The sequence below is a fragment of the Hibiscus syriacus genome, unplaced genomic scaffold, assembly GCF_006381635.1.
Source record: "Hibiscus syriacus cultivar Baekdansim isolate YM2019G1 unplaced genomic scaffold, ASM638163v2 tig00112647_pilon, whole genome shotgun sequence".
Lineage (NCBI taxonomy): Eukaryota > Viridiplantae > Streptophyta > Magnoliopsida > Malvales > Malvaceae > Hibiscus > Hibiscus syriacus.
In genome coordinates, this window is record NW_024063375.1 from 302,250 (window position 1) to 374,338 (window position 72,089).

The window sequence follows — 72,089 nt, forward strand, 5'->3', positions numbered from 1 at the left end:
TCCAGACCTTCTACTCTAAATGCTATTTGGATAATATATTCATTAAACCTATTTTTAATTTTGCTAACCAAACAAGATTTTCTCCACGTTAAATCTTTCTTAGGGATAGAAGTATTCTTGTATGCAGCCTCAGCAACTGTAGAAGATATGGCTCCCCCATCTTCGGCAACATTAACATGTACAACAACATCAGAACCTCTATAGAACCCCTCCTGAAGACCATCAAAATTTTCACAAGTCTTACCACCAGCAACCTGAACACCACCAAGCACTTCTTTGAAAGTCCTAGCATCCCTAAAAGCTGGCTTCCAAACCTTTTGAACCTTTCTATCAGCATCTACCCTCATCCTTTGGCTGCCAGACGTTTTATCATGGAACACTCTGATATTGAACCCGTCCATCACCCTACCATCCGCTCTAAAAACAACATTATTTTCTTCGGATATGCTTCTGAACCTAACAAACGCAAACGTTGATCCAACAGATTGTCTTTTTCGGTTTCTTTACGCAATGAACACATCCAAAACCTCACTATAGACCTGAAACGCTGCCTTAAGAGTGGAGACGTGAATCCTCTTGTTGACATTGTTAACAAGAACCGTGAAGCCGGAGAAAAGATAAGCATCTCTTTTCCCCTCACCAAACCTGCCTGAAGCTCTCATATCCATCACCAAAGGCCAAAAGAGAGCTTTCCTTTTTAATTATCTAAAACCGAGGGTGAATGTCATTAGCCATTCAATTTGCTGCTGTAACAATGATTCTAACAATGAGTGTTGTAGCCGAATTTGTATTTGCCTGAGATCGAGTGATTATGGGAGATTGTCTCTTCTCCTGCTCGAATTCGCATTTGCTGTAATCGTGTTTTTCAGGCTTTTACTTTGAAGGTGGTTCGCTTAGGGAGGTTCAAAGCTGGGAAATATTGGCGCAAGATTGGATTTGAGTACGTGAATATTATAATTGATTTAAATAATTTTAAAATAATTTTTATGATTATCAGATTCAAAAATTTATATTTCAAAAATCTAAACACGTTACATTATTTCTATGAAACCTTATTAAAAAATTCCATTATATTAAGTTTGGTATATATAAAAATAGTTAAAAAGGACATTAGATGACAAATTATCATTAAATTGAGCTATTGTATTATTTAAAATATAATTTATTTTCATTAATATGCAAATTATAAATTATTAAAAGTATTTATTTGATGTACCTATAAAATATAAGTTTATTAGTTTATACACTATTAAAGAACGATAGAATTACTAGTTAAAAGTCTTTATTTTTTGCGTGAAGTATACAAAAGATCCCCGTATAGGTTATTGTATTAATTCTTTCGAATATTAAAAGTTATAAAATGATTCTTCAATTATAGAGTATTATTTTGTTGAGTCTCTTGATTTTTAAAAGTTATAAAATGGTCACTGAACTATTCATATGTTCTAAACTCGCTATTTTCCGTTAAAAATGGCTATCGTCTGAGTTGATCAGTTGAACATTAAGATGTTGACTGTGATATGATAAAATTATATTTTAATGATGTCTACTTGCATCGTCGTTGCTTTTAAGTATTGGTTCGGCGTCATAATGTTTTAAGCACTGATTCGACGATATAATGTAACGAAGAGTCGATTTAATAAATACATCTCAAACATTTTAAAATTAGATTTTATCATATCATACTCAATAGATTAACGTCCAGTTCAGACGACCTCTAATCTTTTAACAAAAAGGATTAGTTTGGAAATAAGAATAGTTGGATGACCCTTGTTATCTTCACCTGTAAGTTTTCTTTACTGGGAAAGAAGTAAATTTGCAGGAATCAAGTTTAGTTGATGAGGAGGAGTGCAAAGGTTTGGATGGTGAAGAATGTCTGATTAGAGGTCCTTGGTCGCTCATACGGATTATATTTACACCCAAAGAAACATTGAACCATGATGTTTTCTTAATGTTCTTTTCATGTGTAATCTTAACTTACACTGAGAAGTAATTAATCAAACATGTTCTGGCTTCTACTTCACTTTGATATTGCTAAGAGCGATGTCTCAATCCTAAAATCCATTTAGTAACTAGTTAGCGACTGTTTTTTCAACATTTGAATAAGTATTGTTAGTCAATAAGTGTCCAACATAGCTATTTGAGCTAAAAATTTCATTCATAATAGAAAACATAATAATCGAAACTAAGTGTTTGTATTCAGTCATTCGGTTGGTTCAATTTGGTCGGTTTGCGCTTCTTGATGGACGGGACAAAGTTATTGATTTTACCCTTGCAATGGAACTACTTTACAAGTTATCATACTAGAAAGTTACACTTAAAGTTCGACATTATTTTTAAAAAATACAGAAAATTAATTTAAATATATATAATCTGAATTACTTAATTACTTATTAAATTAAATATCAACAATTAATGAATAATAAATTATATTCATAATTATTTAGGTTTAAGTAAGTTCTTATTTTCACCGTTTATATTTAAAATTAATGATATAATTACTAATATTATCAATTAATAGACCCTTTTTTTGTCACACATGAACGTCTTCAACGTTGACCGGTCGTTCCCTCTTTAAAAAAACCCACTCTGCACACTGTAGCAGCTAGAAAACAAATAAGGGAGGGAGAATTCAACTCTAAAAAGTTATTTACGAATATAACCTTTAAAAAATTGATTAAAAAGATTAAAATATGCTAAAAGATAAAAGAAAATGTACCACAAACATAACATTATTGAAAACGGAGAAAATAATAAAATCAACGTACGGCAATCCATATCAATAATAATAGTTGTTTATCAATAAAGTTAAATATTAGTACAGTTGTTTATCAATCATACTTAAAAAGAAAAGTAACAAGCTGCTAAGACTTTTTTTTATAGAAAAGGAGCATAGCAATTACAAGTAATACAGTAAAGATTTTTTATTACAAAATTATGAAATTAAACCACTTCATACGCAAGTTGTTCTCATCTTTCCCACATCCATGTTCTAATTCTGTGGTCGAAACCTTATCACGAACTTCACTATCTTGCCCAAAGTGTCTACCCCCTCCCCCCCCCCCTCCAAAAAAAAAAACAAGAAGCTACTACGAACAGCCATGAATTTGGCATTGCCACGTGAATAATCATCATCATTGCATTCAACATCCAACCCTTCCCATATGCTAACACAGGCTGAGAGGTTGTGGGTCGGTTGAACAAACTTGGGTCATAGACTCATGGTTCACAACCATTGCTCATTGATTTAATTGATTCAATCACTCCAATAACCCCACCATTCACGAACAGACTTTAAACAAATAGACTGTCGTTTCATGTTCCTATTATTTCATGTTTATCTTTTAGAATTAGTATAAGGTCCAAGTTGTGATTTTTTTTTCAAACATGTCCAAATTCTGATACATAATCAAACACGTAGGCATCAAAGATTCAATAGTTCTCAACCAATTTTGGATGCAAGATCTTTCTCAATCTTGTTGTGTAAGCAGAACTCGTATGTCCAAATGGCCGCATTAATATGATAAAAACAAAGGAACCGCAAAGTAAAGCAACCACCTTTGAGCTCTTAAGAGAAGACAAGGAGAGAGGCCCCCACCCCACGATTTAGATATGAAAGACGAGACTAAACAATATTGAAAGTAAGTTTTGGCCTTTTGGGCGGCAAAAATACTCAATGGGGGTGAGAGGGAAGGGTGCCTTTGGGTCATTTTGTTCTCATCTCACACCTCTTTTAAGCAAAACAATGATATATATATACACACACGCATTTAGATGAGTGAAATAGATGGTTGAAATTGATTATTTGTGTTTTTCAAGTGAATATCTTTTTATTTCTCACTAAAAGAGTTTTATATTATATAACAAGATCTTATCCCCCAACACACATATATAAGGATTCAATTATACTCAATGTAAATTAAGAGTTTCACACTTTTTTAGGATCGTTGAATGAGATAATCAAATGCTAAGATTAACGATAGGAAATGAGAAGATATTCACTGAAAAAGAAACAAAAATTAATCTCATTCTTTGATTTTCCTCATCCAACGATATCCTATAAATGTATATACGATTGGTGTAAATGGATCATAACCCATATATATATACGTGCATAACCGATACATCCATTTTTTTAATAATCTAAAATGATTATAAGATAATATCTATTCAAAACATTTCTTAATTATTAGCAATTCACACCTTATAATGTAATTACTCAAACTTAAATCATATAAGGAGTTATGAATACTTTCATGTACTCACTCTAAAAATCACCTTTTTTTAAGAAAAGTGAAAACGGATTCCATTTGTTATGGGATAAAAGGTAAGAAATCTAATGTCATTCACATAGTATCCTATTAAACTATACCAAAGCTACGTTTGGTTTATGTATGCCTCATTTGAAAAGTGTCATTGTAGATGAAAAAAAATCGTAAAATTGTTATAATATTATATAAAAATTAAAAATTATTAAATAAATAAATAAATAATTAAATATATGACCTATGGTAACCATTCAAGTGTTAAACTGTAAAGAGATAATTTTGTGTTAAAGAGAGTTATACAACTCTAAGTATTTACTTTATTTCTCTATTATCACATTGTTCTTATTCTTTGTTATTTTTGTCTTCTTCTTATCTTGATGGCTAGTGATCACATTAGCGTTTAAGCTTTCGCATCCATCGAAACCTTGAAGAGTTGTCGAGGCCTTTGATGAGCTTATATTCTCTTAAGACATTTTCAATATCATTGTTTGATTATATAAAATGGGCATCAATTAATAATATTAAAAGAAAAGATGAAAATATGTTTAAAATTTTAAAATTGACATCTAAAGTTTATTAATAAGAACATTATTATTGATTTATTTAAATATTATAAACATAGATTATTATTATTTAAGTTGTTATAAAAATATTACAGTAAAAATAAAATGTATACATTTTGATGAATTCATATAGATAAATAATCATACCCATATAGGCAAATCACTTAATTTAATAAAAAATAATTTTTATATTAATAACATATTAATTATGAATTATTAATTTTATACTAAATATATAATGTTATGTATTAAATTGGTTTTTATGATGTTGCAAACGTTAATTACATATCAATTTTAATTCAATTCATTTTTTATTATATTGTTTCAATCTAAATAATTAAATGTATACAACAAAGTATGTAACACCCCAAATCAGGCTTACAAATTAATAAGTGTGCGAGTGCCGCATTTAATAATGAAAGTGACCTAAAAATTTTTAAACAAATATAAAGTTAAAATAGTTGTACAAAAGTTTGGAGTTCCTTTGTTTTTAAAATAATGCATACAATTACATTACGATTTGGAATCAAAACAAATTCAACATTTACATCGTCTAAATAATTATTTACTATATTTGTAATATCCCAAAATCAGGGCTAGTGGCTAAAGTGAGAATTTTGAAAGTTTTGTGTTCAATTTAGAAATCAGTTAAAAGTTCAGGGACTTAAGTAAGGAAATTTTAAGGATGCATTAAATAGCATAATGGATGAATTAAAGGGGTATTTTGGTCTTTTATGCTTAAACAATATTTGTTTCCCTTTAAATAAGGGTTAAACACATGGGTTTGGGAGAATTATGGAAGCCTTCTTCTTACTCTCGTTCCGTAGCTCAAGTTTAAAAGGTAAGTTTGATTTTAGTGTTGAATTCTTGGATTTATAAGTGGGTTTTGATTATTTGAGTGTTATATAAGCTTAAGGAAAGCTTATATGAACTTAAATCATCAAGTAAAGAGAATAAGAAGAGAAATTCTATTATGGGTTTAAATGAACTTTTGATATAAAGAGGTTTTTAAAGTTGTAATGAAGAATTTGACTTGTCAGTTTAAAGAGATATGAAATGTTAAAATTTGATTTAGAACATGATGAAATTTGAGTATGATTCTTGAAGCCTATGTAGAGGATAGGATTTGGAGATTTAAGATGTGATAATGAGTACAAATGGGCTTAAGTATATGTGTTTGAGTTTAGGATATGAAAGGGGTTGAAGTATGGCATAATTGAGTTAGAATGAAGTGATTTTCGTGTTAAAATGTAATTTTTGGGTTGTGTGCGTCGATACACATTCAATGGGTACTGATGCATTCTCAACGAAATAAACATCGAATGCAATGAGTGCATCGATGCATAGGGAGTGCATCGATACACCCATTAAAATGGAAACATCGAATGTAAATTGTACCGATACATGGTAGTGCATCGATGCACCTGTTTAAGGGATGCATCGATACACTGTAGAAATGTACCGATGCACTTCAATAGGAAATGGAATAAATCTTTCTTTCAGTCTAAGAATTAATAGATATAGTATATCAATTGGATACTGATAAGTATTAATACATGATTGTCTAGACATTGATCGAAAGCAATGTTCGGATAGGTCGTCAGAGTAAGTTACGCAAGAAAGAGAAAGAGCTTGGTAGTGTTATTGGTACATGGTATGAAGTGTAGTTATGTTAAGGAATTATGACTTGCGAGAAGTCTAATTCTGATATTAGGTAATATGAGTACTAGATGTAAGCAGGTAGTGATATGATGTTTAGAGAAATTCGAGTCTATGGATATGTTGAGATGTAATTGCTTCTCTATGTTTGATCTAGGTGAATATGCCTTGTACATTACATTTTATGAGATGTGTGTTGTATGATAGTGATCTATGAGATATTGATAATAAGTCATAAGATTACATGCATATGAGAAGGTATATGAACTATATGAAATGTGATACTGTAAGTATTAATACATGATTGTGCAGACATAGATCGAAAGCAAAGTTCGGATAGTCGTCAGAGTAAGATACGCAAAGAGAAAGCTTGGTAGTTATGGTGATCAGGTGAGTACATGATATGAAGTGTAGTTATGTTAATATGAGTTGCGAGAAGTCTAATTCTGATATTAGGTAATATGAGTACCCAGATGTAAGCAGGTAGTGATATGAGAGAAATTCGAGTCTATGCATATGTGAGATGTAATTGCCTCTCTATGTTTGTGATCTAGGTGAATATGCCTTGTTGCATTACATGTTATGAGATGTGTTGTATGATAGTGATCTATGAGATATTGATAATAGTCATAAGATTACATGCATATGTAATATAAGTTAAAAGAGAAATAATATGTTATATGTATATGAGAAAAAGGTATCTGTGAACTATATGAAATGGGATAAAGAACTATGTGATGTGACCATGTGTGAAAATGATGAATAATGTGAATTTCATATGTACATGATATGTACATGCATTTGATAATTTACATATGTATTTATGTCTCTCTAGTATATGACTTAGCGTGAGAGTTTCACACGTAGGTTCAGGAAAGCATGAAGAGGAGCAAGACAGGTTAGTTTCTCCTTAAAAAGGTCAGATCAGAACCTAAATGAATAACATGTATTTTTTTATATAGAATCTAGTTGGCATGTAGTTAAAAGATTTGTATTAGATACGCGCTGATCAGTTTTGTAAACCATATGTTTTATATCATAGAAAGTAAATATTTTTATTAGAATTATCAAACTGAATCTTGGGTATTTGTAAAAGTAAATGTTTTGAGAAGTCAATGTGACACCTCAGACTCGTATCCGGGTCGGGTACGGGTTGGGGTGTTACATTTAATGGTATCAGAGCTAAGGTTTAGCCGATTCTAGGCTTAAACCGAAGTCAAATAAGGTTTAAAATATGTACATGCCAACTTAAAGTGAAAATTTCTGATATGATAGAGTAAGGAGTATTGTCTTGCTATTAGAATAAGATTTGTATGATATAGTAGAAATTGATTATAGAAATTGTCGAAGTGAATCGATAGCCGACAAATCTAATGGTGATAGCAATTCATCACCCTGGCCAGGCAGGATGAAGAGCGGAAACCACAGAAAGTGTCTTATAAGATTAAAGGTTGATTCAGAAAGTTGAAATCATATCCGAATAATGATCAAAAGTTTTCACTATTTTGAATCGGAAAGGTGATGGAGTCGTTTTGTTATTTAGTGGATAAGATAGAATATGGTGAACAAGTGTCACCATAAGAGCGTTAAAAGATCAAATGATGCAGTGAGAATTGGTAGAAGAGTTCAAGAATATGTGTCAGTGACAAGCGTATAAGATGTATAAAGCCAGAGATTATGAATTTAAAAAGGGGAATCATAACGTGTGAATAAGAGTGTATATGATTAGAAGAACTGTTGCTGACTGACAAGGGTAAGTGATGATTAATGTATTAGATTTAAAGGATTAAAGATGATGTCAAGTTAAGATAACAAGGTATGGTGTAGAATTTGTAAATGGTTATATATGATTTGAACAAGGATTTTACAAAGAATAAGATTTGTGCAAAGAGTGTTGACTATCAGAGTTATGAAAATGTTATAAAGATTGATGATCAAGGATAAGTATGAGGGAAATAAAAAGAATATGTGATATCGGATGGAAAATACATGTTAGTTATGTTATAAGGAGATCGTGATTATGAAAATATAGAGTTTAGAAATTAGATATGATAAAGATTATATTAGGCATGGATTACGAGTATGATTAGAAGTAAAGACGGTATGTCAGATGATGTGAAAGGTTAGTTGATTAAGTAAAGTATATGTTTTAATCAATTATGATATGGATTTGAATATGGTTGTGTATTTTGATCAGATAAATATTATGAAGACAAGGAGATAAATATTTGTATGTCGAAAAGAGGGATTTAAGGAAGGAAAATACAAGTATAAGAGATGGTTAAGCATGAGATTTTATATAAGTGAAGTTATTTATCAAAGTTATGAAGATATGATGAAGATTGGTAATTAGGGATGAGTATAAGTGATAGAAAAAGAGTAGGTGAACATTAAAGAAAAGATATGATAAGAAGATTTTGATTTTTGAAGGAATAAAAGAATAAGGGATAAGAAAGTGCGTAAGGTAATATGAAAAGATTATATGTATTGAGGTACAAACAAAGATTAAGAAATGAGGAAAGATTTGGTTTATGTGGTAAGTAATTAGAGAATAAGAATAGAAATCAATTGAGTTATGATATTGAGGTATAAGGATTAAAGTATGGGTTTATATATAAGCAGTATTACATGGATTTACAGAGGTGAGTCTATTAACAGAAAACAGGGAATATTAAGTTAAGAAAACAATATAAGAACATTAGAAGATATGTTCTTATTGTGGGTGCCGTGAAAATTCAGGGACGGTTTTTTTTAAATGAGAGGAGATTTGTAATATCCCAAAATTAGGGCTAGTGGCTAAAGTGAGAATTTTGAAAGTTTTGTGCTCAATTTAGAAATTAGTTAAAAGTTTAGGGACTTAAGTAAGGAAATTTTAAGGATGGATTAAATAGCATAAATGGATGAATTAAAGGGGCATTTTGGTCTTTTATGCTTAAAGGATATTTTCCCCCTTTAAATAAGGGTTAAACACGTGGGTTTGGGAGAATTCTGGAAGCCTTCTTCTTACTCTCTTCCTCTCCTTCCCGTAGCTCAAGTTTAAAAGGTAAGTTTGATTTTAGTGTTGAATTCTTGGATTTATAAGTGGGTTTTGATTATTTGAGTGTTATATAAGCTTAAGGAAAGCTTATATGAATTTAAATCATCAAGTAAAGAGAGTAAGAAGAGAAATTCTATTATGGGTTTAGAAATGAACTTTTGATAGAAAGAGGTTTTTAAAGTTGTAATGAAGAATTTGACTTATCAATAGTTTATTTAAGAGATATGAAATGTTAAAATTGGATTTAAAACATGATAAAATTTGAGTATGATTCTTGAAGCCTATGTAGAGGATAGGATTTGGAGATTTAAGATGTGATAATGAGTACAAATGGGCTTAAGTATGTGTGTTTGAGTTTAGGATATGAAAGGGGTTGAAGTATGGCATAATTGAGTTAGAATGAAGTGATTTTCGTGTTAAAATGTAATTTTTGGGTTGTGTGCATCGATACACATTCAATGGGTACTGATGCATTCTCAACGAAATAAACATCGAATGCAATGAGTGCATCGATGCATAGGGAGTGCATCGATACACCCATTAAAATGGAAACATCGAATGTAAATTGTGTACCGATACATGGGTAGTGCATCGATGCTCCTGTTAAGGGATGCATCGATACACTGTAGAATGTACCGATGCACTTCAATAGGAAATGGAATAAATATTTCTTTCAGTCTAAGAATTAATAGATTATAGTATATCAATTGGATACTGATAAGTATTAATACATGATTGTCTAGACATCGATCGAAAGCAATGTTCGGATAGGTCGTCAGAGTAAGTTACGCAAGAAAGAGAAAGAGCTTGGTAGTGTTATTGGTACATGATATGAAGTGTAGTTATGTTAAGGAATTATGACTTGCGAGAAGTCTAATTCTGATATTAGGTAATATGAGTACTAGATGTAAGCAGGTAGTGATATGATGTTTAGAGAAATTCGAGTCTATGGATATGTTGAGATGTAATTGCTTCTCTATGTTTGTGATCTAGGTGAATATGCCTTGTTGCATTACATTTTATGAGATGTGTGTTGTATGATAGTGATCTATGAGATATTGATAATAAGTCATAAGATTACATGCATATGAGAAAAAGGTATATGTGAACTATATGAAATGTGATAAAGAACTATGTGATGTGACCATGTGTGAAAAGGATGAATAATGTGAATTTCATGGAAAATGCTACGTGAAAGTAAACTACGTGATTATGTGATCATATGAAATGTGATAAAGAGCTATGTGAAAGAACTATGTGATATGAATATGTGAATGTGTAATGAGGTAAATGATAATGCCCATGTCATGTGTTATGAGAGATATAGGTATAGTTGGCATGCCAAGAATCGAGGGTCTACGCGGTCCTTCAGGACATAGTGGTCCTTCGAGATATATGTGTTATATGTGGTCCTTCGGGACATCTAAGTGGTCCTTCAGGACATTTAAGTGGTCATTCGAGACAAATTCTACGTGCTCCTAGTGGGAATTATACGAGCTGTGGTGACAGCATAGTGCATAACCTCTATGTACTCGCATACCTTAAGTTCTCAGTAGTGTGCATGGGCTAACCAAAAAGATAACAATAAAATGTGAGTTGTAATGAGAAATGTGTTACATGTTTTATATGATGATATATGTGAATATGTGTATATGTTATAGGAAAGAATGTGTGTTATGGGTTATGGCATTTGTTATGTGATGTACATGAATATATGTTAATGTATATATATGAATGAATATCAATGACTCATATGATGATGTAAGAACATGTTATAAGATATAGAATATGAAAATAAGAGATCATATGAACAAGAGATAAGAGATAGAAAGGATAATCATATAAGAGTATGAGAAAATATAAATGATGGAATGCATGTGTGTATGTAATTGTTACATGAAAAAGTATGTATACAAGTATGACGTTGTATTACATGATATGTACATGCATTTGATAATTTACATATGTATTCATATGTCTCACTAAGTATATAACTTAGCGTGTGAGTGTTTCACACCTAGGTTCAGGAAAGCAGGAAAAGAAGCTAAGAGGAGCAAGACATGTTAATTTCTCCTTACCAAAGGTCAGATCAGAACCTAAATGAATAACATGTATTTTGTTATATAGAATCTAGTTGGCATGTAGTTAAGAGATTTGTATTAGATACGCTCTGATCAGTTTTGTAAAACCATATGTTTTATATCATAGAAAGTAAAATGGTTTTATTAGAAATATCAAATTGAATCTTGGGTATTTTGTAAAAGTAAATGTTTTGAGAAGTCAATGTGACACCTCAAACTCGTATCAGGGTCGGGTACGGGTTGGGGGTGTTACAATATTCGGGTATTCTCATTTAGATTTATCTGATGATGTTGTTGTCCGATCACGAATCACGAAATTTATGACCTATGAATGAAAACATTCCAACACTAAATTTTACAATTTCAATAGCACACTTCTATTATATCATACTTCATGCAGCTTATAAATATAAGCATCAAATATAAGTATAAACAGATAGACATGTGTATAATATATATCTTCTCTAACTAAATATCAATATTCTATGTATTTATTCAAGTCTAAGTTTTATCATATTTCACCACATTACTATTTAATGGAGGTCATGCTTATCAACATTTTTCTATCTATGACTCTATAACCTATTCTCATTACCATTTAATTAGCCATACTGATATAATACATATGATAAAATACTTGTAAGTGATATATAATATAAAAGTAAGCAACTGATGATAGAATATAATTATATTTTATAGTTATAATCATATTTATACAATTTATTATAATTAAAGAAATTATATTTAAAAAATCATCAACTTTTGTAAAATCTAATTTAAATTATATAGTCATATTAGAATTTATAATAAAAATTAATTTACAATTATATGATTTTAAAATCAACAGTTAAAATGTGAAGCAGGTCCTTATACTTGAATAAAATTTATGATTTTATCCTTGTACTTAAAAGGTTAAAAATTATATCATCTACTTTTATTCGATCTAATAATCTTTATTTAATTATTGACACTGTTAACATTTTGTAAAAGAAATTAAGGGGGTATAATTTCAACTTTTTAAATACAGGGATTGAATCTCAAATTTTGTCAAATTATAAGGTTTAGCAACATATTTTAATCTAAACTTATACACTGAATTAATTAGTAAAATTTTCTTTAAAATATTATAATATTCATATTTAAAATAATTTTTGTGTAAATGCATATAGGAATAATAAACTAGAGAAAAATATAGACTTCATATTCATATTACGTGTTATTTTTTATATTTATTTACATTTTAAATTGAAATTTATATATTAATATAACATAATAACATCCAGTTTCACCCCACCATAATTATCCCTTATGCAATCCATCCATGTCACATATCTCAACATATAACTTTATAGAGATATATGATTTTCTTATATCTAACTTTAAGAAAACATAAAATAAAAATAACGACTAAATCATCGAGAAAGAAGACAAAATGTGCGTTATAAAGATAAAAACGTGTCACAAACATGCATATTTTATTAAAAAATTATAAATAAAATGAAAATATAAATAATCGATGTTCAACATTAAAACCGATACTGTTCGATAAAATCTATAATGATAATTTTAACAAAAACAAATAAGTGCAGACAATTTCACTCAAGCTGTTCCCTTTCTTATGGGGCTTTGTTGGTCAAAAATAAAGATAAAGAGTGGTTGCTGAGGGGCAAAGCAAGCGGTGAGAAAGGAGATGTAGTAATTATGATAAATGTTGATAGAATGATTCAAAAATATCATAAAACTTTTAACATTTATCATAATTATACAACAAAGCTACTCAAATTTATTAAAATAAAATTTCTTGAAATTACACAATTTTAAATAATTATACTTAATTTTGTTAATTTTTATTTCATTTATTATATAGCATATAAATTTTTTATTTACTAAAAATATCAATGAAGATATTTAAAATATTAAATAATTTATTATATTTATCATAATTAAAAACTATAAAAATTTAAGAGATTTTATCTTTAAAAAATTATTTTTTTTAATAATTTAATCAATACTTATACTTTTATATCATTATTAGATGACGAGATAATTGAAAAAATCAAGATAATTTATAACATTACTTATATTTACTAAAATTGTAAAAGATTTCACCTTTGATAAAAGTAATTAATTTTCTTAAAAATACGATAAATCGAATAAATTTAATTTTGTTAAAAGGTTTCATAACTGTTACATGTATTAATGTAAAAAATAAAGTTTTTTTCCATGAATTTTTAATAAATAAAATTTTGTTTTTAACTCACCGTAATTTCCTCTGTGTAGAAGATAACTATATTAATTACTGTATTTGTCTTTATTGTTTTTTTGATATTCAAGTCTTTGGTAGGGAGGTGCTCTTTATGACCTTTTCCTGGACTCTCTGTTTCCTTCTCTTATTATCGCTCTTCCTTTGTGGGTTATTCGGTAAATTTGGTATTGTACTCCTTTTTAGTCTATCTCTCTCTTTGTTTCTTGCATAAAGGTGTTTCATTTAATCTTTCAAAGCTCTTCTCTTGTTGGGTTTTCTTCTTTCTTCTTTCTCCTGTCTCTCTTTCTCTTCTTGAGAAAGCAGGGGATAATAGCTCTAGACAACCTTTTTTCATCCGGGTTTTGTGGTATAATCTTCATCTCCTTGTTAAGATTCTTTTAGATTGATCAATGATTTTCATGGTTATTCGTTTGGTGAGCGATCTGCGTGTGGTTTTCATGTTTATATTTGTTTGATCGGTTGATGGTCAGATGAATGTAGGATATTCTCTCTGTTTTTTTCCCTTCTTTTCTTGAAATATTTGGCTGTTGGTTTAACAGGTCATGTATGGATATTTTCTTTTTTGAGGTTTTGATTTTTATGGTTTTTTCTTTTCATGAATCTGCGTATTCTTTGAGGTCTTAGCAATTTGTGTTTAAAGTCTGTGATTCTTTGCTGTCTTTTCACATGTTGGTTGATTGTCGAGGCTCTCTTTAGATAATTTCTTTCTACTATTGTTTTATTTTGTTCTGTTTAATGGCGCTTCTCTGTGTGTATTCAGTTTGTTTTAGCGTTTTGTTTTTATATGGAGCAGCGTGGAACCTTGTGTCTGCTTTCGTTTTGGTCCACAGTTGGATATTTGCTGTTAGTTGATGCTCATTATTGTTTGATTTTGGTTCTCTGTATTTTAAAATTCCTGATTGCCCAGTGCTCTTGAGTGGTTCTATGTTTTGCTGATCCAATTTAAAATGATGTTTTGTACTTTTGGGGAAATGGAGGGCCTGGGAACACAGGCTAGCATCACATTTCGCCATCTTTGTTGATGATATGCTTTACTGAGTGAATTAGTATCTTTTGGTTCGTGCTAACCACTGCATTTGAATATAATTTCTGGTTGCTGTCTTGGTTCTGCACCCTTGTTGTTATCCTATTATTAGTGTTGGATATTAGATTTTAGAGGCAGCTGCTTCTCTTTGATGTTCTATGTTATGTTATTTTTTTCTCTTTTCTCTTAGAAAGTATGCATACCGTTAGAATTGTGGATTATTGATTTCAAGTGCTTATACAAGAATGATAAAACAAATTAACATATGCCACGGTATCACTCACCCTGGTGATATATTATTTGCAATGATTGATTTCTTGACGTCTGAGAGGCAAATATGTCTCTTCAAAGCAGACTTAAACTACTCCACTGCTATTAGAAATATAGAAATTGGTTACTTACAATTTGTATTGGAATATTCTTCAGGGTTTCAGGATATTTGCACGGAAATCCATACGAGTCATAATGCAGGGACAAAGGGGTACTATTGGTTCCTTGCCTGAAACCTTCTCTGATCACAGCACTACATCAAGTAATGCTGCTATTGAACAGCAGGTTTGCTGGAATAATGTTCAAAATCCTATAGAAAACAGATTGCCTAATTGTTTGCTGTCATCTAGTGACTTGAACATTGGATATGTGAATTCTATTGGTCGAGAGGAGCAGCCGGGTAGATGGAGTTTGGGAGAGCCTAGCTCTAGTGGCACCAAAACTGAAGTAAGCTATAATGAGCAGAAAACGGATCATGGATGGTCATTGTCTATGAGTGCTTCTGCAAATGCTGGTCTGAGGTTGGAAGGGCAGAGGTATGAACAGAGCTCTCTATTTGCGCAAAGTTCCAATTCTTATGTAGTTCCCCAGAATCAAAGTTTAAATGATGGATTAGTTGGTCATGATGATAATAACTGTCAAGTTACAGAACGGTCTAATCACTATAAGCCTAGTGGATCAGAAGGTGAGCAGAATTCACTGGGTGCTGGTTCTGAAGCATTTCTACTTTTGCCCGGAATTGCTGGGCATGTTGGGGATGATAATGATGACAAACCTGGATGCTCGTATGAGGGCCATCGTGCATCGTGCAAAAGAAAGGCTCTGGAAGGGAATGTTGGGCAATCCTCTTCTAGTGGAAGTAGTGCAGAAAGTAGTGCATGGCATGGAGTTTCTGCTAGCTATACTGCAGGAAGCAATGTGAATATATCTCCCCACTCAAGACAGGCTCACCCTAGACTTGGATTAGACATTCGAGGATCAGTATCTGACAGCATTCCTGAACCAATTGTTTTACCACCGACTGCAGAAAGCTCACGCAGGAACTTCCGGCTGAGAATAAATCCTTCTAGTATACAAGAACCTATCGCCCGTTCACTAATTTCTACAGGTGATACAGTTAGGCAGTCTGTTGTTTCGTATGCACCGCAGTCATCAAGACTTCTTCCAATCGATGATTCTCTGGATTTAAGTTCAGCACCAATTGTACCTAATGTAAGTTCTGAAAACCCGAATGTCGTAATTAATGTTCCAACTTTGCTTCGAAATGGAGATTCTGGCTCAAGAACTGGCAGTTCATCAAACTCGAATCTATCACCTGATAGAAATGTTGTACCACGTGCAAGACACCAATCAAGAAGCATGGCCAGACACCAATCAAGAAGCATGGCCAGAAACCAATTAGATCATCGTATGTTGGTTCCTGCACCAGAACTAAGAACTTTGTTTAGAAATCATGGTTTAAGCAGTGGAAGTATTAGTGCTCCTGGAAATATTGCTTTTACTTCCCACGCAGGTCCAAATTCTGTTGCCAATGCAACGTCTGCATCTACCTGGGTTCCTCATCCCAACTCCTCTTCACAATACCCACGAAGATTGTCAGAACTTGTTCGTCAATCATTAATGTCTTCCTTTGGCACTGAAGCTGGAGGCCAGGACAATCATTCTTCACATCCTTCAGGACCTACTGCTTTTCCGGAAGAGATGTTGCTTTCCTCTCAAGCAGCTAATCAGGGTCACCATCGTTCATATCCTAGGTCATTGCCATGGTTGGAGAGACAAGATGCTGGTTTGCTTGGAATTCCCCGCTCATTGCGAACTTTAGCTTTTGCCACTGAAGGAAGAAGCAGGCTTGTTGCATCTGAGGTCTGCCTTTGAACTCCATCTTTTCTGATTGTGATAGATTTTCTGTTTCCCCTCAAATTGAAACAATAACAAAGTACAAATCCTGGTTCCCTTAACACTACTACTTAATTTGCTGCCAAGCTAATTGTCACTGGAAATCAAATGCCTGGTATAGATAAAGTAAACTCCTTGTTTGATAGAGCAATGCTAATTGTGTAGAATGTGTATGTTGTTTTTCCTTTGATTGCATGTCTGAAAGATATGACCTTGGGCATCGATATCCAAAATTCATGCACTAGTTCACGAATCATTTATTCATGTGTTGCACTTTATTCTCTATTTGGACCACTCGAATTTAAATGCCACCACTTATCTTGTAAACTCATGGTTTTACCTGCGTACGAGATATTACATATGGCCATAGTAAAGATCCATTCAATTAGATCTGACATTTTGTTTATGGGGCAGATTCGCAATGTCTTGGATCTCATGCGGAGGCGGGAGAACCTGCGGTTTGAGGTACAAATTTATTTTAACGGTGTAATTTGATTCAGTTCTATCATCACCGACTAAAACATGGAAGCATGAAAAAATTGTCTTTACCTTAATAGTTCATATGTTGTTATGCTCAATAGGTGGCCATTCTGCTAGGGACTTTGGGAATGGCCATGTCATTCTGGATCTTACTTCTTCCCCAAGCGTCATTCTCTTCTAATTATGCTTTTATGCAGGATGTCATGATCCTCGATCAAACAGTACTATTAGGGGTTGCTGATATTCATGACCGGCATAGGGACATGCGGCTTGATGTTGATAACATGTCATATGAGGTCGTATCTATATTCTTGGCATCCTAATCTTTTGTGTTTGAAATTTCTCACAGTAGAATTGCTTTGTGGGTAATAGGAGTTATTGGCTCTGGAAGAACGCATTGGTAATGTAAGCACAGGGTTGAGTGAAGAAACCATATTAAACCGTTTGAAACGACGAAGGCACTCTGGTGCACCAGGAGCTCAGTTGGAGGCTGAACCGTGTTGTGTTTGTCAGGTAATGGATCTTCTCATCTGCATTTTCGTAACTGATTTTACGGACCTTGTAAATAATTGTTTACAAACTTGCAGGAAGAATATAATGATGGAGAAGATCTTGGGACACTGGAATGTGGCCACGACTTCCATGCTGATTGCATTAGACAATGGCTGATGCTCAAAAACTTGTGCCCCATTTGTAAAACAACAGGTCTGACTAAATGATATGTCTGGTTGTTTTCAGACAATTAGGTCTTCCTCAGGTCAGAGAAAGGACCCGGCATCTAATGTTCTGGTTGGGCTTTTGCAGTTCATCGGAACTAGATGCCTTCAAATGTGTGGATAGGGGCCCAGCGGTTTTCATTCTGAGATCATCAATCCATGGCACATGAGCATTAAAATTTACTTCCAGTTATGTCAAACAAGGCTCTTTCTGGGTGGATGAAACAAAATGTCTGAAGCACTGGGAACAAAGCTACTTTCAACATTTTTCATTTCCTAAGAGTTGTATGTATGAATTTTTTACCATTGGCGACATAGATTATCGAATACCTTTTACATTCTTGTGTTCCTCTTTCTTCTTTTAGCGTAAGTTTTCGAAGAAATTTCTCCTTAAGCATTACTATGTTATAATAACTTATTAAAATAGATATATGCTTCTTTCACCCATACAAAATCCAACTATGAACATTGATTAATGGCATAAGGACAGTAGCACGTAAGCAACTTATCAACATACTAAATCTTTGACACAGATCACAAGGATTCAAAGGTTAGGAAATCAGGGCCACTTTAGGACTTGAGATGGTCCGATGGCGTTGATCAATCCACTTGAGATTACCGTAAGTCTGCTCCGGGAACCATTTCTATCATTCTCTACACTCACATCAAACCTTTGATTCTCATATTTCTTCGTTAACGTCAGAGTGCTCGGTTCAGCAATGAGTCTCAGCCATGTGGAGCTCCCCACTACATCCCGGTAAACTGATTGATCATCTCCCTCGTTATTAACCACCCTGGAAAAGTTGCAAAACGAATGGGTAGTTCAGGTCCGTTTCGTTTCGGGTGCAGTTCTATTGGTTTCATCTAAGAACAGCTCTCATCTCCGTGCCCTTGTAGCCTAAGCCGCACAGGAAATCGATGTAATCTTGTGTTTCCATGTCGTAAATGAGTCCGGGATCCAATGCTTTGTTGGGGTTGATATGTCCAGCAGTACCGTAATCTGGAGGTGTTGCAGGACGAACGTACAATTGATTTGTCAAAGTACTTCCATTGTTATTGATGGAGTAGGCCGTGGTCATCAAAGTTGATCGGATGGCCTGCTGGACTCCATTAAGGATTCACTGCTTTTAGCAAAGCTGCCACACAAGCTACATTTGGGGTTGCCATCGATGTCACCGAATTGAATGCATAATCTGTCACCAAAGCATAGTGGCCAATTCTTAAATATATGGGTAAATATCAAATTAGACCTCTTAATTTTAATTTATTTTGATTTTATCCTCATTTTCATTGGTGGGCGGCGGAAGGCCAAAAAGAAAAAGGACAATAATTGTTTGGTGGTGGCATTACAAAACCAAAGTTGCCAACCATAACATGGCTGTCGAGTAACGAGTTCCTCGCAGCTTTCCCTTTCTAAAATCAATACACGTCATTTCTTTTGTCTTCATATCCCACTTTGGTCGTCCTATACTTGGTCCACAATCAAACATCTCCATCAACTACTAGCTTATTTATGATTTATGTATGTTTTTTTCGTATTCGAACAAATTAACTCTAAAGTTGCAAGTTATATTAATGAATTTTAAGTTGTTATTCTTGTTGTTTACTTTTTTTACATTCGTTTGTTGTGTTCGAATAAGTTTTTTTTGTGTTTGTATTGTTCGTTTATGTTCGTTTATCGTATTTGTTTATGTTCGTTCGTTCGTGCTCATTTATTATTTAAATGAACGAACATGAACAAGCTATATTCTTTAATGAACAAACATGAACAAAATTTTATTTGTTTGTTTATATTCATGTTCGTTTATTTATTAAATGAACGAACATGAACATACCTCCGTTCATGTGCGTTCGGTTCGTTTACAAACCTATTTTTAGATGTAAAAGATAGACATATTTATGGTTTTAACTGTTGATGGTAATGACATAAATCCCTTTGTCCACAGATTAATTATTGTCTATTTTTTTCAATTATAAAAATATTATAATAAAACAAATAATTCTTTTATTGATGGTAACCATGTATGTTATGTTAGCTATAAACGATTTATCTATTTTAATTTAGACACAAAATCGTAGTTGGTTGTTTCCTTATTGACGATAAAAATGCTTTTAAGGAAAAGGAAGAGGCTTTAAGAAGAAGAAAAAAAGAGAGAAAGAAGAACAAGAAGATCATTTTCTTAAATGCCTTGGGGGCTTATGTACCAATCTTTGGTACATGCGAATGTCAGTATAGGTGTAAGGTAATAATTGTCGTTTATAGGTTGATAAAGTGAATTGATCAGATTAGCATGTGACAGACTTTGTTAATAATGATTTTGATAGTCAAATCAAAAAACATTACGGTTGTTCTCCTCCGACGGACTCCTAAAATATTGGAGGTATTGACCATCGGAAGAGGTGTAACATTTTTCCCTCCTTGGTCGAGGAAAAATTATAAAGTGACTTGATCAGAGACTAGTAAAAAGATTTTTACCGCCCTAAACCGAATACAAAAATAAACTAGCAACTCTTGACATGGGAGGAGTTGTCTCAACACTTATATGCATGATTCACGGAGTATTCTTAACGCTTTACTAGGATATTAGCAAAGATAGTAACATTTCGATGCTTTACGGATGTGTCTAGGTCCACTGTTTAGTCATATTAGTTTGTCGAAAAGCAATAAGAAAAATTTGGACTGGGCGTGGAGAATTCCCAACATTTTTAAATGTTATCGGAGACGAGCATAATTGCTTTCGTCATTCTGTATCATGTGAAGGATTCTCAACGCTTTAGCGAACGTCTCAACATTCAATAACAAACTTCTGTAACATTAACGGAGGAATCTCGACTCCATCTGGTTGGGGGAGAAGATCACTATATAATATTTGTAGTTAAGGCAAGAGCGGAGGTATCTCCACGCCTTATACCAGAGATGAGACAACTCGACACCCTCAAAGTAGTCTGGTTGATGGAAGATGCATATTCTCCTTGATAGAAGTAATGAGGTGTCTTTGTCCCCTTTGCTGGGGCAAAGACATCTATACGCTTATAGTAGCAATAAGAGGAGCGAAAAAATCTTATTCTTTGGAGGATCATAAGCTATGAGAATCTAGAGTGTGAGGCAACTCCCTCCCGATATAATTTTATAAACTATACTGAGGCATCTCAAAACTTTTGTGTGGAAGCTTCTCCATGCCTTATAAGTCGACAATGGAGTAATTTCTATTGTGAAGACGAAGGCATCTCAACCACTTCGACCAGTTTTAAGAAGAGTTTCTTTAGTTTAAGAGGAGTGGAGACATCCTAATTCCCTCAGCCAATAAAAGAGGTAACCCAACCTCAAGTGATAATAAGGCGAAGCAGAGGCACCTCTACACGTCTAAAATATTAAATGTTGAGCTAAGACATCTTCGCCTTGGTAGAATCAATGAGGTGGAATTCCTTTCGCTAAGACAAATACATCTCGATGCTCTTTAGGGGATAATGGAAGAACTCCTATTGTTAGAACAAAGTCAACTCAATCCCTTGGGTAAATTTCATAAGTCGTAAAGCTTGGGTTGTAGTTAACTCTACGTTCGACGGAGGCATCTCGACGCTTTTCGAGGTGGAGGTATATCAACGATATAAGTGAAAAACGAATGCATCTTAACTCGTTTGGCTAGGTGGTGAGAAGATAAAGATGTTCTTTCCTTTACAATGTAACAGAGGCAGCTTAACACTCTTAGCTAGAGAGAAAGCATCTCAGCCTGGTGGCAACACAACAAAGACAATGTTATGGCAATATAATAGAGGACAGAGACATTCTAGGAAATATAATAGGAAAAATATCTTCAAAGAATTCCAGTAGCTAAGCGGAGGAAGAATAACTTTGATGTTCAATGTAAAATTGGGACATTATCACATTACAAAGTATGAGGAGGGAGATCTTCTCTATACCTGTTTGAGATTTACCTCGAGAGCCATTTTGGGTATGCTTCTTGTTGTTAGAGGCTAGTTGTCGGTTGTTGAGGTAATCGGTTATCCCTCACCAGATGTTAATCGATGATTCCTCGGACATGCCTATTGTCGCGTACCATCTAGACCTCGTTTTAGTGCAGTTCCTTGCACAAATTGGTCTAATTACCTCTTCCTAATGGCCTCCTCCACAATGTTACACATTACTCGGTGTAATGCCACCTCTACTTATGATGCTCGTAGTAGTGAGTGATTCTTCGTCGAAGGCAGTTCCTCATAGGGAGAGGTGGCTTTAAAGTTTCAAAATTCTCGACTTGGCAGATGATCTCAAATAAGGAGGTGTTAAGGGAGGTGTAATTCAAAAATAATAATAATAATAAGGGACGTGTAATTAGTATAGGCTCCCAATAGTCTCTTCCATGTTGATTTGCCACGTGAATTCATCAACGATGATTTGATCGGTCCTGGTGGTCCCCTTTGCTTATTGTGTATAAGGAGCCTCCACTGCCTTAGTTCACTCTCAAGAAAAAAACAAATTAGCAAACTATTTGCAAAAAATACGCTCACACTCAAATGAACACTTGAGCAATTTTAACAATGATAACCCACAAGTGTTCTTACAATAAGAATAAGATAAAGCTTTAATTACTCTTTGATGCTGACATCTCATCTCAATATTGTTTCTCATAGTTGAATTATTTTGAGCTTGGTTTTATATCATCTCTATAGTTACTAGTCGTTAGAAACCATTAAAGATGTAAAACATTTGTTACTTAATATTCCTCACGTTTAACTAAGTAGCCACTTTAACCTTTATTTTTATAAGAGTATTTTGTCCTCTCCAACGTTTGACTAAATAGTCAATCAACCCTTATTTTTTTCTTGAGGCATTTTATACATCAACAATTCATTTTAGAGTAAAAAACCCTATATTTTTAGAGCATTAATCGTTTGTTGACTAATGATTTACAACTATAGAGGAGTCTTTTTGTCCTAAATTGAAACATTGAAATCAATATAATCCAAAAGAATAATAAGAAACTAAATTAACTATTTAATCAAACCGTTTGTCATTATGCCAAAAAACTAAAGTATTTCGGCACGAAGAATCGATTCTTTTGTAGTTTCAAAAAAAAGTATGGTCTTTTTCGCTAATAGGTTCGAAGGGATTGGTCTTATTCGCTACTTACCGATCATGTTTGCCTTAAAACTTCTGAAAACTTGTGAATACACTTAATTTCGTCCGCTTACATTATAAATTACAATATATATAATACTATTTCTAATATTATAAATTATAATATATATATATATATATATATATATATTTATTTACATTTTATTTTTATGTACAGGTCCATTACAAGTAAATACAAAACAACCCAAATGGCCCAGCAAAACAACCAAGCCAACACCGACCCATTTCCAGTGGAGCAGTCCGTTCGATGACCCACTTGGAGCACCCAACAGTGGACCCGAATCGGTCCAATGGAGCATCCGAACCGGTTACCCATCTCATTCAGCCGCGCCGCAATTCCCCTTCAACGAGGACTCCCCACAGCCGAACGTCTCTCGCCTCCAACAACTTGATTTTTCCGGCGCAAGGACCTCGCGAGCATCACCAACAACCTACAATAAACAAGCGTCATAGTTCAATTAGAACTCAAAATTTTCGGAACTAAAAATTGCTTTGTTTCGTATATAAATAGGCTTGTAAATCACATTCATCACAATAGTTTACACGAAAATAGACTACAAAATACACAAGTGACATTCGAAAAACACGAAAAATGAGCAAAACAAGCTTGTAACATTTGAAAGCAAAAAAAAAATAAAAATGTATATTTTACCTCGATTCGGTGTTTTGGCCTTTTGCATGTTGCTTTCCTTAACTTTTTTTTTGTTTTTGCTTCGAGATGGCCGATGAACGGGGGTGTTTTCGAGATCTCCTTTCGTAGATCTAGCCCCCTAGGCTTATTTGTTATAAAAAATATTTTGATATTTGAAACAAGTGCAAAGATAGCTTTAAAAAAAACCAAAACTTTTTGTATTTCGCAGTCGATGACCAAAGCTGATCAAAGACGGCCGGCGAGACGCCGCCGTCGTGTTTATGGGTTTGCTGCGGCGATGTTCTTCACGAAGGAAGAACACCCATGAACTGAGGAGACGAAGGGGGGAAGGGGTTTAATGTTTGGTGAAAATGAAACAAATGAAGGTTTGTTTTAATTGTTAGGCTTTATACTAACTCGAATGGACCACGTCCGACCCATACACGCGTGACCAGCGTGTTTTCACGCAACAATGGGTAAATCACCCATTTTCTCCCTTTCGTTTTTAAACCTTTGATTTAACCCCATTTTCATCGAATTTCATTTAAAATTGACCCTTGATTTGTTTTTCTTTCAATTATGTCCCTTAATATTTTAATTTTTTCCTTATTTTTTTATTTAAATATTTTATTATATATATATATATTTAATATTTTTATTTGATTTTTTTTTTCATTTAAACACTATATTTTATCATTATATATATACTTTTAATATTTTATTTATACGTCTATTATTATTTTACATATATTTTAATCACTTGATTATTTTTTATTACATTACATTATATTATATATATGTATATGTTTTCTTTTTTATTTTATTTTATTTATTTATTTATTTTAATTTTCTTCTCTATTTTAATTTTTTTCTTTATTTTTATTTCCTTGAGGTTCATTTTATTTTATTTTCTTGTTTTTATTTATTTATTGATTGTATATAGATCATTATTATTTTGTGTTTTACTTATTTATTATTTCTTTATTTTTATTTTTATTTTTATTCATTTTTATTTTCTTTATCTTTTTATCTTCCTGTCATTTCTTTATTTCTTTTGTTTTTCTCTATTTTATTTATTTTCATTTTTTTCTAACTTTTTTTCTTGACTTTGTAAGGGTACACTTTTAAACTATCGGAGATAAATAATTCGGATCGTTATTTTTAACTTTTAATTTAAACTTTCATTTTTCTTAATTAGAGACAACTGAAAATTACGTAGTACCGAAAGAGCAATTCAAGGGTACTAACCCTTCCTTGACTGTAACCGACTCCCGAATCCGACACATCTTTGGTAAGACGCAGATCAGATAAGAAATAAGGTATCCGATCAACCCATTTGTTTTAAATAAATGATCGGTGGCGACTCCAAATCATTTTTCCTAAATCAAAGCTTAATTTTGGATCCAACCGAAAGACGGCTCCGACAACTTGATTTTTAATTATGAAAATGATCATGATTTTGAAAAAAATCTAGATAAGTTGAAAATCGTTTTAAAGTGCAGTTTTTAAGTTTGTCTGAAATTTGGGTTATTTTTTTTATATTCGATTAAGTCCAAAATATTTTTAATTTATTATGTCAAAATATTTAGAATGTAAACTTCAACCCTAGACTAGTTGATTGGATAGAAATTAGTAAGATTAATCCATTAACATTTTAACATATTTTTATTTTGAATACTTTTAGATTTTATTTTTTTAAATAATGACATCATCATTAACGAATGACATAATATTATATTATCACATTATTAAAAGTTGACACCGTTAATAAAAGTACTAAACAATTGATGAAATTAATCTTTAGATATCAACTCGAGAGTAAGAATTCTTCAATTGCTAACTTGAATGGCATCAAATGTATTTTAAACCTCTTAATTTTTAATTGTTACCTTTCCGAATTGGCCTAATCCATAAGAAACAAAACAAGGAGGGGTAGTTTGGAAAATTAAATGAATAGAAGAGGCCAATCTCTAAATAAAATAAACAGCGAGGTCAAACTAGAAATAAAAAAGAATATTCTGCATCGACCTGTACGCCATTAAAGAGAAATTGATCTCCCATTTACGCCTCTAGTTTCCAAAACATTCGTTCCTCCCAAAGATGGCTTTCCCTCAGCACCAGTTTCAACAACACTATCAACCTCAACAAGAACAATCTAAAAATTTCAGGTAAATCCGCTCCATAATTCAATCTTTAATTACTAAAGAAAAATGATTTAATCCTAAATTGAAATTATAATCTGTTTCTATTTATGTTTGATCTCAGGAACTTTTACGCGATTGATGGTCAGGTTTCGCCGCCACTTGCTTATTACAGTACGCCTGATTTACTAGATTCGTCTCCGCATCCTCCTTATGTTCCTCCTTGTAATTCCCTTCGGTTCTTTGTTTTTTATCTTTATTTTCTATTGAATTTATAAGTAAAATTTTGAACTTCTTTAGTGGTAGTTGGCTTAAATTACTGCATTATTATTTCGTTCTTTTTACTTTTTGAGCATCAAAATTGGAACTTTGTTGTTTAATATTTCTGGGATTTTTGTTTCATTCACGAAATAAGTTTTTATAACTATTGTGTATTTTGCATTTATATTTGTTTAGTTCATGTTGTTGGTTTTGCACCGGGTCCGGTTCCTCTTACAGATGGGAGTGATGGAGGAGCTGATTTGCAATGGAACAACGGGGTTGAATCTAAAAGGAAGAAGCTAAAGGAACAAGATCTTTTGGAGAACAATTCACAGATATCTTCTGTTGATTTTTTTCAAGCACGGTCGGTCTCAACAGGATTAGGTTTGTCACTAGATAATAATAATCGGATGGCTTCTTCGGTTGATTCACCACTGTTGTCTCTCATTGGAGGTGACCTAGATCTTGAGTTGCAGCGGCAGGATGCAGAGATTGATAGATTGCTTAAAGCTCAGGTCTGCTTTATGGACTTTAGCTTCTTGATGAATTTTGCCAAATGTGAATAATCATGTTTCATTAGCTTCCTTGATTTTTGTAGCGATCCATCTATATTTTCCAATGCCATTTGTGCCATATGTGGACAATAATTGGCTGTGGTCATTGACTGCTTACACATTTATCATGCTTTAATGCTAGTTTTTTGGGATAATTTGTTGATTTTATTATACAAGGAAGTGGAATTCCGCTACAATCACCAGTGTATACATGTGATCAGTTTGTGTAGCTATACAAACTACCCACTCTATACAAACTATTTAATGCCCCTATTTAACGCTAAATTATTGCTTTTATTGTTTGTTTCAGATTTTTTGGTGGTTACTTTGTTTGGCCATTGAGTCTATTAACGGTGGATAAGACATTTCATGATATTTTGCTGTATTTGGTTGTTAGTGTCGTTGTCTAGATACAAATGAGCAAAGTGCTATGAGAGTGAGTCCAGCATTTTCTTGTCTCGCAAACATTCATTGTGCTTCAACTTTACTTTAACTATTGAACGTTTCTTTAAGTAACTTCTCTTCTCCATTGTATTTTCATTCATTGTGCTTAATTGTATTTCTTTTTCCTGAAAATAACAGTGTACCTTATAGAAACAAGGGTTACTTATGCGGATGCTAGAAATTAAAGAAAATAACGTGGAATTGAATTAAATGAACTAATCTGTTTTCACCACATAAATGATTCAATTTATGTTCATCAATTTTGGAGAACCTATGTTATCGGTCATGCTACAATTGGGTAATGTCTCTTCTCTGCACTGAGTAAAAATCTTAATTGAAGATTGCTTGATTTCTAGTATAGGACTCTTGGTAAGAGTTCTAGTATAAATATTGTACTAGAGTGTTAATAGGACTACCAGTGAGGGTTTTAGTATAAATACTCTACTAGAGTGTTATTAGAACCAGTTTATCATCATCAGAGCTCAATAAACCTGTGACAATTCTTCAACCATGAGCCTCATCTCAGACAACTTCATTTGCTGGCCTTGATTCCTCTTTCTAGACTTCTAGTGCATCATACCATGGCTTAAAAGTGGTTTCTAATGTAAATCCTAGGATCTAGTTAAGCTCTCAGGAGAAAAAAAAATTGAACAGCTAAGAACTCTCATAATGATAATAATAAAAAAACTGATCCTAATAACCCTCTAGTAGACTAATTGTAAAAGAACTCTTACTAACAGTCCTTTTAACTCTAGTATAATAGTTATACTAGAACTCTGACTAAGAGTCTTATGCTAATCACATTAAATAATAATTAGAAGAACAAAAAACATAGACTTAAATAAACTGATTTAAAAATAATTAAGTTAGACTTTGATGTTCCTGCAGCATAATTGTTCAAAGGGTTGTTTGTTAGTGAGGGGGAATAATTTGATTTTATGTCTGGTGTTGTTCATGTGGTGCTACCTATTTTATGTCTGGTGTTGTTAGTTTGTTAGTTTTGCAATATATGTATTTCAGCAAGTAGTTATGAATTTTATTTTTTGTTGAAAGTATTCCAAATCCCTGCTTCTTTAAATAGGGTGATCGGTTACGACAAGCTGTTTTGGAGAAGGTTCAAAGTAATCAACTTCAGACAATTTCACTTGTTGAAGAGAGAGTTTTTCAGAAACTCCGGGAGAAAGAAGCAGAAGTGGAGAATATTAACAAGAAGAATATGGAACTGGAAAAGCAAATGGAGCAATTAACCATGGAAGCAGGTGCCTGGCAACAGCGTGCCAGATACAATGAAAACATGATTACGGCCCTCAAGTTTAATCTCCAGCAAGCTTATGCTCAAAGTAGGGATAGTAAGGAAGGATGTGGCGATAGTGAAGTTGATGATACAGCCTCATGCTGCAATGGCAGAGCCATCGATTTCCATTTGATCAGCAAGGAGAACAGTGACGTGAAAGAGTTGACTTGTAAAGTTTGCGGGGTGAATGAAGTATGCATGCTTTTGTTACCTTGTAAGCATCTCTGCCTGTGTAAAAGCTGTGAAAGTAAGTTTAGCTTTTGCCCCCTGTGTCAGTCATCTAAATTTATTGGCATGGAGGTCTTTATGTAATGTTATACATATGAAAACCTTTAATCTTACGTTAAACTTATATCCAGTACTCGTGATATAGATGGTCTCTTGTTCTTAGGCTCTTTTATAATTTCAACCTTTAATTGTAAAAGAAAGAAAGAAATGCCTTGCATGTTAAGGATTCTGCTTCGTCAGAATGCATGAGTAGCCATTGTTATTCTCTTGTTCTGTACTAAGATGTAGTAGTTTTTATGTTTTCCCGGCTCAATGCCGTCTGGTTTTCTTTTGTAGTTTAAGAAAGAATTTCCGAGGGACACCATATGTTGTGATTTATTCATGATTGGATAAGTTATGGATAGGGCCAGATCAATACATATTAAAGGTTTATTGGGTATTCGATGTTTAGGAGGTTATAAAGAAGCAGAAGCATGCAGTGTGGGAGTTTAGAAAGCAAGTATAGGTCCGAGCCAAGTCCTGGGCTTCATTGAAATGCTTCAGATATTTAGGCAAGGTCTGTCATCAGTTATAAGGAGTAAATGGCTTGGATGTGTGAAATATTTGTTCTTTTCAATTGCACAGAAAGGATGTCTAGTGTATATTCTGAGGTTCTAAATGATTAAGAAATCCCCATCATTTCACAGCTATAATTGTCTGAAGCATCATTGTTTCTGCATAATGAAGCAATTGTATTTACAAAGTAGAGTTAGCAGTAGGAGTTGCAACTTTTGACACCTTCCCTGGAGCAGGAAAAACAAGTGGGTTATATCTTAAGCAGTAGTGGTCCATAGTTTTTGAAAGCCTAATGCATCTCGCTTGTGCTTTCCATCCATGCATCAAGTCACTGACAACAGATACATTGAAAAACCTACCAACTATTATCATGTTATTAAGTTTAAAAATTAATATATATAATTAATTTTATAATTAGAAGAGGGATGTTTTAATAAATTTCTTCGGGTGAGACGATATAAATATGATCTGAATTTAATCTAGAGTAAAGTTTTTAATTTAAAACTCGTCTTGTCCCACACCAATGCCGTTTTCAAAAGAAATAATGACCTTGAAATCTTAACATGAGAACAATAGTATGGGAACCAAGTCTTTTTTTTATACACTTAATTATCACATTTTCTTTTCTTTTTTATTAGAATAATAATATATTTTTTCTTCAAAAAGAATAATAATATCTTTTACTATTTAGGAAAAAAATTATTTAAGATAATAATAGTATCTCGATGAAGGTATAACACGTTAGCCGAGTTTTTTAGAAGATACGTTTGACATGGTGTATCTTTGTTTACGTGATAGGAAGGACGGTTAGAATTTTCAACATTTCCACTAGTTATTACTAAAATAAAAGAAAAAAGGTAAAAAATTTATTACGAATTTTATTTAAAAATTAATATGTCTGATACGTGTCAAAGACACGTACTTGCAAAAGCACTAGTCAAATAAATAATAACTATGTACATGTATAACTTTTGTCTTCAATCATTCAATTAGTGTATGTTTGATCAAACCCATGTTAGTATGACAGTTAAAGAAAGTTTTGGATACTGTTTTTAATTGTCCTATTGTCATGGGTCTGATCAAAGTTCAAGAATTTTCTTTGAAAGCTCAAAAATCAATAAGTTTGACGTGGGATTATGAAATCTCACATTGTGTAGATATTTTTTCCCAAGTGTTTTTAAACAAACATTCATTAAGTGATTGAAGACAAAATTCATACATATGTTGCTATTGTCTGACTTGGGTTAATGCAAATACATGTTATTTGGACAAAATTCATCTGAAATTATTTTGGAATAGTTAATTATCACAATTTCTTTCTATTAATTATTTTAGCATACCAATTATTTTATTAATAATAGATAACAATTATTATCTTTAAAACGGGATTTTTAAAATTTCCTTTTAAAAGCGATTTTGTAGACGTTCGATCATATTTAGCCTTAAATGATCAATGTCAACTCCAAGTCTTTATTTTCAAAATCGAATTTCTAAGTAAATCCGAAATTACGAGTTCTTTCAAAATAAATAAAATCGTCAAACTCAAATCTTTATGATAATATATATATTACACAGATCATAATCAAATAGGATTGTTATATGAGATTGTTATACGAGAAATGGTTTAGCTTTTAAGAGCAAGCTTTGATGGTGGAAAGGTAGGCAAACTCCAACTCATTAAGCAATTCTTGTCAACTTGGAGGCCAAAAATCGCCTATAATCCTGGATTTTTACCGACACCAGAAATCTCAAGTGGGATAGTGTTTTTACCACAATGGATCCAACCATTTTTTACTACTTTTTATCCATTATTATCCATACAACTTTCATTTTCATTTACAAATATAAATTCTACCCCCTTAAATAGATTATGCCTCACCATGTCATCAAATACATTGAAAAGTAAAAAAGGAAATAAATTAATAAATAGGTAAAGTAATTGTAACACGTATGCTAAAAGTATGTTATTTGGTTAATGTTGTTGGAAAAATTAATAAATAATTGAATAAAATTGATGTCTTTTAATAATAAGTTATGTCACTTGATGAACAAATTTATTATTATTTGGTATAAAATTGCATCAATTCAATTATACTTATTAGCTTTTCAACAAATCTCTTCATCAAAAGGTCATAACCTTTTGATTAATTTTCTCTCCTAGTTGAGGCACAGTCTTAGCTTTGAGACACAATTCACAAAGTTGAATTAGGAAATCACTTAGAAAATTCCTTTCAAATTCGTTCTTTCCGATGATAGAGAAATGTAATATTGTGTTCGATTGATCACTACAGTTGTGCTTATTGTTGTGATCGTTTGTTGTTGTATCATGGGAGATCGACGTCCAACGTTACTCAAAGCACCGAGGAGAGGATGAATATGTCTTAAGGAAATTGTTCATACATGCCTCAACAAAAATCCTTCTTCGGTTTGTCATACTCTACTCATCCGATTCATTGTCTAAATATGAGTAAACCAATTTCTTGCCTCTACTTTAAGTTTTATTTATTTTGCTTCGTTCGATTATATAATAATATTTATTATTATTATTATTATTATTTTTATCTCGGATTAACAATTTTGTCTAACAATCTTAAGACATATTCTGTATTTTATTTTACAATTCTAATCCGAGATGAACTTTATAAGTAATTGATTGTGACAATTTGTGTCATTGAAATTCTCAAGTGGAGCAAGGTACGCAACTCTACTTGCATGAAAATCATAATTGTTTTTCAAAAGCATTAACTTTGAACAAAGTAATGCAAGTGTCATATAATATTCGGTCACTGTATTATTTCTCTTTGCAAAACTAACATGTTAGTTGTTTGCTATTGGTGATGAGATTATATATATATATATATATACCTACGAAACCTTGTTGGATTATAAGTCAGCTTGTTGGATTAAATCTCTTCAAATTCAAGTTGTGCCTTGTCCTTTGTGGTTGCGTTTCGCTTTAACCCAAAGGTTGATTGTTAAATTTTGGTTGGCAATATTAGAATTTCGATCAAGAAATCGAAAAGGTATGTGTAACCATTCAATATTTCTTTTATAATATTTATATATTGAGATTATACTATTGTTTCAAGTTTTATTAAATTCCCACCGATCAATAGAAGTTAGTTATGTTTCGAGAATTAATTTATTAAATTCTCATCGTTTAACAAAAATTTGTTCTGTTTTGGGTTTTATTCCCGTTGTCCAATATAAGTTGGTTTTGTTTCGGATTTTAATTTTAAATTCTGACGTTTAACAAATTCAACAAAAATATTGTTGATTGTGAATTTCTGTTTCGGGATTTTAATTTTACTAAATTCTCGCTGTTTAACAGAAATTACTCAATTGTTGAATTTTAGTTTTGACTAAAATTCATTGCGATAAATAAGGTACCTAACACAATTATGTGAACAAAAATAGGGACTATAATTCTGTTTCAGGATTTTAATCCTCTTGTTCAACAAAATTTATCTGATTTACTGTTGATAACAGAAATCGTTTGGATGTAACAAAATTGTTACAAATTTTGTTTTAAAATTTTAATTTCTAATTAAATTTTGTTGTTCAACATAAACGAATAGTAAAATAAATTGAATTAACTTTCAATTTATTGTTGGATTATTTACAAATTCTGGTTACATGTTTTAAACGAAACAATAGTAACCCCACTGATTCACCTAACTCGTGATTTGAAATGTTGATTCCTATTCAGAATGTGAATAAATTTCAACAATGTCAGTGGTTGTGAGCCACAACAAGAAGCATGTGAAATTCATGAATAGAATTTCAAGACATAGCGACATAAGATGTTATATTTAATCATGTTGAATATGATCAAATATAGGATGATCCTCCTATTCATAGAGAGGATGAGATAGACATTGTATTCATTAAAGCTTGAAAGCATTCTAAGTTTCTATGTCGGAATTACGTCTCGAATGGATTGTTAGATACACCATATGAAGTGTATAGTATCCATAAGATTGCTAAAGAATTATGAATGACATTTGGTCATGTTCTGAGTTGTTAGCAAATTACCTTTAAATAAGGTAACTTACAAGAAAATAGGCGAGACACCATATGAGTTATGGAAATGTAGAAAACTCTCCTACAACTACATCAAAGTGTGGGGGTGCCTTGTATAAGTATAATGGCAAGTTGAGACATATACGTCGTCGACATAATATCATTAAACAATTGATCTCAACTAGAGTTATCTATATTAATTTTGTAAGATCAAAAGATAACATTGTGGATCCGCTAAACAATTAGTTGAATCGAGATCAAGTTGATAAACATCGAAAGGAATGTGACTAAAACCCATTAATATTTAAGGCGTTATGTGAAGGAAAACCCAACTTAGTTGACTGGAGACCCCAAGATCTAAGTTCAATGGGACAACCTACTTGTATAGACCTTGTGAGGTCACTGTGGGAGTTCTTATCCCCAAGTCCATTCCTATGATGAAAATAGTGACTAAAATGTGGAAAAGGTTAAGCAATGCTTTTAATGACCACTATGTGTTTCGGTGAGCCGAACAACATAAGTCACCTATGTGAGAGTGAAGTGGAGTCGCTTCAAAGAGACTATTGGGGCATAGTTCTCTAAACTCTTGCAGAACCAGGAGATGTTCACGGCTATATGGACATAACCATGAGAACCAAATTCTTGTTAGTGAGATATTTGTGTGAGGTATGTCATCGCTTACACCAATGGTAGGACAGTTCAAGGACATCACGTCTACTGAACAGTCAGTAAGGTAAACATATTTTTACAAGGGAAGGTTCAAATGGGGACACGCCTACCTATCCTATGCAAATATCGAACGTAGAATTTATCACCATATCGAGTTAGTGTTTGAAATCATCAATTTCATTCATGTGGGGGATTATTGCAAAAATTAATAAATAATTGAATAAAATTGATGTCTTTTAATAATAAGTTATGTCACTTGATGAACATACTTATTATTTGGTATAAAATTGCATCAATTCAATTATATCTATTAGCTTTTCAACAAATCTCTTCATCAAAAGGTCATAACCTTTTGATTAATTTTCTCTCCCCTATATATAAGTTAGTTGAGGCATAATCTTAGACACAACTTGACTCAACTTTGAGAGACAACTTTGATACACAATTCACAAAGTTGAATTAGGAAATCACTTAGAAAATTCCTTTCAAATTCGTTCTTTCCGGTGATTGAGAAAGGCAAGATTGTGTTCGGCTGATCACTACAGTTGTGCTTACTGTTGTGATCTTTTGTTGTTGTATCCTGGGAGACCGACGTCCAATGTTACTCAAAGCACCGAGAAGAGGACAAATCTGTCTTAAGGAAACTGTTCATACAGGCCTCAACAAAAATCCTTCTTAGGTTTATCATACTCTACTCATCCGATTCATTGTTTAAATATGAGTAAACCAATTTCTTACCTCTACTTTAAGTTTTATTTATTTAGCTTCGTTCGATTCTATAATAATCACTACATCAAAATTGTTCTACAATGGCATTTTTAGTGGCGTTTTAGAAGTAAACGCCACTAATTTTAAACATATAGCAGTGTTTACATAGCAAATGCCACAAAATGGTAACTTTAGCAGCGTTTTTATAAAAACGCCGCAATAGGTTCATCGATAGTGGCGTTTTTTCAACAAACGCTGCAAAAGAGTAGTACTTTAGTGGTGTTTTTATACAAACGCCGCTAAAGACTCGTAATTTAGTGGCATTTTTATATAAACGCCGCTATAGAATTGTACTTTAGTGGCGTTTTTATACAAACGCCATTATACACATGTACTATAGTGGCGTTTGTGTTTACAAACGCCGCTAAAGACTCATAATTTAGTGGCATTTTTATACAAACGCCGCTAAAGACTCATACTTTAGTGGCGTTTGTGTTTACAAACGTCGCTAAAGACTCGTAATTTAGTGGCATTTTTATACAAACATCGCTAAAGACTCGTACTTTATTGACATTTTTATACAAACGCCGCTAAAGACTCGTACGTTAGTGGCGTTTTTATTCAAACGCCGCTAAAGACTCGTACTTTAGTGGCATTTTTATTCAAACGCCGCTATACATTTGTACTATAGTGGCCTTTGTGTTTACAAACGCCGCAAGTTTACAAATTTTAAGTGTCGCGCCCTTTAACATTTTTTTCATTTTTTTCCCTTTCAAGCATTTTTCAATCCCGCCGTTTACCCAAACGGGAGAAGCATATGTCCCTGCCTTTTCAGTTAGGTAATGGGTTGCACTTTAGTTCGTCTTAATGGAAACGAAACTTTTCATTAGGGTAATTTAGATCTTCTGATTTGGTCAATTTTAAACTTTTGATTGCATTAGTCTTTTTAAATGCTTATTAACCTTTATATTTGTCTTATTTGTCAGGCAATTGATATAAGAACTCTTGGGTCTCTCAGTAGAGATGATCTTAGGAAAATCTGTGGTGATAATTATCCTGAATGGATATCATTCCCTGTCTATGAACAGATATGTGTAATGCTGTTAGATTAATTGGCACTTTTAGCCTTTTTAGGCTACTATGATTGTTATTAAGTTTCCACGCACTTGATTCAACTTGTTGAGACCAAACTTCTCTTGATTACATCTTCAAATAATAGATACATCTGTATGTGTTGGTATAGAAAAATGTGCTCCCGTTTTCTTTATTAAGATTTCATGCAATGTATTTGCTTACAGTCACACTATGTTGGTTCTTTTAGGCAAAATGGTTGAACAAGCAATTGAGAAAATTATGGCCTTTTGTTGCAGAGGTACGTTACTTGTTATTCTTGTATCTTGTTGCTATAAGTTTCAGAGTATTTACTATGCAAGTAAAAGGAACTATCAATATGGCTTTCATGTAAAGGTTTTCCATCATAGCAGATTAGATTTAGGCACTTCGTTATGCACCTATGGTGTTTTCTGAAGTGAAAATAATGACAATGCTCTATACGCGGCTTGTAATTAAATATTCTTTTATAGTGGACAAACGGAATTGAATTTTCCTGTTTATTGTTTTTTTTAAAGGTAAATGAATGGAAGAGTTAAAAACCTCTGATATGTTTAAATGGCTTCGCCGTGATGAGTTTTGAGCCAAATATTGTTTAACTTGTTTATTTTCAGGCAGCATCAGCTGTTATCAAAGAATCTGTTGAACCGATCTTGGAAGAATACCGACCTACAGGAGTTAATTCACTGAAGTTCAGCAAATTGTCCCTTGGAACTATAGCTCCGAAGATTGAAGGTATAAATCTACAGATTTTTCTTGGTGTAACTTCATCTTCTATCAAGGAGATCCATTTACAATTGTTATGGCCGTCTTTCAACCAGTGCTACTTTTCATGTTATTAATCCCAAGGATTCATTTATACATGTTATGTAAATGTATGCCGCATATCTATATATGTCCTTTTAAGCATTCCTACCTGCCTGGTTACTTATGGAAAATGCAGGTATTCGTGTGCAGAGCGTTAAGAAAGGTCAAGTCACGATGGATATTGATTTTCGGTGGGGTGGTGATCCAAATATCGTTATAGAGGTTGATACTCATGTTGCTTCAATACCAATTCAGGTTGGGGCATTAACAACTTTCAAACTTGTCATGCACAACCTTTCAAACTTGTCATGCACAACCTTTCAAACACTATAGCATACGATGTTATTTTTTCCATCTTTATATTTTGAATCTTATGAGATGGTACTTTTGTGGCTTCCTGTTATCGCTTTCCTCATTATGCAGTTGAAGGATTTTCAGTTTTTCTCCAATGTTCGAATCATTTTCCAACTTACTGTTAAGATGCCTTGTATTTCAGCACTCGTCGTGGCTCTTCTTTCTGAGGTAACAATAAGTAATTTCTGAATGGCTTCGATTTGTATAGATGTTTTGGTTTAACTAACTTTCCAGGATGTTCCACAAAAACATTTTATTGTGCAATAGACGGCACATGTGGCTTGCTTTGTTGTAAGATTGTCTTGAATCTGGAGAAGAATAAGTTCTGAAAGAGAAGTGGTTATATATAGTTTTTACTGAAGTGTATAGATGATTCCTATACATGAAGATGTCCAGCGTTGTAGGTGTCCTTTTTGCTTGCTAGCCCCAAAATTTATTTGTTTTCATTCTATTTCTGCTATGAAATGCTATTTATAAGTGGCTTTAATCAAAATTCCGAAGAATGAAGTCGTATAGTTTTTGTGGAAATCGCTGATTCTGTCATAAACCCTATCAGCCAAAACCTAGAATTGATTACACTCTGAAGGCTGTTGGTGGAAGCTTAACCGGAATTCCTGGAATTTCAGACATTATGGATGTAAGTTTTTTTGGTGCTTATTTTTACTTCTTTGAAATATGTTAGTCCAGTGATATTTCATTCTTAATTTCGTAGATACACTCATTCATTTTGCTGACCAGGTCATATTTTGTAGGATATCGTGGAGTCAATTCTCTCAGACACTCATTCATTTTTACTCATATTACACTCCGTATATGTACAGTCCTTATGGGTTTGAAGTAATGGTATAATTCTTCGTTTTAAGGAATTCAGAAGAATCAAGCAATGAGGGAACATGCTTGTTAGCACAGTGTTCGGGGACTTAGAGGACTTGTCTTGAGACCAAATATTCTTGCTTGTTGTAGTACAATGGTTCTACCCTTATTTATATTTTTCAACTGTATCTAGCAGTGCTAATTTGACATTTCTTATTCATTCACTTGCCCCTTTTTTGCAATAGGCACTTGATGATAATGTCAAGTTAAAGCTCTCTCCGTTTTGCCATGTTCCGGTAATGAAACATGAATTCTATTTGTCTGCTTCTCTTCCATCTCCTAAATCAGTAACTACTGTTATTAAGAAATATGACTTCTTTCTAGGCCGAAAATACTGTCACTCTCTATGACGTTCCAAATATTTGGCACATTCCTTTACTACTAAGAGTAAGTAGTTCACTTTTTGAGTTCTTTTTATCGTCTAAAATTCTTATAGTACAAAGTTATAACTGGAAATATATGTTCCTTGATTCATTTGTTTATTTTACTGATCATGAATAGGATCAAAAGGCACATGAAGCAATCTTGAAATGATTGAACCTACTAGGGTTTTCCCTATGAACTTTGAGGGACTTAGACATGCATGCTTTCTTGATCCAAAATTATAAGATTTCATTGCTTATCCCTCTTTTGTATTTCCTTAACTTTTCTAAGAATACAAACTTGCTCAGATTCTTGGGGTAAGAATTCTAACTTCTAAAAGTAAGATGGCAACCAATACATTATTAAATTTTTTCTTTATGATGACATTTTTTACATTCTTATGTAGAATATATTTTAGTTTTCATGGTTCCTGACTTCCTGTTTTTGTTGTTTGTTGCAACATCTTTTTTCAGTTCTCAATCACTCACATGTATGTTATGAATGCAAGTTCTGCTGGTTGTTTCATTCTCTTCTTAGTCTCATCTAAATTATTGTAATTGCAGTAATCTTGAAGAACAAACTTCAACAAAAAGCGGCTTCTTCAATAGACTGGCACAGCGTTTCCCATTTGTTTTTAATCTATTGAGGAGAGATCATTCACTGTCAAATGATACTTTCAAATAAGATGTCAAGACGATGAATATGACAAATTCCAATGAAGTGGGAAACAAAGTAGCTTTAGAAGGCATATCTGGAGGTTATGATGATGGCGCTAGTGAAATTGAGAATGTATCGAACAACAAATCCATGTATATCTACACTTTGAGGTTCAGTTGTAACTCATTTATACTTTAATGTCTTTTAAGGTTCTCTCTCCATAAAAAAACTTTAATTTATTTTGTTGTTAAGAATTTTTCTTTATGTTTTTTGTCTTAATTAAAATGTATGGTTGTTGTTAATTAGATAAAGCTAGATATAAATTTAGGTGATGTATAGAAGAAATGAAATGTGCAAAATCAATTAATATTAGCTAAATAAAGGTAATTAGCGGCGTTTGTATCCAAAAACGCCGCTATAGGTCTGACTTTTTGCGGCGTTTGTGTTCAAAAATGCCGTTATAGGTATGACATTTTGCGGCGTTTGTGTCCAAAAACGCCACTATAGGTCTGACCTTTTACGGCGTTTGTTCTAAAAAAATGCCAGTATAGGTCTTATCTTTTGCGGCGTTTGTATCCAAAAACGCCGCTATAGATCTGACCTTTTGCGGCGTTTTTTCTAGAAACGCCGCTATATATCATAACTTTTTGCGGCGTTTATTCTAAAAACGCCGCTATAGATATCAACCTTTTGCGGCGTTTGTTCAAAAAATGCTGTAATAGATATTGACCTATTACGGCGTTTTTTGTTCTCAAACGCCGCTAACTTTAGCGGCGCTGGTATTGCCGACGCTTCTTGCGGCGTTTTTCCTATCGCCGCAAATACTTTTAGCGGCGCTTAAAAATGCCGCTATAAGACTAAAAAAACGCCGCTAAAACTCTATTTTGCTGTAGTGAATATTTATTATTATTATTATTTTTATCTCGGATTAACAATTTTGTCTAACAAATGTTAGATATCCATAATGCATGTGGTTACATAAACAGATAAAATCTTATGTACAACACTGAATTAACTAATAACACACCCAAAATTTTTTACCCTAAAACAAAAATCAACTTCTATTTAAGCTTTTCGTTTTCTTTTCAATGGAATTACATTAATAATTGGTTGAATTGTGGCTTTTTTGAACCGATAATATGCAGAAACTATGAAATTTCAAACTAATAAATTATCATTTAAAATTGAACTGGTTTAGTATTTCTAAAGAGAAAATCCATATTCAAAGATTTAAAACGATATTATTGAACCAACAATCAATTGGTCTAGTGTGATGAGTCACTAGATTTCTTAAATAATATTAGAGGTTTGAACCCTGAAGTTTGCAAATGGAACAAATTGGATTGGGAGGATCGCCCTCGCTTCTACAGTATATGATCTAGATTAGTCGGTCAATATATTAGATATCAATGATTAATTTAAAAAAATATATTATTGAAGAGATGATGACATATCCAGTTTAATTTACATGAACCATAAAGCGAATATAAAAAAATATTTTATATATAAATTGAACCAATTTTAATATTTTATTATTTAAATTTTAATATTAATTTTGAACTCTTTTCACCCAAGTTATCCAAAATTAATAGTCATTTTTATTAAAAAGTATATATTTAAATAAAAAAAATATGTTAGGTGTAATGGTTGGGCTTGGATTATTTTATTAGAAATATTTGGTTTGTTTATTTATTTTTTGTTGCCATCCCAATTCTAAAACATTGTCTTGACTATTATATGGTTTATCCGTTCAAATTTTTTATTTGATGATTCAGTAAATAATTTTTTATATAGTTTAGATTCAAATTTCATTGAAGTATTAAAAAGTTGATTTTTTTAAAAGTGTATAAATTGAATATATTGAGTGACATCAATCATAAAAGAGATATCGTTCTCCCTAAAAGATTTGAGTTCGAGCAATTTACGTTTGCAATTGCAAGGCTTCGCCTTGACTAATATCTTATAACTACGTTAGATTATTCAAGAAGAAGTGTTATTAAATCTGATCAAAATTGAAAACATAAAACTTCAACAATTCAATCTCTTACTCGACTTTCTAAACATTGGATCCAACTCAAAAAATTCGAACTCTAACCATGTGAAAAAGACTTTAGATTTATTTAACCTAGTTAACCCTTTCTATTTCTATGTTTCATTCTTCTCCTTGTGCTAAACGTCTTTCACAGTTGATGGTTATAAATATTAACAGCCCAGTAGCTAAATCCAATATTCAGTTGAGAAAACAACTCTTTTCTTCAGTTTGCAATGGCTGGTAACGAGAATCATTTTTACGACGATTGTTTCATCATCCGACCGGCAGATGCGAGTTACTTTGAAGTTTTTGGCCGACTATTTTCCTCTAAACTGGGAAAAAGAAGCTTCATTGAGTGTTCAGGGCAGTATCACCTAAGTTTTGTTCGTAGATGGGTCATCTTCCTCTCCGTTCTCCAGAAACTCCTCCATACGATGAGAGTACCTTTATTACTCACGAGGCACACCATCGAGATGTCTCTCAACCTTTTATCATTGAACTGCGGTCTATTTGGCCTTCCTCTCAAACTTATCACAGGTAACACAATATCTTAATGCCCAAAATTGGAGCTTTTTTCCATAAGAACAATGAGAGATGAGGCTTAATGGTGCAGGGAAGTTAGTGTGGCCTTATAGATCATCGGCCAAGTTCATATCGATGGTCGGATTTACCGATTCTCAAGTTGAATTGGACAACAACATTAAACCTGGTGACGCCAAATATAAAGCGTTGCTGTGTTTGATGTGTGCCAAGTTTTCGTACGAGAATGAAGCCTACATTAAAACCAATATATTTGAACATTGGAAGGTATTTTCTTTTATAATATATATTTACATTTAAGTCAATCATCAAGTATTATAATATATATACTAGTAGAAGTTAAAAAAAAAAGATCAATCGTGTTTTACTTGAACAAAAATAATAATTCTTTTTATACTTAAAAAAATGGCAGTCCTCATAATTCGTATTGGTAATATTCAATATAAATTAATTGATGAATTTATTTATCAGCATTCATTAAAAAATTATGGATTGAATTGAACCTTTTACTTTCTTAAAGTGAAAAGAAAATGACAATTTAAAGTTGTTTTGCAGATGAAATTCTTGAAGTTTTACGAATTCTGGAACGGTGCGTTAGATGCTACTTATGTTTAAACTCCACATGCAAGTTAGTAGGGCATAGTTTTCTTTCTTTCTTTTCAATTTCCATTCCCTTTTTCCAATATATATATATATTCGTTTTCATTTTCTTTTGCACTATTGCAATATTTCAAATACTAGCCATCTGTTTCACAGATTTCGATGACCGTATCACAACCCAAGCCTTCATGATGCAAGACACACAGTCTAACCCAAACCTGATCGTGGTTGCATTCAGAGGCACCGAACCAATGAGTCCCTATGACGTGCCGTTGGACCTCGATTTATCTTGGTATGAGCTTAAACACATGGGGAAGACCCATGTGGTTTTATGCAAGCTCTAGGCTTGCAAAAGAACAATGGTTTCCCTAAAGATCTCCAGCACCCCACTGACTGCCGCCAATACGCTTACTACACGCTCAGACGAAAGCTGAGGGAGGTCTTGCAAGTGAACCCAAAAGCCAGGTTTCTATTGACCGGGCATAGCTCGGGTGGGGCAATTGCAATACTGTTTGCTGCTGTGCTAGTGTTGCACGAGTAGGAATGGTTATTGGAGAGGTTGGAAGCGGTTTACACCTTTGGGTAGCCCAGGGTTGTGGACTCTAAGTTTGGGGAGTTTATGGAGAACAAGTTGAACAAATTTGACGTGAAATATTACAGGTATGTTTACAATAATGACCTCGTGCCTAGGATTCCCTACGATGACAGCATCTTCTTGTTCAAGCATTTTGGAACCAGCATCTTTTTGAACAGCCACTATGAAGGGAAGGTAAGTCTGCTATTTCTAATTCGAAAACAACTCCGGGTTTAATTCAATTAATTTGGGTCCGTGCGTCTACAATTAGAGATTGACGTATAATTTTATGATAGGGGTATAAAGAAAATATCTAAAATTTATGGTAATTTAAAATTTTTAGAGGATGACATGTATGGCTATTGAACTATATATTTGAATTGCAGGTTTTGGCAGAGGAACCTGATAAGAATTTCTACCTTTGGCTATGGACGTTTCCAAAGATGATGGATTCAGTTCGGGAGTTTATTAGGAGTTTCATTCTGCCTTACAAAAAGGGTCCAGAATACAAGGAAACCTGGCTTATGACACTTGTGAGGATAATAGGATTTGCATTACCTGGAACGTCAAATCATATGTCCACAGATTATGTCAATTCCAACCGATTGGGAACCTTGCCCCTGGACCAACTTAAAAGAGACTGAAGCATAATTCAATCAAAACTCATAATATGAATCACAATAAGGATATATGATGAACATGATATGCAAACAAGAAAAGATATATGAAAGTAGATTTATTGATTGGTAGGGGATGGTAACCAATACCTATAGCATACTGCAGATTTATAGACAAAGATGTAACTAATGCATTATTTCTTATTTAATCCAATTGAAGTATTTCTAAATGATTCGCATCTACTTGTGAGAAAATATGGAAAACAAAGATGAATGATATTTCAATTTCGATGGCAAACTGTCATAATGAAAAAAGGACATGAAAAGTTGATTTACATGCATAAATACATACAAGCAGTAAAGGATTTTATTAGTCAAACATTCAGGTTGAAGTTCCAGGATTATGAGCTTCAAGGATTGGAGGTAATGGTGCTTCATTCAAGCAAAACTGCGTTGACACCTAACTAGAAATCAATATAAAAGTTGCTTCCTGTACAATATTCATCTTCCCCATTGGCCTTTGATCCTCACACTGGTAAGAGATGAGAGGAAAAATGTAAGCATAAAACTAACTGAGCAAGGAAATAAAGCTTTTGTGCCTACATTGGAGACTGTTCCATTTCCTACATTCAGTGAATTAAATGTAAAACAGTGAAACCCTCACCCAATTGTGCAACCAGTTTGCCATCATTTCTTTTAATTTAAAAATGAAAAAGTAAAACAAAACAAAATATTTGAAAAGAAACTGTTCTTCCTAACAGAAGTTACCTGTCGTTTCAGGACTGATTGAACCAGTAAATGATAGCTAAGTGAGGCATTAGAATGCATGGCAGGTGAAGCAACCACTCAATGAACCCTTCTGGCGAGTTCTGCGCAATGATATAGCCTTATGCGGGGCCTTTGTTACTTGATGAGCCTGGTTGGCTAACATCAAGTTTCTCATTTCTTCGGCTCTCTTCTGAGCTGATCTCAGCTTATTCATTATCTTATCTAGTGATGACCTTCTCTTCTTTTCCAGCTTCATCTGAAATACATTGTTATCAGTAATGATGAAGAGAATAAGCTTCATCTGAAATACATTGTCTCTTTTTCAGTAGTTTTATCTTAACAAACCATATTCAAGTTAATACACAAATAGAAGCAAAACTTTTTTCCCGGAGAAAGGGCAGGTAATGCATTCTACAGAATTCCATTTCATCAAGATACTACATGATAACTTCAACAAAGTAAAGGATAGAAATATTAAAAGCATACTGCTGGGGAGAATTTTATTTTTACTGTATCGATGTTGATAATTTACTTAGACTGTTAGACATCCCTTTACAATTACTTCAATTGAGAATGGAGTACTTAAGAGAAAAGCAACCTCTAGTTTCCTTATGGCCGCATCAGCTTTTGCCTTCTGCAGATTTTCCCATGAAGTGATTTTGGCTTCTTCTCTTTTGACCCTGCAAAGGTAAAAGAAAGAAGTTGAAGTGTGAATATCGACCAAATCAGTTCTGGAAACATTTGGATTTTTTTCCCAATATTCTCTGATATTGATACACTGCATCAGCTTTTTCCTTGTGTTAAAAACATTTGTATATGTTAAGTTTAAGCAGTCCCTTCTAAAGTTTTGATCTAAATCCTAGAAAGATGACACAAACGAGCAAAAGAAACAGAGGTAATGCAGTAGCAAAGTAGATGTACTTGGAAATGTTCTTTGCTGTCTCTGTCATATCCCAGATTGATGTGCGACTGTCAACAGCTCTCTTTCTCCAGTCATCAACAATTTCAGAACTCTTCGCAGTCTTTCGAGCTCTTTGCTTCTTTGACCACCGAGCCATGGTGACTCTTTCATCTACCTGCACATCTCTCACTTCTGGTTTAGAGGAATGGATGCTCTGCAGTATGATAGGTAGAGAAGAAGAGTTGGAGGGAGAGACGGAAGGCGATTCTTTGGGAGACGAGTGAGTGCTACCCTGTGGGCTCATCTGGGTTGCCATATCTCTTCTTGAAACAGTACGAGAAATATCAGTGGCCGCGTCCTTGACTGCATCAAGATTTTCATCGGCATCTTTGATGAAAAAGCAATGGAAGGTAAGGGTATATACAAGTACAATATGCTCGGCCATTACCATAACAATAACTATCCCTCTCAAATAGAACACACAGGTTTAGATTTGGAAAATAGCCTATATTAATATTTCATGGCTGTAACATCAAGTTCATGAATTTGTCAAAAGTATAGAAATAACATTTAGTAAAAAGGATTTTAAGTTTTAGATCAGATGATGTTTATGATAGAAGACGTACCTTGAGAAGACAAGGATGATGTCTTGACTACTTCAGAGCATCCATGCACGCTAACAGAACGGGCCATGCAAGGCTCAGTCCGAACGGCAAATCCTCCCCCATGATTACGAGAATGAATTGACAAACCATCAGCTGCAACTACACCAGCTGAAAAAGGAGAACCTGCCATGAAATTGCCAATATGTCCCCCATCAAGCATGTGCATCTCAGGCGAGTACAATGAATAGTAAGCAATGCCAGGACGACCAAGTGGACCACTCTTTGATATTGGTCTTCTTAGTGGAGGAGCAATGGATTGTTTCACACCACAATCTCCAGAAACAGGACTAAAAATCCACCTCTCAGCATCTTCCCACTTTGAAGGCAAAGTCCTTCCATTGTTAAAGGGCAGTGCTGCGGCCGCATTCCCCTGCCTCCTTCCACCATTATTATGTAATGACACGTGCTCAGAACTCCAACCCTTCTGCATTCCAGCACTCAAATGATGATGATAATTGGGAGCCCCAGGACTAGGAAATGAACCTGATTTTCGTGTTGCGACCGAGTTTTTCTTCACAGCCTCCAACCGCGGAGACGAAACGGAAACATTATTTAAATCTAAAGAAGGCTGTCTTCGCTTATGATGATTCTTCAACAAAGCTTCAGATCTGGTCCTTCTATCCTGACACTCTAAACAATGAAAAAGAAACAGAAAAAACATATTCACGATTATTATTTATTTTAAAAGAATGAAAACAAAAAGCTAAAAGAATTATAGAAACAAGTTCAAAAAGAAACTAGAAGGTACCTTTAAGAGCAACAGAAAACGAATTTCTTGCTGAATCTATGAGTTGGTTATCGTCCTCTGGAGGACCAGCATCGTTCTCTGCTTGTTGAACTGCGTGTTATCGTAAAACGAAAAAAAGGAGGTGGGTACAACGAAAATATATGTCGTTTTCTTCTCTTTTTCTTTCGTGCAGTTTCAATTTAAACATTTTCCGAATAAGCTAATAACGAACGCAAATATTGCGAATACCTTTCAACTTTTCTCCTTTTCTGGAGAAACGACTGGGCTTATGGACCTTCATAGCTGGAACTGTTCCCCTCGAACTCTCATTCTGATCTCCTCCTTCACGCCCGGCCAAATGCTACAAAATAATTCACATTTCGAACATTACTGTTTTTCCATTTTCAAAGTAAAAACTATTTAATCCAACAAGAAAAAGGCATGCAAATTGATACCATGATCAAATCTCAAATTCAGAATATAACTCTGTTACAGCTTCCTCTGCTTATGCATTGCAGTTTAAAATTGAAAATAATAATAATAATGAAAAAAATACTTGTTAAAAGATGGAGAAGTTACTAAAGAGAGTTCGGAAACGAGAGAATAGTGGTCGCGAGCTGCGTCGGAAGCAAAAGAGGAGCGATCGACGCTATCGGAAGCCGAAGAGAAGACGCTGAAGTGGGACTCCCGAGTGAATATAACAGAGTCGGGGCTCGAATCTCGAGCAATGTAATTTGATCTCGCTGAGCTTTGGTCCTGAAACCCTAGCTCCGCCATTTTTTCCTCAAAGCTGCTTCTTCTTCATCTTCTTCACATGTCGGCCATTTACTTTTCCTTATTCTTTCGGTTATTTGCTATTTTCTTTTTTCTGTTGTTGTTGTTGTTATATAGGGCGGGATGAAGTTAAAAGTCAAAGTCAAAGACAGAGACAGACCAATGTCATATTTTTAAATGATGTGTCTGTTAAGCAGAAAACGATACCGTTACAGAGATTAAAAAACAATTTAAGTCTTAATACATTTTAGAGTAAATTATAACTTTGTTGACTAAACTTTATTCTCTCTTATTTTATTCATTGTATTTTAAATATTTTCAGTTTTTTTACTGAATTTAGGGTCTGTTTGTTTCCCGTAATTAGAATTACGGAATTGATTTTCCCTGAATTCCTGTGTTTGTTTTACGTAATTCGTTTTTCGGAAAATTTTTTCCTGTGTTTGTTTCACGTAATTTGTTTTCCGGAAAACATTTTCCCGTGTTTGTTTCACGTAATTCGTTTTTTGGAATGTAATTCATTTTCCTAGTAACAGAATTTCCTTTGTGTTTTCTGTAAAATGACTTACGGATTCATTTTCCGTAAGTCATTTTCCGAACTTTTCGCTTCAAAGCAAAAATACTCAAAATAATTTTATTTTATGAATTTAATTTTAATAAAATATTTTAATATCATTTTCATCAAAATATTAATTATTAAAATATTTAAAATATATTTATTAATATTTATAATATAATATTATATTTTTAATATTATATAAAATAATTAATTATATTATAATAATATAAGATATTATATTTTTATTTAATAATATAATAAATTTTTTATATATTTAATAATGAATAATATTTATATATTTCAATAATATTTTAGTAAAGATATTTAAAATATACTAATATTTTTAAAATATAATATAGCACTATTACTTTAATAAATAATTAATATAATTTATAATATTTTATTTCACTAAAATATACCAATACTAATATTTTTATTAAAAAAATTATAAAAATAATATTTAATAATAAATAAATTATTTTAATATTTTAAAATAATAATATTAAGTTTTATGATAAATAATATTACTTATTATATTTAATATTTGTAATAAATAATTTTTAAAAAACTCTTCAACTAGTGGAAAAAATGTTTAAATAACATCTTCCAAACATCATAAAACGTTTTCCAGATGTTTTCCAGAAATGTAATTCGTTTTCCAGAATTCAAATTCCAGTAATTCATTTTCCAGAAATTCAAATTCCAGTAATTCAAATTCCAGTAATTCATTTTCCGGAAAACCAATTACATGCAAACAAACAGACCCTTAGTACAATAGATTTTTTTTTTCATACAATCATTTTCTCACTAACGGCATTATAAATGGGTTGTTATATAGATATAAAACAATGTCGTTTTGGTGAAACTTTTGTTTTTTTAAAACGACGTCGTTTTAACTTCGTTAACTATTTAACGGTGGAGTGAAAAAAAACCCAATATATTAAGTTCAATGAGGAAATTGAAAACTTTTAAAGTTTAGTGAGCAAAATAGTAGACAAAGTAAAGTTTAGTGATGAAACTTATAATTTACCCTACATTTTAAGTCCCTAAATTATATCTCAAATTGAATTTTGGTTTCTAAATAATTTTTCGCTAAAAATAGGTGTTTAACGTTTCCAACGTTATACTTTTAGTTGTCTGGACTGTAATAGCGTTAAATTTGACTGTTATCTGTCAAGTGTCACACATATAAAATTACAAAAATATTTTTTTAAAAAAAATTAATATTATAATTAAAAAATACAAAATTTATTTTTTCATCGTCGATTGGACACCATCGGCCCATGACCATCATCGTTGACATTATCACAACCGTCTCGCCATCACTACCAAACCCCAGTCTCCTACTCACTGTGAAACTACATCGATCGTCGTGAAAAACATTGTGAAGGGTCGACAAATTTCTAAGTTCCTTCGTTGTTTTCCAGCTATTCCAAGTAGTACAGTTGATCGTACGTTACACGACCGCCATCGTTGAGTTCCTCGCCTTGCTCCGAACAAAACCCATTTTGTGGTGACCCTTCGTCGTTGTCAGAGGTGGGGGATGGGAGGTAGAGGGACGTTGCAAGGAAGTTCTATTTTTTTTTGAATTTTTTAAATACTATTTTTATTATTAAAAAATTAAAAAATATAACAGTAGAAACCTAAAATTGTAAAAGTGAAAATGTTAGACACCTATTTTTAACGAAAAATACTTTAAGCACCAAAGTCAATTTGAGGTATAGCTTAGGCACTTAAAAGCGTATTAAGCCAAAAATTAAGAGGACTAATTAGGGGTAGGCAGAGACCTAAAATGGAAATATTATAGTATAAGTCCCTTTAAAGTTGAAAGTTTTTAAGTTAATGCAATTATGAAATTGAATTTTATATAGATATAAAATTATTAAGTTATACTTATATAATGATAAAATTATATTTTAATTCTCCAAAATTTTATAATTCAATTTTAACTCCTACAAAAAATATTATATGCTTCGCTCATAAAGATATGGTGAAACTAAGTCCATATAAATATAAATATAAATAAAATTTACACATAATTTATATATGATGAGATTTAAATTTAAACACTCCAATTTGTATGACTTCAATCTTCTCTTCCAACCCAAAAAATAAAAGCATTCATCTTTATATTGAAGAAGGCTTTATAGACAATAAATTTATTTTTAATATATAAAAGTAATAATTTCATAAATATTTTAAAAGAATGATAAATGCTTTCTTCGTTTTTTTAGAATTTTAATATAGTTTTGTTTAAAAATCATCATAAATGCATGTGAAATTACTTTATTTCACTGTCATTACATCATATATTAATTTACACATCTCCATATTAGTATTCAAAGAGAAATATTGGAAAAGAAATAACAAAGCAAGACAAAGAATCTCCTTTTTTTATATATCAGATAAACTTTTTCTTCTTTAATTTTGTTTAGTCAGTGATGAACCGATTTTAATATTGGCTGCTAACCATCGATTCTTTTCTCTCTTTATATTTTTTTTAATTTTTTTACCTTTGTGGCATGTTTTTCATTGTCTTTGTGGCACGTTTTTCATTACCTTTGTGACTCGTTTTTCGTCTTCTTTCTCGGTATTTTGACCGTTCTTTTTATTTTATATTTTCTCAGGGTTGGATTTGACGACACCACGACTGATCAAGATGGTGTTTATTTGTAATCATGTTGATCTTCCATGCTATAAACATTCGGATTGAATTTGGATACGTGATTTTGCGTTCGTGGATAGTTTCTCACGCTTGACTCTGATTTTTGATTCCATGTGGTCTTTCAATAACTTAATCCCTTTTGTGATTTATCGATGCTTTCAAATTTGTTCGTATCTATTTTTTGTTCGAGTCTTTTGGTTAGATTTTTAACATTTTCTATATATGGTCTTTATATGATCTAAAGTGTCTAGCTTCGATATTATAAGAAAATGTCCAAATTATGTATTTAATTTACGATGGTAGTTGTAAACACTTGTAAACCCTTATTGTAATTTTTGATATTTTCACTTTTTTAATAAGAATACGACTTCTATTAAAAAAATTATTCTCTCTCTCCTATGTAGGTATTATTCAAAATAAAAAAAAGAGAAAAAATTGTGGGCGAATATTTGTATAAATAAAGTGAACTTAATGGTTAAAGGGATAATTGTTATCTCTTAAGGTTTTGAGTTTGAACACGTCTATAGAAATATATGAGCTTTTATTATCAAATGGTTAAGTGTCTAAAAAATTTATTTTAAACGCTCATATATTTTGTTCATGTACTTTATTTTGAACTTTATAATCACCTCATACTAGTCCAATAAAAAGGAAGTTTACAATTTTATGACATCAATGAATCAAAATTTGGAAGTTTAAAAAAAGGAACTTTGTAATCACCTCTGATTAGTCTAAAAAAACTTTGTTCATGTATTTTATTTCATTAATTTAATTTTAAAATTTTAATTTTATTAATTAACTTCCAAATTTCACTTATTTTGATCACTTGACTATTAGCTTTATTATCGTCGTGTATATTTTTTTTCTTAAATTTATGTAAAAAAAATTTAAACTTCCTTTTAAACTCAAAATTTTGGACTCTTTTTGATTCATTGACTTCATAAAATTTTCTTCTAATATGGTGTGAAGGTTGGGAATGATGAAAAATACAAAATATATGGATTTCAAATTGATTAAACGATGAGATCGTAGATCAAACCTACATAAATTGAAACTTTGATTTTTTTTTCAATTTCAATAAAATATTGAGGAAATCTAATTTGAGATGAAGAATGATGAGATAAAAAGAAACATTTTGGTACTATACGCGTCAAAAACAATGGTTGATAACGATTGAACAACGAGGGAAAATGATTTTCGGCCATAAAAAAGCGTGTTAAAATTTTAGGAAAAATATAGAAATAAAAAGACTCAAAACACATTGTTTTGGTGTAATCGTTAGAAACTTAACGGTCGAGTTCTTAAAATTACTGAAAATTTTAATTTAAGTGATGAAATTTAAAATTTTAAAAGTTGAATAATCAAAACATAAATATGGGTAGAGTTGAGTGACCAAAAATGGTGATTTACCCAAGAATTAATTGTGCCCACAATTTTAACACATTAATTGGCATCAATGAATATATGTTAAAATGTAGGTATGAAATATTATTTGATGGACACAAAATTTTATAAATGCTTCGAAAAGATCAACTCATGTTTGTCTGGTTCTTTGGTAATGGTGAAGGCAGGCAGGCCAGGGCTTTAACTATTCCTGCTGTCAGTTTGGTTTTCACTGCCCACGTGAGGTCGAGCAATTTCAGAGAGTCTCTGTTTCTATTATTATTGGTAGGTTTATCCTTTTCCGATTCTACTCACAAATATAACATTAGAAGAAATAATATAATACTAGTTTTATATCATATCCAATTTATATTTTATGTTCGGATTTTATAAATGGATGCTTAAATAATACTGTTTCTGACCATTAGAGATGGTAGATGTGTATAATTTTGTGAATTTCGAACCGTACTCTCTTCAATTGAAATGAAGATGGGTATACGTTTAGTGGGTAGTTAGCGAGTATAAATGTAAAATGTTATATCTGTCGTGAGTAGTAGGTAAATGATGGATTTACGACCTTACCTGCCCCATATCCGCCCGACCCGTATCTGTCCATCCTACATCCGCCTGCCCACTAACTACCCACTATATAAATTTTGAACTATTATGAATTCAAGTATAATTTCATATACTATTATGTAAATCTTATGATTTTATAGGATGTGACTTGTAATTTAACCAAAAGATAGGATATAAACATTTTTAGAATTAAAGATCATCGTTTCTCCTATCTCAGATTCTCAATCTTTAGAATCAATTTTTCTTTATCTAACTAGTGATCTCATTTTGTTGTAGCACCTTTCGTCTTTCACCGGTGTACGTTCTCCATTTTTTTTGTCTTAAACTTTTATGGTAAGTGTTTTTTATTTGATATGTTTGTTTTATGTTTTATTGTTTATGTAATCTGTGAGGTTGTTGGCAAGTGATATGGGCGGGTACTAGATGAGTTGTGGGTATTTATTTAGTAGTGGGTGTAGGGGTGGATTTGAGAGTCTACTCGCATGGGCGGGTATGGTTTTAAGAATTTTACCCGTTGTAGGTTGTGGATACAAAAATATTATGTGAGTATGAGGTTAAGGGATAGAGTATCCAAACATACCACACCCATTTGTAATCCCTACTGACAGTGACTGGTACAAGTTTTTATGTAAAATAATTTTAATTTAGAATATATGAAATTAATTTTTTTATGAATATGGAATTAGATCAACATTAAAAGTAATTAAATTATATAAAAATTTAAAATTTATAAATTGCACTCCTATATAAATTCCTCATTTATGACTCAAGAAATTAATCTAAATTTTTCTTTAAAAATAATATACCTTATAATTATACCTACACATTAATTAAAAAGATAATCTAATATACCTTTTAATAAGAAGTACTATTTTAATAAGATGAACAATATATCGAAAAATAGCCTCATTAAATGATTGATGGATGTGATCAAAACATTATGCCAGAATCCTTGGATAGTTTTCATTTGACATTGAATTGATTCTATGAAAAAATAATTTAAAAAGAAAAAAAGAGAGAGAGAAAATAATTACATTTTCAGACGGTTAATGATTTAATATGTGATAAAAAAAATTCAAAATATTTATTGATAAAATTAATATTTCTTTTTCATAATTTTATTATCAAAATAAGATAATATCTAAAATTTGATGACTAATAATATAATATATTAAAAATAATTATTACATATTTAGTATTTAAACTATTACTTTTATTTTGTTATGGTACCCAAACTTTATTTTGTTTCAAAATAATATCTACCGTTAGTTTATGTTTCATTTTGGTACCTCACCGTCAAAAATTTAATAGTGACGTTAACGTGTAACCATAAGGTAATGCCATATCTTTATTGAAAAATCAATAGTTCTGTTAATATTTTAACGGTGAGTACCAAATTGAAACCTAAACTAAACATTAGTTATAATTTTGAAAAAAATAAAGTTTAGATACCAGAACAGAACAAAAGGAATAATTGAGATATTAAACGTATAGTTTACTTAAATAATTATAAGATAAAAATATATTAATATAAATCATTTAATTATTAATGAATTAATCGATTGAAGTTATCAAAAGAAATTAGGGTAAAGTATGATCCCTTTACTATAGGACGTTGCTTTGTTGATTCTTCCAACTTTTAAAAGTTATAAAATAATTCTTCAAATTTTAAAAGTTACAAAATAATCCTTCAACTTTTTAAAGTTACAAAATGATCCTTTGACTATAGGACGTTGTTTTGTTGAGTCATTGATTATTAAAAGTTACAAAATGGTCACTCGACTATTTATATATTCCAAACTCATTCATTTCATTAAAAAATTAACGTCAGTCTTAGCTAGACGTTAATCTGCTGACTGAGATATGATAAAAGATGGTACCAGAATTACAAACAACTATCATATCCAGTCAGTAGGACGATTTTGGAATATATGAATAGTAAAGTGTCCATTTTATAACTTTTAATAGTCGATGGACACAACAAAACAACATCCTATAGTCAAGAGACCATTTTGTAGTTTTTAATAATCGAGGGATTAACAAAGTAATACCTATTAGTTGAGAGACCATTTGTGTACTTTACCCAAGAAATTATTGGGTGGGTAAGGTTAGGTTTGGTTTGTTTTATTCATCTAGGAATGGGACCAATCCTTGTTTTGGAATATAAAAAAGGATGGGATGGAGGTTCAGGTGTCGCTTTTCCATTTTTATTTTCTGATACAATTCACAAGTTTTGATTTGCTTGGATCTCCTCTCTTGTATATTCAACTCAAGCCCATGCCCCAATTCCATTACCTTACCTACACATAAAGTTAAAATATATTTCAACTTGCTATATTCTTTATCTGGAATTTTTTTAAAAAAATAATCAGTCTTTTTATTTTAAAACTTAAATATTTACGTTTAACGTTAATATTATTAATTTTTTTAATATTCTAGGATGATTATAATGTAATATTTGTTCACAATTTTCTTAACTTATTGACAATATACATTCTTTACGTACATAACTGCTCGAACTCAATACCTCCATGGAGAACAACATTATCTTTTACCACTTAGGCTTGAGTTCGTGAAATAAAACCTTTTCTTTTTGTTGCCCTCTCGGTTGTTCCTCAAGACTTTGCCCTGACTAATTTGGATTGACACATGTTGCACACATGTCATTGATATGTGAGTCTCTCAATGGGGATTTACTATATATACAAAATCTCAAGCTTAAAACTTGTTTAAACGATATCAAGTTGTTTACCACTTGAATCGACCTGGTAGTATGAAATAAAATCTTTTGATAAACTCCATGGACACCGTTTTATATTGTAAATGTTATGTGGCCATAACAGCTCACTATATATTAATTAGTTTCCATAAGATTGTCAAACTGGTTACAATTTGGTTATGTAGTGGTTACAACTACATCCTCCTAACGAGCGTTTCTAAAGATGCGATAATACCGTAATTTTTATAAATGAGGAATCTTTGTTACACCTTAACTAATAATATCAAGGTGTGTTGATATGTATATTAATAATTAAAGTTTTGATTGAGTTTAATATCACAGTTAATGATCAAATCCTAATTGACAAACCACTCATTCCGAAAGTGTGTGTCCTTGTCGTATTAGAGTGGGCAGTGTCTTAATTAATTGGATCCCGGTGAGGTTGCATATGGTGTCTTGTAATGGGTGGCATTGCAAGGTTCTTGCTACCTGGTAGGTTATATGTATCTAAGGTTGTAAAAAGCTGACCGACCTATAAAACTGACTGAAACTGACTCGAGTCAACTATTTTTGACATGCGCTGTGGCGTTTCGAAACCGACTCGAGTCGGAAATAGTGTTGACCTGAACCCGAGTTGGACCTGGAAATTGTGGATTTGAACCCGACCTGCACCCGACTTGAGAACGACTTGAACTTGAATTAAACTGAAAATATGATACTCAAACCCGACCTGCATCCGACTGATATAAACCTGAACCCGAGATTGTCCTGGTAAATAACTGGTATTACCCGACCTGTTTTCAACCTAACCTGTAAATGATCCGACTTGTTATTGATATGATCTGATATTTACCTGACTTATATATTACAATTGATGAAATATAAGATTTTAATAAAATTGTGAGATTTTGAGTTTATAATAAATCATACTAATTATTATGATTAATTTTTAAATGTTATAATAAAATATTAATTATGATAATTAAATTAATAAACATAATTAATATATTAATTATGATAATTAATATACTTTATATTTAATACTTATATTTATATACTTTAATACTTTATATTTAATACTTATATTACATAGTTTAATACTTTATATTATATACTTTAGTACTTATATATTTATATACTTTATATTTAATACTTATATTTATATACTTTAATACTTATATCCAAACACTTTAATACTTTATATTATATATTTTAATACTTTATATTATATAGTATATATATATAAAGTACCAAATTGAACAAACTTGAAATTGGAAATAAAAAATTGAATAAATTAAACAACATGCATTGATGAGGGATGAAATTGAATTAATTATAAAATGTGAAGCTGATATTAATATAAAAATGGACTAAATTGTATACATTTAAAAAGTTGTTGAACATAATTTGAAAAGAAATTTATTATGTAATTTACATTTTATAGGGTTTTAAGTAAATTACAAAAATATAAATAAGTATGGTTTAATTTCATATACAAATATAATTTGAAGGATTAAATTAAAAAATATGAAATTAAAAATTAAAATCTAAATAAAATAAAAACATAAAAGGATCAAGTCAAAGAAATTGTAAAATGTGAGGAAAATTGTAAAATGGACTGAATTGCATTAATTTCAAAAGTTGGGAAAATTAAAACAATTATAATATATATATATATATATATAATATGTATAATGAATGTTGTGATAATATGATGCATGTATATATATATATACATATATACTTATACTTTATAGTTTAAAGTACCAAATTGAACAAAAATGAAATTGGAAATAAAATATTGAATAAATTAAACAACACACATTGATGAGGGATGAAATTGAATTAATTATAAAATATGAAACTGATATTAATATAAAAAATGGACTAAATTGCATACATTTAAAAATTTGGTGAACATAATTTGAAAAAAAATTATTATGTGATTTACATTTTATAGGGTTTTAATTAAATTACAAAAATATAAATAAGTATGGGTCAATTTCATATAAAAATATAATTTGAAGGACTAAATTCAACAATTATGAAATTACAAATTAAAATTAAAATACAATAAACAACATAAAAGGATCAAATCAAAAAAATTGTAAAATGTGAGGAAAATTTGTAAAATGGACTGAATTGCATTAATTTCAAACGTTGGGGGGAAAATTAAAACAATTATAATATATATAATATGTATAATGAATGTTAGATAATATGATGCATGTATATATAATGTACATTATACTTATGCATAAATTAATATATTATAAGTATATATATACACACTTATTTAAATATACATATATAAAAAGAGTATAAGTATAAGTATATATATAAAGTGTAAACTATAAAGTATATATAATATATATAAAAACTATAAGATATATATACTTTAAAGTATAAAGTATATATATATATATATATATATATATATAAAGTATAAGTATATTATAAGTATATATATATATATAATATAAAGTATATATATAAAGTTTTAGTATAAAGTGTCTATAGGTATATAATAATATAAAGTCTATAAGTATATATATAAACTATAAAGTATATATATAAAGTTTTAGTATAAAGTATATATACATATATAATAATATAAAGTATAAGTATATTATATATACATATATAATAATATAAAGTATAAGTATATTATATATATATATCAAAAGTATAATTATAAAACCTAAAGTATATAAGTTGTTGAAAACATTTTGATGTTTCGATATAACAAATTAAGTGTTATTGAATTTTAAGATTGTATAATCATTTTTTTAAAGTATATTCGATTAAATTATTCGAATATCAAAAATATTACTCCAAGTTTTTCAAAGGTCATTTTTAATCCCTACTTAAGTGTAAAATTGTGTTTGAAACTTAAAATATTTTTGAAACAATTTTTTACAAAGTATTTCGAACCATAATCGAGCCAAAAATCAATTTTACAAAGGGATGTACCGATACACTCTTGGATGTATCGATGCACACCCTAACTCAAATGCATTTTGTGTACCGATGAACAACCATGCATCGATGCACAACCATGCATCGATACACTCCTGATTTTATTGAAACATCGAATTCATTTTATGTACCGATGCACATACCATGCATCGATACACTCCTGGCTCTTTTAAAACATCGAATGTAATTAATGTACCGATTCACCCCAAGTGTACCGATGCACTAGGTCAACTAACGGTCGAAATATTTGAATTTTACACATAGTGTACCGATACATCCTTGAGAGTGTACCGATGCACCTACGCTCCCAACCAGATTTTTAAATGATAATTATATAATAACGGCTCTATTGACTTCACCAATGATCCCCAACGTTCATAAGTGATTCAAGGTGTATATAAACAAGTTCTGAATCCATTGATCAATAACAATTGTGAGAGAATCAAAGAGAAAGCCTTAAACATCAAGTTTGAAAATTCCAAGCCTATTTTTCATTCAATATTCATTTTTGATTTCAAGAACACTACTTGTACTCAATTGTATTATTCTTGAGTGTTCTTTCTTTTTTCTAGAATAATGCAAACATATTACCTTGTGAGGTTTTTCTGTAAGTTTGCGAAATTTATATTTTTCTCTTTGGGAGAGAGTGTTCTCAAGAATTTGGGGTATAATTCTTGAGGGAATTGTAAGGATACTCTTTTTTCTCAAAAGAAATAACAAATTAGTGAATTTGTTGGAAAATCCTTAGTGTGGATAGCTAAGGTAGTGGACGTAGACTTTGGTTAAGAAAGTCGAACCACTCTAAATCGCTGTACAAATATTTTCTATTTTTTGCAAAAGCTTCCACCAAAATTTTAATTATCAATTCACCCCTCTTAGCTGATTCATCGATCGATTAACTCAACAATTGATATAAGAGCTACACTCATTTGAAGGTTTAACCACCTCTTGAGTCGATTCGGGAAGAGTTGTATCGATATTCAAGTTATTAATGGCCTCTACTTCAAACTTCGACTTCGATCTTGATTCAATGCCCGTCAACAAACCTCATTTCTTCAATGGAGCTAATTATGCCTATTGGAAGAGTAGAAAGAGGTACTTCATTCAAGCAAGTGACATGAGAGCATGAAATATCATAGAAGACGGATACATCATACCTTCCACTCACTCAAGATTGTGGAGTGAAGGAGAGACAAGAATGTTCCAGCTCAACTCAAAGGTTATCCATATCATATTTTGTGCTCTTGGACCAGATGAATACAAGAGAGTTTCATCTTGTACAAGCGCCAAGGAGATATGAGATAAACTACAAGTCACTCATGAAGGCACAAACGAGGTAAAAGAATCTAAAATTAGTCTTCTAACTCATAGCTATGAAAATTTCAGGATGAAGACATCAAAGCTATGACGGATGGATTTTCTGTGATTTTCAATGGTATCAAATCATATGGAGAGATAATTCCAAACAAGAAGCTTGTGAGGAAGTTAGTTTACTCTCTTCCAAAAGCTTGGCAATCAAAGAAGACGTCAATTATCGAGGCTAAAAAATTAAAATCTTTGACCCTCGATGAGCTTATTGGTTCTCTCCTCACAAATGAAATGATGCTTCAAGATGAGGTAGACCTCGAGAAAATGGATGAGCCAAAGAAGGAGACGAAAAAGAAGAAAAATGTTGGAGTTGCTCTCAAATCCATAAAAGTTGAGAGTGATTCTGATGATCATGAAGAAATGGCATTATTTGCCAAACAGTTCAGAAAATTAATGAAGCCCAATAGAGGAAGAAAATTCAAAAGAAACGAAGGCTTCAAAAATGAACCAAAGAAGAATGACCCAATCATTTGCTACGAATGCAAAAATCCCGGGCATGTCAAATACGATTGCTCGCAATTAAAGAAAAAGGGTCAATCCAAGAAGAAACATAAGGCACACGTGGCTACTTGGAGTGATGATGATGAGACATTAAATGAAGAGGAACAAGAAGAACTGAACCTGTGTTTGATGGCCACCGGGGAATATTCTCAGGTAATCTCTAACTCATTTGATTTCAAAGATTATTCTTTTGATGATGTTGAGTTAATCGATCGACGGAATCAGCCAAGAGGGGGTGAATTGGCTATTGAAATTTTTGTGGAAGCTTTTGCAAAAAATTGAAAGTAATTGCGCAACGATTTAGAGTGGTTCGACTTTCTCAACCAAAGTCTACGTCCACTACCTTAGCTATCCACACTAAGGATTTTCCACAAATTCACTAATTTGTCTTTCTTTTGAGGACAAAGAGTAACTTTACAAATCCCTCAAGAATTATACTCCAAATTCTTGAGAACACTCTCTCCCAAAGAGAATATTACAAATTTAAAAACTTACAAGGAAATCCTCACAAGGTAGATTGTTTGCACAATTCTAGAACAAAGAAAAGAACACTCAAGAATGAATACAATTGAGTACAAGTAGTATTCTTGAAAGCAAAATAAATATTGAATGAAAAATAGGCTTGAAATGCTCAAACTTGAGGTTTGATGCTTTCTCTTTGATTCTCTCTTGATTCTAGTTGCTTGTTGTTTCTTGTTATTGATCAATGGCTTCTAAGCTTGTTTAAATACACCTTCAAATGATTCTGAACATTGGGGATGATTAGTGAAGTCAATAGAGCCGTTTAAGTGTGAAAACAATTAATTAAAGTAGTTGGGAGCTTCAGTGCATCGATGCATACCCTAGGTGCATCGGTGCATCAATGTAAAATTCAAATATTTTGATTGTTGGACCCTTAGTGCATCTGTGCACTAAGAGTGCATCGATGCATAAAATGCATTCAATGTTTTAAAAAAACCAGAGTGCATCGATGCATGGTCTTGTGCATCGATGCATCAAATACAGTGAGTGCATCGATGCATGGTATGTGCATCGATGCATAAAATGCATTCGATGTTTGAAAAATTAATTGGTGCATCGATGCATGGATTGGTGCATCGGTGCATCACTTTGAAAAATTGATTTTAGGCTTGATTTCGGTTCAAAATACTTTGTGAAAATTGTTTAAAAAATAGTTTAAGTATAAAACACAATTTTACACATTTAGTAAGGTTTAAAATTGATCTTGAAAGACTTGGAGTAATAATTTGATATTTGATTAATTGAATCGAATATACTTAGAAAAATATTTGTAAAATCTTAAAATTCATTTAAACTTAGTTTGTTATATCGAATCATCAAAATGTTTTCAACAATCTCCCCCTTTTTGATATAACAAAACAATTGAATAATTTTAAGATTTTCTTTGAAAAATCAAGTTTGAAATTAATTTTGAAATTACTACTCCCCCTTACTATAACACTTCTCCCCTTTAAAACATTGTAACACTTAACATTTCTCCCCCTTTTTGTTAAATCAAAAAGACTCAAAAATTTAAACAAGGTTGTAAAAAAAATTTAGTTAATTGATTAGTAATATAGCTTAAGCTGCTAAGATCACAATCAAGAGAAACGTTAGCCATTAGTTTCATAATCAATATTCATAATCAAATGTGAAATGACATAATTGGTCATAAAGCAACTAATATGAAATTGATGCAAAAATTAATAAATATTAATCTCAAAGTGAAAATTCAAATCAAACCAATATATATCAAGTTTAAAAACCACAAAGCATCTAATTTATATCTTCAAACAAATTCAAACAATCCAAATAAAAACAATAATCCCCAAAGTATTCAAAATGTTTTAACAATAAAAGTTCAAAGATGATCCAAAATAAAACAAGGTCTACTCGTCCGTAGAGGGATCGAGAGGCGGAGGAGGAAATCGGGCTTGCATCTCAAGAGAGAAAGCATCCATGCGTGCAAGCATCTCCCTTTGAAACTCCATCTGTCGAGCTTCCAAAGTGTCTAAGCGTTGATTTACTACTTCGTGAGTAGCAGTCAAGTGGTATTCGATGGAAGCATACCGTAGATCAAATCTCTAAAAAAACGAACGAAAATATGGAGGCATTTGATCCTCTTGTGGAGCTAGTTCCGGTGCAGGCTCATCGTCTGGAACGTGATCTTCGATATCTTGTATAAGTTGTTGAAACTCATGATCATCGTCAGCAGCCGGTGCCGGAGGAGGAGGAGGAGTACGAGAAGAGCTAGGAGCAGCTCGTGAAGAGCTAGCTCCCAGGGTTTGCTTATCGGGTCGAAATACCCAAAGACCGGTTTCCTCGTCTTGTTTCCAATCCTCTTTCTTCAAGGAAGTAAGATTGATTTGGTTTTGGAGTGGGATAGGATTGTCGAGAGAGACATCTAGACCAAGTTTGATAAAGAGGTTACTAATAAGACATCCATAAACTAATGTTTCGACATGATTTGAAGGAACAATGTTTATGACATCAAATAGTTAACTGAAGATAATATGGGGTAGATTGATTTTGATCTTATTCTTGAGACAGTGCATCCACCACAAATCCCTAATACGAAGAGTGGAGTACCTACCTCCGGGTGGTCTAAACCACCAAGAGATCATCAGATGAAGAAAACGATCATGATGAGATCGTAGAGTACTAACTCTAGCATTTGGAATATAGGGATAATCTTCAGTTTCATTTTCATTATATAACCCATCATCATCTAATCCAAAACGTGAAGCTATAATCGTGGGGTCAATATTAATATATTGGCCTAAAAAATATGATCTAATGGCTATAGTCCCACATTGAGTTTCGTTTTGAATACATACCGCATTGGAATAGAAGATGCGGACTAATTGTTGATAAACAATAGGTTTGAGCTGAAACATTTTATCAAACTTCCAAGCTTTAAGAATCGGAAGGTATTCAAAGTTAATATCTATCATAGCTTGAAGAGAAGGAATACGCTCTTCCCGGATTCTATAAGTTTGAAAAGAATTTCTGTACCTAGAGTACAATTCATCTCTACGACGCTCAGTCATGTTAAAATAAGATCCTAATAGAGATGAAGGTGGAGGAGGAACGAGATTAGGAGGTTGGTTTGAACAAGAACGACTCGACGAAGTCCTAGGGCGTTTGGGATTAGACATGGTTTAGGAATCGGAAAAAGAGAATATAACTTGCAAATTGAAACACATGTATGCAAAAATAATCAATCCCAAAACTCAATTGAGTCCTAAACATCTCAAGGTTCTCTAAACCAATCCTAATGGGCATAGATTTGAAAAACTATTTAGAAAACAGTGTTTGAAAATTATAATATGTATAGTTTTTCATGAAAACAACATAATTAAATCAAAAACATCAAATTTAAAATTGATTTCAGATTTTCAATTTTTTTATTTTGAAAATTCACAAATACATTGAAAATTTGTGAGTTTTTTATGAAATTAGTTGTAAAAACTAGTTTGTAATCATCAAACAATCAATGCCCGATATAATATTCATCCTAGAACTAATTAAAACTAGTCCTGAGATCAAAAATCAATAAAATAGAAGATTTTGAAATATTACCTTGAAAATTTTTTATTTGAGAGGAATGCGATGTTGTTTTGCATGATTTGATGATTAAAGCAGGATTAGGAGTTGAAAAGCTCGAAGATTCTGACAAAATTACGTTGATTTTGAGCAAAAGGAGGATTTAGAGGAGTGAGAGGGGTGTATGACTGATGAGGATATAGGGTTTGAAACAAATGAGAAAATAATCCTTATAAACCCAAAACCCGACGGATGCATCGATGCATCACCCCGTGCATCGATGCACATTCAAGGCGTGCATCAACATGTTGAATCGATGCACATTCAAAGGGATGCATCGATGCACTGTTAAGTGTATCGATGCATTAAGCACATAAATGACAAAAATCTATTTTAAACACTCAAAATACTAAATTAATTATCTCTAGTGGTATTGGCAACTCATATATTGAAAATTAATCATGTTCAATCAATCAAATTAATCCTTAAGCTTCATTTGAACATAAAATTAATTTTCTCTAAAGAACATAAACTCCCCCTAACTAATAGCAATGAATGCAATAAAAAAATTATCATTATATGCATTTTTCATTTATACTTAAAAGCGCTAAAATTATTTTAAACACTAAGTGAAGATAGGTCAGTTAAACCTAATTCTACCCTAAGTGTCCAAAATCTTTCTTTGTCTAAAGGTTTTGTAAAGATATCCGCTAATTGGTGCAAAGTATCAACAAATTCTAGAACTACATCTTCCTTAGCGACATGGTCTTTAATGAAGTGATATCTAATTTCAATATGCTTAGTTCTAGAGTGTTGGATGGGATTTTTAGTGAGACAAATAGCACTAGTATTGTCACACTTGATAGGAATGGTACCTAATTCAATTCCATAATCAAAAAGTTGTTGTTTCATCTATAAAACTTGTGCACAACAACTACTGGCTGAAATATATTCCGTTTCAGTGGTAGATAATGCGACACAATTTTGTTTCTTTGAAAACCAAGAAATCAACATATTTCCAAGGAATTGGCAAGTACCGGAGGTGCTTTTCATATCTAATTTGCATCCTCTATAATCCGCATCAGAGAAGGCATGCAAGCTAAAGCTAGAGTCTCTAGGATACCAAAGTCCTAAACTAGGAGTGTCCTTAAGGTATCTAAAGATCCTCTTAACAGCTAGTAAATGTGATTCCTTAGGGCATGATTGAAATCTAGCACATAAGCAACACTAAACATAATGTCCGGTCTACTTGCAGTTAGATAAAGTAAAGAACCAATCATTGTCCTATATAATTTAACATCCACACATTTACCTCTTTCATCTATGTCAAGCTTTGTCGATGAGCTCATTGGAGTATTATGTGGCTTCCCATTTTCTATTCCAAACTTTTTGAGCATATCTTTAACGTACTTAGCTTGATTGATGAAGATGCCATCTTTTCTTTGCTTGATTTGGAGTCCCAAGAAAAATGAGAGCTCCCCCATCATGCTCATCTCGAATTCACTTTGCATTAGCTTAGAAAATTCTTTGCAAAGAACATCATTAGTAGAACCAAATATTATATCATCAACATAAATTTGAACTACTAATAAATTTTTACCTTTATGCTTTAAAAACAATGTAGTGTCAACCTTCCCTTTTGAAAAACCATTTTCAATTAAAAAATTTGACAATATTTCATACCAAGCTCTAGGAGCTTGTTTTAAACCATAAAGTGCTTTTGTCAATTTAAGAACATGATTTGGAAATTTTAAATCTTCAAAACCTGGAGGTTGTTCCACATACACTTCTTCCTTTATAAAACCATTTAAAAATGCACTTTTAACATCCATTTGATATAATTTAAATTCATGAAAACATGCAAATGCTAATAACATTCTAATTGCTTCCATCCTAGCTACAGGAGCGCATGTTTCATCATAATCTATGCCTTCTTCTTGAGTATAGCCTTGAGAAACAAGTCTAGCCTTGTTTCTCACTATATTACCACTTTTATCAAGCTTATTCCTAAACACCCATCTAGTACCTACAGTAGATTTATTACTAGGCCTTTCAACTAATGTCCATACTTTACTTCTCTCAAATTGATTTAACTCTTCTTGCATAGCCATAATCCAATGTTCATCTTTTAATGCTTCTTTAATATTCTTAGGCTCTATTCATGAGATAAATGCAACATAATTACAAATATTTCTAAGAGAAGATCGAGTTGTTACCTCTTTTGATGGATCACCTATAATCTCACAATCCTTGACATAGTTGTACTTTCTTGGGTAAGATACTTCCCTTTCTTCAATGGTTGGATTCTCAAGAGGATCTTGAGTTTCCTCATTTTTCGTTTCTTCCTTTGATGATGGTTCTCCAACGTCATGTTCACCGTCATTTATATTTATAATACCTACATCATCATTCAAACAAGAATCCTTCCTCAGAAGGGGATTATCATCGAAAACAACATGTATAGACTCTTCTACAACTAAAGTTCTTTTATTAAATACTCGATAAGCTTTAGAATTTAAGGAATAACCTAGAAAAATTCCTTCATCACTTTTAGCATCAAATTTGCCAAGGTTTTCTTTATCGTTGTTTAAAACAAAACATTTACATCCAAAAGGATGAAAATAACTAATGTTAGGTTTTTTTTTTGAAAATTTCATATGGAGTTTTCTTTAAAATTGGCCTAATCATTACTCGATTTACAACATAACAAGCGGTATTTGTGGCTTCCGCCCAAAAATATTTTGGCAAGTTATTTTCACAAAGCATGGTTCTAGCCATTTCTTCTAAAGTTCGATTTTTCCTCTCAAGAACTCCATTTTGTTGAGGGGTTCTAGGTGCTGAAAAATTATGGCTAATACCATTAGAATTACAAAACTCATTAAATCCAAGATTTTCAAATTCAGTTCCATGATCACTCCTAACACTAGTTATAGAGTAATCTTTTTCGTTTTGGATTACTTTTGAAAACGTGATGAATTTTTCTAATGCTTCATCTTTAGTAATTAAGAATAGAACCCAAGTATATCTAGAATAGTCATCTACCAAGACAAATGCATATTGTTTTCCACCCAAGCTAATAGTTCTAGTTGGACCAAAAAGATCTATATGGATCAATTATAATACTCTACTAGTTGATACATCATTAATGGATTTAAAAGAAATTCGCTTTTGTTTTCCTTTAGCACAAGCATCAAAAATTTTATCATTATCAAATTTAAGCTTAGGTAACCCTCGAACTAAATTTCCTTGAATTAGCCGTTGCAAAACACTCATACTAGCATGTCGTAGTCTCCTATGTCATAACCAACTATCATGCTCATCCTTAGCAACTAGGCATAAATTAGTCATATCAATAGAGTCTAATTGCACCATGTATATATTTCCTATTCTATGACCAACAAGCTTAATTCGATTAGATGGAATGTCAATAACTTTACAACCATTAGTTTCAAACATGACATTGAATCCTTTATCACATAATTGACTAATACTTAAGAGATTATGCTTTAATCCATTCACATATAAAATATTTTTAATTTGTATGGAAGAGGTATTACCTATAGTACCTATACCTTTGATGTGACCTTTTGAATTATCACCAAAAGTCACTTCTCCTCTATTTTTGGCGTTAAGCTCTATGAACCGGCTTTTGTCCCCGGTCATGTGTCTTGAGCATCTACTATCAAGGTACCATGAGTTTGAATTTGATTCCCGTGCCTTGTAGCAATGCTCATTTTCCTACAAACATAGATTAATTTATAATTTTTAGTACCCAAATTCTTTTGGGTCCAAATTCATTAGTTTCCAAAATCCTAGTCCCCTTAGGTATTCATTTGTGTAGGATATCTTTATCTTTAGAAGTAATGAGTCCTTTAGGAACCTATATACTTCTAACGATTTTTCCATTAGAGGTTCTTCGAGGACCTCTATGATTGTAGTTTTTAAAACTTTTTCTAACAAAGTTGGATTTTGAATTTTCTCCATTTTCAAAACATTGTGTTCCATCTTTATCAAAAGAAGTTTTAAGATCGTCAATTTTCTTTTGATGATCATCATTGACCTTTGAAAGTAAATTTTGTAAATCCAAAATTTTCTTTTCAAACTCTTCTAGTTTGATTTGTAAATATTTGATTTTACTTTCAAGATCGTTGTTGGTTTTGGATATGAGTTTATTTTCATTTTTAAATTTTGAAACATCATTTTTATATTTTAAAAACAATTTCTCATAATCCGAAGCCAACCCATTATATTCCTCTAATAGCTCATCATAAGATAAATCATCAAATTCAGATGAGTTAGAGGTTATCTTAGAATCTTCCCCGAATGCCATCAAGCACAAGTTTGCTACTTCTTGTTCCTCTTCATCGGAACCCTCTTCATCGCTCCATGTAGCCACATGAGCCTTGTGCTTATTTTTTGATTGACCATGTCTTTTCAATTGTGGGTAATCATATTTGACATGCCCCGATTTTTTGCATTCATAGCAAATGATAGGGTCCTTCCCTTTTGGTTTATTTTTGAGGCCTTCATTTCGTTTGAATTTTCTTCCTCGGTAAGGTCTCATCATTTTTTGAACCGTTTGACAAACAATGCCATTTCCTCGTCATCGTCATCTTCATCCGAATCACTCTCATCTTTTATGGATTTGAGAGCAACTCTAATGTTTTACTTCTTCTTCTTCTCCTTTGGTGTCTCGTCAATCTTATCGAGGTTCACCTCACCTTCAAGCATCATTTCATGAGTGAGGAGGGAACCGATTAGCTCTTCAAGAGTTAAGGACTTTAGGTTCTTAGCCTCGATGATTGCAGTCTTCTTAGATTGCCATGATTTTGGAAGTGAGTAAACTAACTTCCTCACAAGCTTTTCATTTGGAATGATCTCTCCATATGATTTGAGACCATTGACAATCGTTGAGAATCTATCCGTCATAGCTTTGATATCTTCATTTGGTTTCATCTTGAATTTTTTATAGCTATGTGTTAGAAGACTAATTTTAGATTATTTTACCTCGTCGGTGCCTTCATGAGTGACTTGTAGTTTATCCCATATTTCTTTGGCGGTTGTACAAGATGAAACTCTTCCATATGCATCTGGTCCAAGAGCACAAAATATGATATGGATTGCTTTGGAGTTGAGCTGGAACATTCTTGTCTCTCATTCACTCCACAATCTTGTATGAGTGAGAGGCTTGATATATCCGTCTTCTACAAAATTCCATGCTCCCATGTCACTTGCTTGAATGAAATACATCATCCTATTCTTCCAATAGACATAGTTAGATCCATTGAAGAAAGGAGGCTTGTTGACGGGCATCGAATCAAGACCAGAGTCGACATTTGAAGTAGAGGCCATTTATGACTTGATAATCGATGTAACTCTTCCCGAATCGACTCAAGAGGCGATTAAACCTTCAAATGAGTAAGGCTCTGATACCAATTGTTGAGTTAATCGATCGACGGAATCGGCTAAGAGGGGGTGAATTGGCTATTGAAATTTTTGTGGAAGCTTTTGCAGAAAATTAAAAGTAATTGTGCAGCGATTTGGAGTGGTTCGACTTTCTCAACCAAAGTCTACATCCACTACCTTAGCTATCCACACTAAGGATTTTCCACAAATTCACTAATTTGTCTTTCTTTTGAGGACAAAGAGTAACCTTGCAAATCCCTCAAGAATTATACCCCAAATTCTTGAGAACACTCTCTCCCAAAAAGAATATTACAAATTTGCAAACTTACAAGGAAATCCTCACAATGTAGATTGTTTGCACAATTCTAGAACAAAGAAAAGAACACTCAAGAATGAATACAATTGAGTACAAGTAGTGTTCTTGAAAGAAAAATAAATATTGAATGAAAAATAGGCTTGAAATGCTCAAACTTGAGGTTTGATGCTTTCTCTTTGATTCTCTCTTGATTCTAGTTGCTTGTTGTTTCTTGTTATTGATCAATGGCTTCTAAGCTTGTTTAAATACACCTTCAAATGATTCTGAACGTTGGGGATGATTATTGGAGTCAATAGAGCCGTTTAACTGTGAAAACAATTAATTAAAGTAGTTGGGAGCGTCAGTGCATCGATGCATACCCTAGGTGCATCGGCGCATCAGTGTAAAATTCAAATATTTTGACCGTTGGACCCTTAGTGAATCGGTGCACTAAGAGTGCATTGATGCATAAAATGTATTCGATGTTTTGAAAAAGCTAGAGTGCATCAATGCATGGTCTTGTGCATTGATGCATCAAATGCACTGAGTGCATCGATGCATGATATGTGCATCGATGCATAAAATGCATTCGATGTTTGAAAAATTAATTGGTGCATCGATGCATGGATTGGTGCATCGGTGCATCACTTTGAAAAATTGATTTTAGGCTTGATTTCGGTTCAAAATACTTTGTGAAAATTGTTTAAAAAATAGTTTAAGTATAAAACACAATTTTACACATTTAGTAAGGTTTAAAATTGATCTTGAAATACTTGGAGTAATAATTTGATATTCGATTAATTGAATCGAATATACTTAGAAAAATATTTGTAAAATCTTAAAATTCATTTAAACTTAGTTTGTTATATCAAAACATCAAAATGTTTTCAACAGATGAGTTAGTAGAGGAATATACAGGGTTGGCTTCGGATTATGAGAAATTATTTTTAAAATACAAAAATGATATATAAAAATTGAAAAACGAAAATGATCTCATATCCAAAACCAACAATGATCTTGAAAGTAAAATTAAAGAATTGTAAATCAAAATCGAAGATTTTGAAAAGAAAAATACTGATTTGCATAACTTACTTTCAAGAGTTCATGGCGATCATCAAAAAGAAATTGATGATCTTAAAGCTTCTTTTAATAAAGTTGGAACAAAACGTTTTGAAAATAGAGAAAGCTCAAAATCCAACTTTGTTAGAAAAAGTTTTAAAAACTACAATCATAGAAGTCCCCAAAGAACCTCTAATGGTAAAATCGTTATAAGTATATAGGTTCCTAAAGAACTCATTACTACAAAATATAAGGATATCCTATACAAATGGATACCCAAAGGGACTAGAATTTTAGAAACTAATGAATATGGACCCAAAAGAAATTGGGTACCAAAAATTAGAAATTAATCTATGTTTGTAGGAAAAGGAGTATGACTACAAGGTACAAAATACAAGTTCAAATTCATGGTTCCTTGATAGTGGATGCTCAAGACACATGACTGGGGACAAGAGCCAGTTTATAGAGCTTAACGACCAAAATGGAGGAGTGGTAACCTTTGGTGATAACTCAAAAGGTTACATTGAAATTATAGGGACTATAGGTAATACCTCTTCCATACAAATAGAAAAAGTATTATATGTGAATGGGTTAAAGCATAATCTATTGAGTATTAGTCAATTATGCGATAAAGGATACAATGTCTTATTTGAAACAAATGGTTGTAAAATTGTTGACATTGCATCTAATCTGATTATACTTGTTGGTCATAGAATAGGAAACATTTACATGGTGCATCTAGATTCAATAAATATGACTAATATATGCCTAGTTGCTAAGGATGAACATGATAGTTGGATATGGAATAGGAGACTAGGACACACTAGCATGAGTGTTTTACAAAGACTAATTCAAGGAGATTTAGTAAGAGGATTGCCAAAGCTAAAATTTGATAAAGATAAAATTTGTGATGCTTGTGCTAAAGGAAAACATCAAAGAGCCTCCTTTAAATCCATTAATGACGTATAAACTAGTAGAGTATTACAATTGATCCATATAGATCTTTTTGGGCCAATTAGGACTATTAGCTTGGGTGGAAAACAATATTGCTTTGTATTGGTAGATGACTATTATAGATATACTTGGGTTCTATTCTTAAGTACTAAAGATGAAGCATTAGAAAAATTTATCACATTTTCAAAAGTAATCCAAAACGAAAAAGGTTACTCCATAACTAGTGTTAGGAGTGATCATTGTACTGAATTTGGAAATCTTGGATTTACTGATTTTTTTTAATTCTAATGGTATTAGCCATAATTTTTCAGCTCCAAGAACCCCTCAACAAAATGGAGTTGTTGAGAGGAAAAATCGAACTTTAGAAGAAATGGTTAGAAACATGCTTTGTGAAAACAATTTGCCAATTTTTTTTTGGAATACCGCTTGTTATGTTATAAACCTAGTAATGATTAGGTCAATTTTAAAGAAAACTCCATATGAACTTTTCAAAAACAAAAAGCCTAACATTAGTTATTTTCATCCTTTTGGATGTAAATGTTTTGTTTTAAACAAAGGTAAAGAAAATCTTGGCAAATTTGATGCTAAAAGTGATGAAGGAATTTTTCTGGGTTATTCCATAAATTCTAAAGCTTATCGGGTATTTAATAAAATAACTTTAGTGGTAGAAGAGTCTATACATGTTGTTTTTTATGATAATCCCCTTCCGAGGAAGGATTTTTGTGTTGATGATGACTTAGGTATTGTAAAAGCAAATGACGTTAGACATGACGTTGGAGAACCATCATCAAAGGAAGAAACGAAAGATGAGG

At 32.1% G+C, this 72,089-nt stretch overlaps 5 protein-coding genes and 1 long non-coding RNA gene across 8 annotated transcripts; 5 read left to right on the top strand and 1 right to left on the bottom strand.

Annotated features, from left to right (window-relative positions):
- Window positions 1-14,083: 14,083 nt before the first annotated feature.
- On the top strand, window positions 14,084-18,598 carry LOC120182370 (probable E3 ubiquitin-protein ligase RHG1A). Its single transcript, XM_039187360.1, has 7 exons — window positions 14,084-14,220; window positions 15,325-17,031; window positions 17,479-17,529; window positions 17,742-17,840; window positions 17,917-18,057; window positions 18,132-18,249; window positions 18,349-18,598. Exons 2-7 carry the CDS (start codon window positions 15,364-15,366, stop codon window positions 18,360-18,362), a joined length of 2,091 nt encoding a protein of 696 aa, XP_039043291.1. The 5' UTR covers window positions 14,084-14,220; window positions 15,325-15,363; the 3' UTR covers window positions 18,363-18,598.
- Window positions 18,599-26,101: 7,503 nt separating this feature from the next.
- On the top strand, window positions 26,102-29,095 carry LOC120182372 (probable BOI-related E3 ubiquitin-protein ligase 3). Of its 2 annotated transcripts, none has more exons than XM_039187363.1 (4): window positions 26,102-26,196; window positions 26,294-26,394; window positions 26,626-26,945; window positions 28,510-29,095. In XM_039187363.1, the coding sequence occupies exons 1-4, from the start codon at window positions 26,129-26,131 to the stop codon at window positions 29,032-29,034; spliced, it is 1,014 nt and encodes a 337-aa protein (XP_039043294.1). In that variant the 5' UTR covers window positions 26,102-26,128; the 3' UTR covers window positions 29,035-29,095. The 2 variants fall into 2 exon arrangements, with proteins under 2 accessions (XP_039043294.1, XP_039043295.1); XM_039187364.1 differs by having other exon boundaries at window positions 26,668-26,945.
- A 6,677-nt stretch (window positions 29,096-35,772) lies between these two features.
- On the top strand, window positions 35,773-38,063 carry LOC120182383 (synaptotagmin-5-like). The gene is made up of 8 exons (XM_039187370.1): window positions 35,773-35,796; window positions 35,892-35,999; window positions 36,227-36,277; window positions 36,630-36,750; window positions 36,959-37,077; window positions 37,246-37,344; window positions 37,733-37,813; window positions 38,040-38,063. Exons 1-8 carry the CDS (start codon window positions 35,773-35,775, stop codon window positions 38,061-38,063), a joined length of 627 nt encoding a protein of 208 aa, XP_039043301.1.
- A 27-nt stretch (window positions 38,064-38,090) lies between these two features.
- Window positions 38,091-39,171, top strand: LOC120182378. Of its 2 annotated transcripts, XR_005521822.1 has the most exons (4): window positions 38,091-38,146; window positions 38,235-38,285; window positions 38,374-38,436; window positions 38,976-39,171. It is a non-coding gene; the product is annotated as an uncharacterized LOC120182378 (long non-coding RNA). The 2 variants fall into 2 exon arrangements; XR_005521821.1 differs by lacking the exon at window positions 38,091-38,146 and having other exon boundaries at window positions 38,192-38,285.
- Window positions 39,172-42,572: 3,401 nt separating this feature from the next.
- On the top strand, window positions 42,573-43,459 carry LOC120182384 (triacylglycerol lipase OBL1-like). The gene is made up of 3 exons (XM_039187371.1): window positions 42,573-42,778; window positions 42,902-43,010; window positions 43,202-43,459. The coding sequence occupies exons 1-3, from the start codon at window positions 42,573-42,575 to the stop codon at window positions 43,457-43,459; spliced, it is 573 nt and encodes a 190-aa protein (XP_039043302.1).
- Window positions 43,460-43,702: 243 nt separating this feature from the next.
- Window positions 43,703-47,361, bottom strand: LOC120182385. Its single transcript, XM_039187372.1, has 8 exons — window positions 47,073-47,361; window positions 46,743-46,854; window positions 46,515-46,604; window positions 45,728-46,396; window positions 45,122-45,488; window positions 44,799-44,880; window positions 44,201-44,456; window positions 43,703-43,964 (listed from the first exon to the last, which is right to left on the bottom strand). The coding sequence occupies exons 1-7, from the start codon at window positions 47,268-47,270 to the stop codon at window positions 44,250-44,252; spliced, it is 1,725 nt and encodes a 574-aa protein (XP_039043303.1). The 5' UTR covers window positions 47,271-47,361; the 3' UTR covers window positions 43,703-43,964; window positions 44,201-44,249.
- Window positions 47,362-72,089: the final 24,728 nt, after the last annotated feature.

What these genes read in the sequence shown, in the direction of transcription:
- LOC120182385 (XM_039187372.1), bottom strand. Translation starts at nt 47,270, where the DNA reads ATGGCGGAGCTAGGGTTTCAGGACCAAAGCTCAGCGAGATCAAATTAC. An exon ending in AAAAGGAGAAAAGTTGAAAG is followed by an intron (nt 46,605 to 46,742) that starts GTATTCGCAATA and finishes GATAACACGCAG; the next exon opens with TTCAACAAGCAGAGAACGAT. An exon ending in ACAGCAAAGAACATTTCCAA is followed by an intron (nt 44,881 to 45,121) that starts GTACATCTACTT and finishes TTACCTTTGCAG; the next exon opens with GGTCAAAAGAGAAGAAGCCA.
- LOC120182383 (XM_039187370.1), top strand. Translation starts at nt 35,773, where the DNA reads ATGGAAACGAAACTTTTCATTAGG. An exon ending in TATAGCTCCGAAGATTGAAG is followed by an intron (nt 36,751 to 36,958) that starts GTATAAATCTAC and finishes TGGAAAATGCAG; the next exon opens with GTATTCGTGTGCAGAGCGTT. An exon ending in GAATTTCAGACATTATGGAT is followed by an intron (nt 37,814 to 38,039) that starts GTAAGTTTTTTT and finishes CTTCGTTTTAAG; the next exon opens with GAATTCAGAAGAATCAAGCA.
- LOC120182384 (XM_039187371.1), top strand. Translation starts at nt 42,573, where the DNA reads ATGCAAGCTCTAGGCTTGCAAAAGAACAATGGTTTCCCTAAAGATCTC. An exon ending in GCTGTGCTAGTGTTGCACGA is followed by an intron (nt 42,779 to 42,901) that starts GTAGGAATGGTT and finishes GAAATATTACAG; the next exon opens with GTATGTTTACAATAATGACC. An exon ending in ACAGCCACTATGAAGGGAAG is followed by an intron (nt 43,011 to 43,201) that starts GTAAGTCTGCTA and finishes TTTGAATTGCAG; the next exon opens with GTTTTGGCAGAGGAACCTGA.
- LOC120182372 (XM_039187363.1), top strand. Translation starts at nt 26,129, where the DNA reads ATGGCTTTCCCTCAGCACCAGTTTCAACAACACTATCAACCTCAACAA. An exon ending in GAACAATCTAAAAATTTCAG is followed by an intron (nt 26,197 to 26,293) that starts GTAAATCCGCTC and finishes GTTTGATCTCAG; the next exon opens with GAACTTTTACGCGATTGATG. An exon ending in ATAGATTGCTTAAAGCTCAG is followed by an intron (nt 26,946 to 28,509) that starts GTCTGCTTTATG and finishes TTCTTTAAATAG; the next exon opens with GGTGATCGGTTACGACAAGC.
- LOC120182370 (XM_039187360.1), top strand. Translation starts at nt 15,364, where the DNA reads ATGCAGGGACAAAGGGGTACTATTGGTTCCTTGCCTGAAACCTTCTCT. An exon ending in TTGATAACATGTCATATGAG is followed by an intron (nt 17,841 to 17,916) that starts GTCGTATCTATA and finishes TGTGGGTAATAG; the next exon opens with GAGTTATTGGCTCTGGAAGA. An exon ending in AACCGTGTTGTGTTTGTCAG is followed by an intron (nt 18,058 to 18,131) that starts GTAATGGATCTT and finishes ACAAACTTGCAG; the next exon opens with GAAGAATATAATGATGGAGA.